We start from the raw sequence: 72,089 nt of genomic DNA on the forward strand, positions 1-72,089 counted from the left end.
GGTAGATTCATTTTTAAGTTAACATTGCACACCATTAGTCGCCTTAAGCTTAGGACACATTGGAAGAGGCCTAGGCGTGTTCCTAGAGCTCGATGGGCAGTGGTAAATGATGGGCCAATTTATTTTAAAACCTGGAACCCAAAGGCTGTGTTGGTGAGTGCAATAAAAAAAACCTTATGTGAACTTTATTTTTTTCCAAGAGTGACGATGTAACACAGTAAAGCTGTAAACGGTATTTCCATAGAATGCCCCTTGGTCAATATTATTAATTATTTTCACTGTTTACAGTAAGTTATAAGATGTTCATCCTCCCTGTAGGCGCGCCACTCCCTAGCTGCTCCCCTGCTCAGCGCTCTTTTTCCATACACGCACACTACAATTGCCTCATAGATAGAAACGTAAGGCTTTGGTCGCCCACTCTCCAGCCGAGGTGCTGATCCCATTACAGGTCGCGCTCACTATAGCGGCCTGCGGGTCCTGATCAGATTCCACCCAAGCGTCTGGGTCACTAGTCAGGTCCCTGCGATCAAAGCTCTTGTCTATGGCAAACGCTTGACAGCTCTTTGAATGTCTGTTCAAAGCTCCCAGTCCCAAATAGGCTTGCAAGCCTCCTGCTTACGGCGTGCACCCCGAGCTTCCTGCATACAGTCCAGGCCAGCATCGGCTCAAGTGCCCGCAGAAGCACGGCTGCCCCGTTGCCCTGGCTTGACACGTTCAAACAGTAGTCAATACCATAGATCTTGTAAACATACAACATCCCCGCTGGCATGAACATGGCCACGTTCCTACCCATATGGTGTCCACCCACGGAGTTCAATGCCTTGTCATACCTGCCCAGATAGGCTTCTGTCTCCATGATGCGGCCCCGCAGCTCATCCCCACCAGGCAGCCTGGTGGGGATGAGCTACCCTACCCTAACAGGGCTCGAGCCAGGTTGACGCACGGACGATCAAAGAATTCGGGTCCGAGTCGTGAAGGCTTGATGACTGGGCTGGGAACAGGTGGGCTGACAGTATCCCTGTTCTGAGTTGAGAAGCAAACAGTATTTAAAGCAGGGACATGAGACTTTTTTCCTGTTTTGGTAAAGACAATAAGCACAGTTTCCGAACGCGCTGCACATCTTCCCCTCCTCCCTGTTAACTTCTGACACAGAGTTCAATGCCTTGTCATCCCCTTCTGACACGGAGTTCAATGCCTTGTCATCCCTGCCCAGATAGGCTTCTGTCTCCACGATGCGGCCCCGCAGCTCATCCCCACTGGGCAGCCTTCGCGTCAACACCTACCCTAACAGGGCTCGAGCCAGGTTGACGCACGGACGATCAAAGAATTCGGGTCCGAGTCGTGAAGGCTTGATGACTGGCCTGGGAACAGGTGGGCTGACAGTATCCCTGTTCTGAGTTGACAAGCAAACAGTATTTAAAGCAGGGACATGAGACTTTTTTCCTGTTTCGGTAAAGACAATAAGCACAGTTTCCGAACGCGCTGCACATATTCCCCTCCTCGCTGTTAACTTCGGACAAGCAGAGAGGGGCTCGGCCATCTTGTAAAAAAAAGTCTCTAAAGACCTTAAGGCCCTGTATTCATAGAGCTAGAAGAGAGACTATCCCGATCATCTCTTCCAGGCGCTGACATTCATTAACAAGCATTTGCAATGAAATAGGACTCGCATTTACACGGGACCTTTGTATTGGAAACAGGAGTGCGGGCGGGGGAGGGCGGGTGTGAGAAGGCACAAACCGGAGTGCGCGAGAGGGGGTGGGGTGGCCCAAGTAGTCACGGACTGTGGGAGGGGGGAGGGACGGGAAGAAAATAGTGTTCGGATTAAAGGGGCCAGTAGCCATGAAAAGATACAAATGATGACTTGGCCATCATGGGGAGGGACTAACAAGCCTAAAACCAATCGGAAGGCAGCATTTAAGACCTAAGCCAATGAAAAAGATGGACAGAGAGTGAGCGGAGCTTCCACGAAGCTTCCACGCTATACTGAATGCTGCATGCCTCGCAAAGTGAGCAGCGCATGCGCTACAATGCTAGGCTCGATCTAAAAAAGTTTTTAAAAAGGGCATTAGCACTGAATGCATTGTAGTCCTTTTCTTCTTATTTGTTTTAGCCTTGCTGTATAGCAGAACTGCTACAAAAATCATTGCCAAAGTCGGCAATGCCATGCTATACAGCATGAACAAATTGCAATGGCAGAGCCAATAGTTTCAAACATTAGACATAGTGGCTTTGCCAATGCTTGTTAGGTCTCAGCACAACACTCATGTGATTCTGAGCAAATCAGTTAATCTTCACACAAAAAAGAACAAAATATATGACATTTGGCAAAAAATAAATATAATGACATTAGGAAAGCAATTGTGCTCATGTCCATGTCTTAGTGAAAATACATTTGGAAACAGATACCATCTGTTGTTACAATAAACATCCATTCAGAGTAGGAAGGGTTTCTTTGAAGTGTGTGAGGCATACTAAAACATAGCTTCAAATTCCAAGAGGTTCAACAAGGACAACAGGGAAGAAGAAAAATAAAAGTAATACCGGAATCCCAGCACGATCAGCGGCAGGACAGCAAGCAAGCTAAAGCAATCAGTACTTGGTACCAATGTTTTCTCTAATTTTTTTCTTCTGTGTGCGGCAGTATAAGGTCTCTGTGCACTGCAACTAAGGCTATGTGTGCCGGGAAACAGACAGCGTATGTGGTGCAGCGCCAAATATCACTCCAAACCTTTGCTTAAAAAAGTGAAAAGAGAGCACATTTCCACACATGTAGCGCCACATGAAGTGTCTTAAGGCAGGTTTTCAATTTAGATATACACGCAATGACATGAATTGGTTACACAGGTAAGTACACTTTGGGTTTAGCAAAGCACAGGACTCCAATAGTGGTATCATAATAAGATTTTACTGAAGATCCTCAGCTCAAGGACTGTTCATAGGGTGGGGAATGTTGGGAGCCTATACAAGTTGACATATATACACAATTACATAACATATTTACAATTAGACGTGCAAGCTACGGAGTAGTGTCTGGATATCCCGTCAGAGATAGTTTGTACCGATGCATCATCCAGTGGGGTCTGCTAAATGCCACAACCCTCCCGCATTGTGAGACCAGGGCCTGAGAAGACATGCCTCTCGGAACTCGCTGGCTATCCCGGTCTGAGAAGATTGCTTTAGTCAGTCAGGCCTGCTCATATTGATTCTTAAGGCCGGAAATAAACTTTGTTGCATTGTGACTAGCATGGACCATTTCTGAAAGTGACCTTAATTGTCAAATGGGGAATAACCAGCCCTGTTGGATGGGAAAGGGGCTCTGGGACAGTGCCCTGGACAACACTAGTTTGTAAATTTTAAGAGACTATATAATATTTAGTGTGCTGTTGATGTACTGTGTGTGCTTTTATGAAATGCTACATTTATCACCAAAGTTATTATGTAACCGGAAAAAAAGTGGGCGGAAGTGTGAACAAGACACAGGGCAAGGGAGAGAACTCAAGAAAACACATGTGCTCACTCCTGTGTAGTGCTAAAAAAAAATAATAATAAATGTGAGCAGTGGAAGGATACAAGCCATCCAATCAAAAGGGTGGTAGAGAAACTATGGTCCAGGAGAAGAAGAGTGACAAAAGCCATCCAGTAAGAAACTAGCTAACTAAATTGACTTTACAGCCAACAAATTAAAAACAATTTCCTAACCCAAAGTCCACTATTCAGTATTACCCACAAGAGGTCTTTTGACAAGTTTTTTTTATTGGATTTAAATTGCTGTAAAACATTCTCTTCACACTTTCTTTTTCAGATATGTTGACAAAAAATATTATGATAACCACACATTGAACTTCGTTATTTTCCCTTAAAACAAAAAATTCCTGAGTAACTATTTATACTGTGTATTCAAAGTAGAATGCTTGTTAATTTTTATTATTGCAGGTTGAGGTGGAGCCCAGCATTTAGAGTATTTGTTTCCGCTGCATTTGCTTCACTCTCTGGATAATGTCCTACACTGGGTTCTCTTGCAGCTCTTAACACATTGTTCTTAAACAAGGCTTTTGTGTATCTAGAAAAAATGCGAATCTGTGAGTTGTTGAGTTTGTTTGTGTGTGTGTTTTATGGAAGTACTACGTCAGAGGGAACATGTTTTTAAGGTTAAAGGGATAGCCTCAGAAGTAGAACATGAAAAAGTATCTTTTAGTGAGAAGGTTTACGACCACCTGAATATCTCAAGTGAAAGTAGTGAGAGCAAAAACATAAAGTTTGAGCAGAGCTCGTCAGTCTTGGTGTTTTAAGAATAAAACAAAAGCTAAAGTCCAGGCAGGGTTATGACAGTTAAGAAAATAGCCTCCCTAAGTAGACCTTGCTTTTTTATGTGCCAAACTGGTTTATTTTCTGTCACTGTGCACTACTCTAGTGTCTAAACGGGAGCAAGAATTATCGAATGAGCTTTTTTGTTCTCCCTTCCTGCGCTACTTTTCTGCATGTGTCACTATAAGTGTCTGAGGGTTGTTCTATATAATTATTATACGTTTTGTGGTCGGTGCTTGGCTAATAAGGCATTACGTGCATACTCTAGATGCCATTGATCTATGATTAAAAAAGGGGTTATTTCTTCACAGATACCAGGATAGGGGCACACATTTTGTAATTCCCTGAATGTGTTTCAGAGTTGCTTTCCGTAAAGGCGTGTAGTGAATACTTATTTATTCTCTTGTCCCATTCAAATGTTTTGTTTGATATTTTCACTGCCGAATGTTCTTAAAGGAGACTGACGTTTAGAACCTGCTTCTTCAGCATATATCGTAGTAAAACGGAAAACACAGAAAAAGTGCCAGCATCTTTGTTCTCTGCTCTTACAACGCAAACAATTGCAAAATCGCATCATAGTAAAACAAATCCAATCCGTTTTACGCCAAAAAAAACAAGTCATAAACAACAAATGTATATTTGTAAATCCATTAATGCACCCATGTGTATACATTAAATCATGTGTGCATTCACAGTTGCACACCTATCATCTACTCACACAGTCGTGTATTTCTCTTCTTGTATGTCTGTGACTGTATGTGTGCCTTTGTACTGTTGTCTGTAGGTCCATATGTGTTGTCTGTTTGCTCTGTTTGCTCTGATGCACATGTCTTGGTATGCCTAGATGTCCCTTTGTCTGCTTGCATCTTTTTCTCTTTGTGCTTGGGGATTTGTGTTTGTGTGTGCATAGTCTTCCAGGCCCCTCTGTGACTTCACTCTATTCATAAGCCAAACCTATTCGCTCTGCCAAAAGTGCATTAAAATATGTCATCAGTCACCAGTGCCAAAAGCTTATGTTAGGCCGGGGTCAGAGCTACTCCTCATTTGGCAAAGTTTTATTTTTAAAACAGAAAGTAGCTATGAGTTTTAATTCTTCACTTCAAGTTTGATTTTCACACTCGCCGATATGTGGTGCACTGTGCTTTGTCTCTGATCCTGGTTTACATCTTGATGGCAATTGAATTACACTAAAAAACGGTTCCTGTTGCTGTGAAACAATTTTGTTAATAGCTTAAAATCTTATTTAACAAACGTGATAGTCATTTTATTTTTTTAAGGATTAAAGTTTCTTAAATTTGGTGAAATATATTATGCACTGTAAAATTTAATATGTTAGCAGTAGTGAAAATCGCAACAAGAAATGATTGATTATTTTTTTCTTTTCCCCTTCTTGGATGGACCATAAAACAATACAAGGATAGTGTAGTGATGCCTAATGGTAAATGCATGGCATGTCAAGAAGTAGTAATATCACTGCAACCAGGAGGAAAAGAAGATGGCAACATTCTTCTGGTATTTATTTTTTTATTAACACATTCATATTCAGTAGATTTTTTCTGCATTTTAAGAAGGCAAGTTATTTTGGTATTTAACGGTTCTGGTCGTTCCGCTTCCTTTCATTCAACTCAAACACATGGCTAGATTCTGGAACTTTGCACAATAAGACTTAAATTTGCAGCATGTGCTGAGGTACATTTCTTGCTGTGTACGATCCTGCTATTTAGTTTTCGGTTTGGATGTTGCAAGTTCTTTTTATTTTAAAGGGAAGTTTCGGTTTCAAGGTGATCTTTATGACATCGAGGCAGTGGAAAAATAAGTTAAAATGCGAGTTGTTTGTGCGAACCCCAGCTGCTTCACTCTATAAATCCTCATACGACTTCCGGCCACCTCAGAGAGGAATAGGATCAAGAAGCCTTGGACCCGGTCATATGAGAATGACTTGTATGTGGAAGATATGGAGAGCATCATTTATATTTTGGCACAACTGCAATAGTAAATTTCTCTTGTTGAACCGACTTTGTCCGTGACCTCTGCCATCCACGTGACCATGACGAGTCTGCCTGATCATCTTGTAATGCTTTTTGATGCAAGAAGACCAAAAGCCACCATAGGCGCGTTTTAGGACTAAGTGCTGAGGCTTTCCTGAGCCTCCATCCAGATAAAACATCAAGGAAGTAGAAGTGACTTTCTCAAACTGCAGATGAGGGCCGGAGTGCTTTTGGTAGTCCGGGGACCAATGGGAAGAGGAGTCCAAAATACAGATCTTCCCTAAGGCCTTACACAAAACTAACACCTACCACAAAGATCACACCTAGGGTTTATCATACTTCACACACACACAGAGAATCCTTCATTCGCATTTGATCGTGAACAGACTGCTCCAGGACTAGGAATGGCACTGAGAGAGACATGCCGTAATCCCTGGACTGTATCAAAAAGGTTGTGATTGTTGGTACCATCCTCTGTTCCCAAAGTATCTCAACGCCAGAGACTCCTCATGCTCCAGAGCCAAAGCGTAAATGCCAAGGTACTCGGCCTCTGCACTGGAAGTCCTCTTAATCCCAGTAGGCAGTAGGAAGTATGGAGATGCAGAGGCGAAAAAATGGCAAAGCTCATTGACATGCAAATGGTCTTTTAAAGACCCGTGAAGTACTCGGTGCGGCTGTTGTGTGCCCGGGAAGCTGTCTCAACCGGGCTGACACACGACAGGGATGTGGGAGGCTGAAGCAGAAGCACTTGAAGCACAATGGGCTTTGCGCACCTGCAAGCACCATGTCTCTTCCTCAGCCTCACGCCTGGATTTCGCACCACTCGCGTTGAAAAAGCGGCGGCGCGAGCGGTCTTGTAGGGATGTCTCACAGTGTGCGTGCTAAATCCAGGACACTGTGCGCTCCGGGTGACCATCGTGCGTGCGCGCGTGCTCGTTAGTGACAACAGTGCTTGGTACATACTCCAGCTGAAAGAAGAGAAGTCAAGCCAGCATGTGTTGGCTTTTTAGAAGGCAGTAAATAAGAGTGACAATGTAGCCAACGAATGCTAAGCAATAGGTGGGCTACAATCCACTTGTTCTATACAATATTTCTTGCAAGCAAGAGTGTATGCAGTACATGCACTGTCACAGGCAAGAAAGAGTGTAGGCGTTGGCTCAGTTCCCTTAAGTCATTGGCTTGTATGTTTTTGTCAAGTATTGAAATTGCTAGGAAGGGCTGTTCGTCAAGCCTATAGCACTTTCCACTTGTTCTATACAATATTTCTTGCAAGCGAGAATGTATGCAGTACATGCCCTGTCACAGGCAAGACTTAAAAAGTACAATACAAAGAATTATACAGAGAAAGAAAGAGTGTAGGATTTGGCTCTGTTCCCTTCAGTCATTGGCTTGTATGTTTTTTTCAAGTATTGAAATTGCTTGGATGGCCTGTTTCTCAAGCCTTTAGCACTTTCAGGAATGTTACATTGTCCTATTTGTGTTCCCATTTGGTTTTGGTGATGGGACTTGTTCTTTGGTTTGTTTTACTTTGGGGGGCATGACTAGCGCCAAAGGAAGATGGTGGTGTTTCCGTGACTCACCAGGTGACGGCGGTGAGGAAGAAGGATTTCGTGACATGTTCAGAAGAACAGGAACAGCCAGAATGAATGCACAGCTGTCAGAACATTAGAGGCAGACAGTGGAATACCTTTTGGGACCTGCTAGGTGCTCCCTGTCACTCACTCTATGGATTGCTCATGGAGCGATATGATGCCCGCCATTTTAGAAGCGCTCGTGAAATGAGAGAAACCGCTCTCCCTATGAGGCTTCCCTCTTCAATGACACTCACTTCATGCAAGGTTTAGTCCTTTTTGTTCTCATTTTTGTTCTCTTTTTCTGGATAAATTGCTTTGAAGCAGCTGCTGAGTACCCTCAGGGAATTATCACTTTAAAAGTGGATTTAAGGCTCCTTACTTCCTAAGCCTGAGTCTATCGACAACTTTGATGTTTAGGCAACAGTGCCTTTCATTCTATGCACTCTACATTTGAAGTTTACCTGAATTTCCCTATATGCACCGCTGAATTGAAATACATGAATGTACTATACTTCGCTCTTTGGTTTTGGGTACTTCTATTTAAGTATGTGGTGATTCATGCTAACTAATTACAGTGCCTTTGGTATTTCTATGTGTAGGCTGAAGGTGATTAAATTATCGTTTTTTTGCCACCAAATACCTGAATCATGTATTGATTGATTCTGCTGATAACCTTGCAACTGAGGTAACAATTCACCACTCCTTGCAAGAAATATTGGCAAATATGTTCTGGAATTTCTACTATACTTCTCTAAGTCATGATACATCAGTACATTACATCAGGCTTTCTAAGCGGCAAGTGCCTAATTGAGGTTGTGGCGAAATACAATTACCAAGTGCAATGAGACTGCTTATTTATTGATATTTTGAGCAAATTCTTGATCTTTCAGAGCTTAATTAATTCTGAGTACTGGGCCTGACCGCTTTGCATGGGCAGATTGAAGAAAGTAAGATCGCTGTTGGTTCCCTCGAATCGAACATTCATAGTTGGCTCAAATCTTCACCCCCATTTCGCTACAATGGATGACTCTTTAAACTAAAAATGTTTCCACATCTAATATTAATGCTTCCTCCACAGTTAAGAAAGCATCAACCAAATGGTTGAAAACGAATCTTTCTACTCTGTCAAAACAAACCTCATCTGTCTCCATGAATCTTCTGTTGGATGAAATTCGTGCATTACGCCCATTTGTAGAAGAGACAAATTCCAAACTACATGTCCTAACGGGTGGATGGGCAAAGATGGAAAAGAGAATCACTAAGGTTGAACCTTCAGGATCATCCTGTGTCAAAGTTGAAGCTCTTCAATCCCAGGTCACGTCTCTACAGAGACAAATTGAAAATCTTGAAAACAAGAATAGGAGGAATAATCTCCGCATATATGGTTTACCAGAGGACTTGGAAGGTTCTGACCCTATTAGTTTCTTTAAAATATTCATGCCTACGGTGTTAAATTTACCTGAGGGAACTATTCTAAACATTCAACGTGCTCATAGATTGGGTCCTCCTCACTCAACGTCCTCTAACATGAGAAAACCAAGAGGAGTTATATTATACTTTCTTGAATATACTGACCTTCTCAAGCAATTGTCAGAAGTCAGGTCCATGAAGCGAATTTCATTATCAGGTAGACAGCTTTTTTTCTCACAGGATTATGCAAAGTCTACAGCAGATAGACGCAAGAAATTCCTCACCATGAGACCAGCTCTACGCTCCATTGGAGCAAGGTTTGGTCAATTCAATACTTTGTTCAAAGTTACCTTCAATAACAACACCATCACTTATGAAGATCAGTCAAATTAAAAAGCTTCCTCAATATGCACTGCCCAGAAACAATGGACAATTCTAACACTTGATTCAAATAACTCTTTTTTGTTCTACTTAGGAGCTCACGCTTCTTACACTTAATATGATGACTTATTTGTAAGGTGATAGAGTGTTTACTGGTTTAGTAAAACGGTTTGTTTATTGTAAGTGAGTTTTTTTCTCTTTTTTTTCTCTTTCAGGTCGCAATCATTTATTGTCAGTGTTAAGGTTAAGAAAAATGTTTTACTTTAATAGCATACTTTGAATACTTTGATGGCTCTAACTAATTTCTTTCTCCACAGATTCCATCTTCATTATGTTTGACTTGCCCATCTTGTATATTGTGTGCCATTGAGTCTTCCCAGCCTCACCTTGTGGAGTCTGGACATGTCATCATTCCATGTGGCCTCATCCCCCCTCACCCTTTATATGTTTTGGATTTTATGTAGGTACAGTCTTTTTTCTTTTACTATTTTTAACAGTAATTTTTCTCCTTTCTACATCTCTCATATCTTCTTTCGTTAACTTACCCCTTTATTATGTTTCTCTTTATCAATTCTCCTTCTTCTATTCTATCTTCTCTTTCTCCTTTCATCAATTGGTTTTCATAGATCTTATCTTCGTACATATTGAGAGTTTCGTATCTGATAATACACAGGTAATTACTGGTTCAATTTGCCTCACATTCTATATGTCTCATTTATGTTTTAAAAAATTGTCACTTGGAATGTCAGAGGCTTAAATTCCCCCATTAGGAGGCTACGAGAATTGTCATGTTTGTCTAAATTGAATGTTAATATAGCCTTAATACAAGAGTCCCATCTTACGAAGAGTGAGTCATTAAAGCTTAAAAAAAGTTGGGTGGGAGAAGTTTTTTTCTCACCGGGGATGGTAAAAGAAATGGTGTCATAACATTATGTCATAAAGCTTTAAATGCCAGACTTATCTCTCAAGTATCAGATAGTGAAGGTAGATGGCTAGTTACTAATTTGATGATAGGGAAATCTCCAGTATCATAGTATGATATACATGCTCTAACTAATGGTGATGCTTCTTTTTGGTCCCAATTTTCTGAACTACTAATAAAGTACCCCTCAAAGAAATTTGTTTTGCAGGGAATTGCAATCAAGTGATTGATCCCTTTATTGATTGCAATTCTGAGACATTTTTACTTCCAATAAAACACACAAAGCTTTCTTACAAATCATAAAACAGATAACAATTTATTGGATGCTTGGAGACTCAGTAAACCTTCCACGAGAGAATATACTTTTTTCTCTCCACCCCATCAAACGCAATCTGAATAGACCATGTCTTTATTTCACACAATGTCTCCCAATCCCTACACTTGGTTGATATAGGTCCCATACTTATTTCTGACCATGCTCCTGTCTCGATTCAATTGAACATCCTTCACCAGGTGCACAGTCTAAATATCGATTCCGAAATATCAACCTACAGTAATATCGTGTTGGAAATATCGAAGGTGAAGAATATCGAGGTCAAGAATATTGTTGGATAGAATATCGACCCTAAGGTAAGTAATATCAATTTTTTTTATATCGATGTAAGTAATATCGAAGTTAGTAATATCGATATCAAATATTTTGATGTTACTAATTTCGATGTTACTAATATCGATATTTGTTTATTGTTATGTATTTTATTATGTATTTTATATGTATGTGTTATATGTTTTTTGTTAAGTATTTTATTTGTTTTAAATTATATGTGTACTATTTTTCATATATTAATAATGTTATTTTTAAGTTAATTTTATTTTTAAGTACTGGAGCAGGTTGTGGGTTTATAGGGGAATAGGGTGGGAAGTAATTTAATTATCATCATCATCATTTTAACTTTATTTCGGTTTGTTTATGAACCATAAAAGTACATCAAAATTTAGAAAAATACATTTACAAGAATAGACTAATACACAGTTACATCTCATTTTAGATATTTGCAATAAATCAGTTAGCATGCGGTTTATAGTGTGACGATAAAAACACTAAGACAGTAAAATACATAGGATAAAAGTTTAAAACACAGTGGAAAGCTAGTTATTTCTGAGATAAAACAGTTTACCTACATTAGAGTAGGTTACTACAACCGAATCAATCTCCGTCTGATTAACCACATTGAAAACAAGAATTTAGCAACAGCAGTAACTATCAGTGCATTAGTATCAGTTTTTAAAATTCTAAAATACTCTATATAATTCCTGACTCCTAGGTTCACACATAACTGTATGATCCATTTTTTTCTGCTAGCAGAGTAAGCAGGACAGAACAAGATCACATGGATTAAGGATTCGTTTGGATCATTGCAACCTGGACAAGGACGAGCAGAACCCATTTTCCATTTATCGGTATAAGAATGGAGGGGTAGTGTACCATATCTGAACTGTAGGTACAGTTTTTTTGCTAAGACAGGTTCTATAGTGTCTAATTCCTTTTCAAAACTGTAGACATTCTTGGAATCCAGAAAGCTGTTGGTGAGGCTAGAAGGCCTGGCTGATCGAAGGACCTCTTCTAGGTTGTAGTGTTTTATAGACTCAGCCAGGGTTCTCTTGGAGATGGATTTGCATGTGTCCTCCGGATTAGACCAGAGATTTTCCATGCCAATCCTAGACGCCTGCCCCCTTATAAAGGATAGCCAATTTATCCTCCCTGCTCCCGGGCGAGCCATCACAATCTTTAGTTCTTCTCTATAGCACTCAAGCTCCGGGACACTCCACAATCTACGCCAATAGAGGAGCGGGCGAGAGGCAATTACTTCTGCAATGGGCCTCAGATTTAAATCCAACCTTAGTGGAACTAGAGGAGTGTTAGTTGGTAAGGAGAGCAGCTGTCTAACAAATGTATTCTCTGATATGCTGATCTCTTTCGCTGGACAATGGCCCCAGAGTTCCGCCCCATAAAGGGTGGATGATCTGGTTTGGACCTTGTATATTTCCAGCGGTACGCTGATAACTTTATGGACACAAGATTTCTGCACTTTAAGGATCCCCCCCATAGACTGAGAAAGGGTTAAATTAGCCTTAGTCATTTGGGTTTCCCAACTCATTTTATCATTTAAGGTCAGGCCTAGATAAGTAAAATTGTTTACCCTTTCCAGGGCTCGTCCATCCATTGACGGGCGTGGGCAATTGGTTGCACTGGCATTAAACACCATGTACTTCGTTTTATCTATGTTGATCACCAGATTCCTGTTCCTACAGAATTTGGTGAATTGGTCTAACACCCGCTGCATCCCTATAGATGTTTTTGAGAGCAGCAGGGTGTCATCCGCAAACATAAGAGCAGGAAATTTACCGCCAGCTAAGTTAGGGGCGTCGCTGTTATGTACACTAGTTAGATCATCGACAAGGCCATTTAAAAAAAGGGATAATAGCGTAGGTGCTAATACGCATCCCTGCCTAACTCCCTTCTCAATGGGAAAGTCTCTTGTCAGCTGGCCGTATTTGCCATAACGAACCTTTGCATAGGTTCCTTCATGGAGTCTTTTAAATTGGTGACATAAATAGGGTGGAATCCCCATTGTTGTTAAAATGCTCCAGAGTTGGTTTCTGTCCACCATGTCAAATGCGGATTTGAGGTCCACAAATGTCAGGTGGAGGCTACCCCCTTCCATGACCACATGCTTCCAGTAAAGAACCTGGAGCCGTAATAATTGGTCAATGGTAGATGTTTTAGCACGGAACCCTGCTTGCAGGTGGGAGAGGATGTTATTCTCACTAATCCAATCTTGCAAGCGTTGCAAAAGCAGTTTGGCATAGATTTTTTGAGTAACGTCAATAAGACTGATTGGTCTATAATTTGACGGGGCCAGCGGAGATCCCTTTTTATAAATCGGAATGATTTCGGCCCCGAGCCAGGTGCTTGGAGCCTCTTGGCCGTCAAGAATAGCATTAAATATGACGGTCAAGTAGGGGACCCAGATCTTCGGCTCATCTCTAAAAAGATCACCAGGGATCTTGTCCAACCCTGGGGCCTTGTTACATTTTAACCCTTGGACTGCAAGTGTAACTTCCGACATGGTTATAGTAAATTAATTATTATTTTTTGTAATTGTAAATTAATTTAAATTAATTTTTGCATTTAAGTTTAAGTTCTGTAGCCGGTTGTGGGTTTATAAGGGAATTGGGTGGGAAGTAATTTAATTGTAATTAAGTAATGTTTTTTTTATTGCTATTGATATTTTTTTTTAATTAATTATTAATTGGTAATTAATTATTTTAATTGGTAATTAATTTTTTTAATTGGTAATTACTTTTTGTAATTGGTAATTCAGATTTTTAAATGTTAATTACTTTTTATTAATTGGAAATTATTTTTTATTAATTGGTAATTATTGTTTCATTAAAAATATTTTTTGATTTAAAAATGTATGTAGTGTTTACTATATTTTTAATTATTAACATGTTTTTTGTTTTGAAAAATATTTTAGTGTTCAATATTTATTATTTGGTAACTAATATTTATTCATTAATATTTATTGGTATTTATTGTTAATTTATTGTTAAATAATTATTCAATTGTAATTATGTTTTTAATAATTATTAATGGGTATTTGCAAATGATGTAGAGTTATTTAAAATTTTAATTTTTTAATATTTTATTTACAACAATTATTTATAAGTATGTTATATTTAACTTCTACGCTATCCAATACTTTCCCTACTGTTGCACTCTCTGGAGTTGGAATAGTAATTGTTACCCCTACGCTATCCAACGCTTTCCCTACTGTTGCACTCTCTGGAGTTGGAATAGTAATTTTTACCCCTACGATATCCAACGCTTTCCCTACTGTTGCACTCTCTGGAGTTGGAATACTAATTTTTACCCCTACGCTATCCAATGTTTTCCCTACTGTTGCACTCTCTTGAGTTGGAATAGTAATTTTTTCCCCTATGCTATCCAACGCTTTCCTTACTGTTGCACTCTCTGGAGTGGGAATAGTAATTTTTACCCCTACGCTATCCAACGCTTTCCCTACTGTTGCACTCTCTGGAGTTAGAATAGTAATATTTACCCCTACGCTATCCAACGCTTTCCCTACTGTTGCTCTCTCTGGAGTGGGAATAGTAATTTTTACCCTTACGCTGTCCAACACTTTCCCTACTGTTGCACTCTCTGGAGTGGGAATAGTAATTTTTACCCCTACGCTATCTAACGCTTTCCCTACTGTTGCACTCTCTGGGGTGGGAATAGTCATTTTTACACCTACTTTGTCCAACGCTTTCCCTACTGTTGCACTCACTGGAGTGGCAATAGTAATTTTTACCCGTACGCTATCCAACGCTTTCCCTACTGTTGCACTCTCTGGAGTTGGAATAGTAATGTTTACCCCTACGCTGTCCAACGCTTTCCCTACTGTTGCACTCTCTGGAGTTGGAATAGTAATTTTTACCTCTACGCTATCCAATGGTTTCTCTACTGTTGCGCTCTCTGGAGTGGGAATGGTAATTTTAAGTTCTATGCTATACAACGTTTTTATTACTGTATTTTTTTTAGTTATGGATTTTGAATAGTATTATTATTTATTTAGCTATTTAATATTGTTTGTATCATTTTAGATAATGTAGTATATAATTAATTTTAAAAATATTAAAAGTATATATATTTTTGTATTTGCCCGGGGCAGAAGGGGGCTGGGGGCAGCATTTCAGGCTTGTGTGCACCTTACCTCAGCGCTTGCTCCCAGTTGCACAAACACAGGCCCCCGCTCCAGTCCGCCTCACTTCACCGCCCCCCACTACACCAAGCCAGTCTACACGCCCAGCTGCAGTCCGCTATCCCGCTCCATTCCGCCTCACTTACCGCTCCTCCCCGCGTACTTCACCTCTCCTCCCCGAGTTTCACATACCTCATGGTGCTGTAGTCTTGCTACGTTCTCTGCTCCTCCATGCGCTGTTGTCCTCCATTCTGCTCCAGTACGCCTTACTTCACCGCTCTTCCCCGCGGTTCACGTACCTCATTCCCTCCAGTCTGGCTAAGTTTTCCACTCCTCCCTGCGCTGTTGTCCGCTCCTCCTCGCATTCCTGTCCTCCGATGATGTCAGCACGCACGTTGTTAGCACACACAGCCGGCGCTACTTCTTAGGGACTACTTTTTTTTATTGTTTATTTTTTAAATAACGTTTATTTTTACTTTTTTTATAGCCTATGTCTATCTACTGGACCCCCCCCCTTTCCAACGCTGTATTGGGTGTTGCGATTGGTGGTGTACTTTTCGAGTTTACCTGGCTCAAAGGACACAGTTCTCTCTTTATAATAGTAGTATAGATAATTATTTACTTTTTATTTATGTTTTTGTTTTATGTTTGTGAATGTATTTGTAATTTATAATATTTGTTATTCATTTATAAATTATTAAAATAATTATTACAACTTATTGTGAAGTAAGTATATATTATATATTGTCTCTATATGTTTAATAAATGTATTATTATTATATATGTATTAATTTTAAACATTATTAGATATTTTTAACTATGTCAATTTTATTTATTAGTGTTATTTACGTTATTTTACATTTATATTTTTACAGAAAAAAACGATATTTTTAACATCGATATTTTCAACATCTATATTTTTATTTCGATATTTTTGTATTTACCATGTTGTAGATGGGATGTCGATATTCTTGCCTTCGATATTTCAGCATCTATATTTCTGTAGGTCGATATTTTCTAGGTCGATATTTTGTCAGTGATTCCCTTCACCAATCAGTGCTACCCAAAAGATGGCGTTTTAATAATTCTTTACTTCTAGATCCCAATTTCAATGCTTCTTTTGTTTCCTTCTTTCATGAATATTTTTGAACCAACCAAACAGATAATATTTCCTTTCATACAATTTGGGATGGTTTTAAAGCCACATCTCGGGATTTTAATATCAGATAAGTATCCAACAAACGTAAAACCTCCCGGGCATTGAATAATGAACTTCTTACTAAAATTAATGGACTAGAACATTCCTATTACACCTCTAAGTCGAAGGAATGTCTAAAGGAAATTATTAATGCAAAAATTGCTTTTAATAAGACCTCTACTAAAAACGCCTCCTTATATTTATTAAAATACGACGACCAAAACAAATCAGGCAAATTACTAGCTTATTATCTCAAGATTAAGCAAAATAAACTTCAAATTGAGTCTATTATTGATGAAAACCAGATATTGAAATTTAGAGATTCCGAAATTTGTAAATTTCTATAACACTCTTTACACACCAGAAAATGAACCTTTAGAAGCAGACATTATCCAATATCTCTCCTTAATTCGGAAAAGTACCAATCCCCTGATGAATTTGGACCTCTTAGAATTTGACATTACGCAAATAGAAATATTAAGGGGCCCATTAGGATGGCGGGCGGGTTGCCCCCGCCAGGCTGGCGGTAGCCACCGCCGGCCTGGCGTGGGCAATCCACCTGCCATCCTCACATAAATGACCCCCGCGATATTAGTATGGCGGGGGGGACCGCGGCAGACGGAAAGACCGTCCACCGCTTTTCCACCCCGGTCGCCTTGCGGCCGGGGCAGAAAAGGTTTAATATGTTGGCGGTGTCTATTAGACACTGCCAGCCATATTACCATGGGCTTAGTTAGATGCCTTTCCGTGGCGGCGCCACGGAAAGGCATGCGGTCTTTACTCTGGGGGCCCCCTGCGGGCCCCCAGAGTGAAGGAGAGGTGGGGGGTGCACACGGGGGGTACCTGTGGTACCCCCCAGCATTTGCATAGACGAAGCGACAGGCACCACGCGGTGCCTGCCGCTTTGTGTATGCAAATGCATACATGCATTTTTAGCATTGTGGCAGGCGGTACTGAGAGCACCGCCCGCCACAATGTTAAAAATGAGGGATGCGCCTGCCACTGTTGCGGGCGCATCCTAATACCCACCACGGGACCCCCGCCCTTATGGCAGGCGGTCCCAATCCCCGTGAGGATGGCTGGCGGGCAAAGTCCGCCCGCCATCCTAATGACCCCCCTAAATGCTTTAAAGACTCCCCAAAAGGATAAAGATCCTGATCCTGAACCTTCATTTCCTCTTTCACCACATCTTGCAACTCCTCAAGTTCATTTTTAGAGGCCCTAATATGTTTAATTCTGAAATATGGTAAGGATCTACGATATTGCAAAAATTATAGGCCTATATCCCTAGTCAAGGTGGACTACAACATTTTTTTTAAAGCATTAGCCTTACAATTGGAATCACACCTTCCTCTGTTACCAGGGAAAGAACAGTCAGGTTTTGTTAAGGGTCGTAAAATTACAACCCATGATTATTTTTTTACATTTTATCTAGGACATCACACTATTCTGATCCGCTATTCAGGGCCGCACATGTTGAAGCACCTTAAACAAAATCCTAAGGGCAAAGTCAAACTTTATGCACGTCAAAGAAAGTCTGCTAATGAACTTGAATATAAACTGGGGCTAAGATTGAAGCACTTTAGACAGGACCCATCCTTTTCCAAAACAACTTAAACTTTCCCTTCTAATAGAGTTCCGCAATATGCCCATTTTTAGCTCCCTGAAGTGATTGGATGTGATACAAAGAGCTCTAAAAAACAATTAATAAAGTCAAGTTCAAGTTCAAGAAGTCTTTATTCGATTGATTCATCATAAAAGACATAAATACAATTACACAAGAACATATAAAACCAGTATTAAATAATCAGCATCGAGTTGACTTCATACAGAACTATACAAAAATTTAAAATAGTGTCGTGCATAACCATATTATCACAATACATATAAAAAGTTTAAGCAATCTCCGCTGTAATGTGTTTGATAAACCTGCATCTAATCACCCATGCCCACCCAAGAAACTTAGCAACCCCCACAACAATAAATGGATCCAGATTAGTTTTTAACAGTCTCAAGGCTTCAGCAGCTGATCTGGTACCTAGCAGTCTACATATTGGTTTGAGCCACTTGGTTCTAGGGGCTATGTATAGGGGGCACACGTACAAAAGGTGAGAGAGACTTTCCCCTGTGCCCTGACAGTTAGCACAGAGCCCCAAACTGCCCATTCCCCACTTTTTAGTGAAATCCCCCAGAGGGAGAGTACCACATCTAAATTGAAAGAAAAGTTTGCGGTCCAAAGGTTTGGTGATAGTTTCCCAATACCTTTCTAACCTAGGAGAATCCTTATGAACCAAAAATTGGCCAGAGAGACTGCTCGTACTAGTATTTAAGAAAATGTTGTGCGTCACCCATTCCCAATAGCATTTTTTGAGCTCGTTTTTTGATGGGAATTTGGCTGTCTCGGGCGAAAACCACAACTCGTTAAGGCCCAAAGATAGTAAGGTAGCCCTAAGATCTTTAAGCCAACCAATTTTGGTGGCTCCAGGACAATTTTTTACCTCCAGGCATGCTTCTGCGTAGTGGTGTAGATCTGGCGTTGTCCACAGGCGTCGCCAGAATGATAAGGGTCGATATTTGGCATAGTCGACCACCGAGTGGCAGCCCAAATCAAATAATAAAGGGATTAAGGGAGTTGACTGGGGCAGACCTGTTGCCATCCTTATAAACTTATTTTGGGCATGTTTCAGGGATTCCAGATTACTTCCACCCCAGAGCTCTGCTCCATATAACACCGCTGACAGTACCTTCCCTCCATAGATCTTCATCAGCGGTGACATGGGCTTCGTGAATGACCCCTTGTGTTCCTTAATCAAGGCTCCGCCCAACTGCTGATGTTTCAGGGTCATGAGCTCAATCTGATGGGTCCAGCTAAGGGTGTCACTGAAGGTAACGCCCAAATAGGTGAAGTATTTGGTCTGCTCCAGGAGGGTGTCCCCCATAACAACCCTAGCGTTGACCTGCTTGTGCCCCCTCATCACCATGAATTTGGTTTTGGCTACGTTCACCTCGAGCTCATGTTCGCTGCAGAAACTCTCAAACCTCGACAGTGCATGCTGGAGGCCCTGTCTGGTTCGTGAAATCAGGAGAGTGTCGTCAGCGAACATGAGCAGGGGGATTTTCATGCCAGCCAAACTCGGAGCATCAGTGGGAAATCCGTCGAAATACTTGGTGACTCTATTAATGTATAGAGAAAACAAGGTTGGTGCCAAAACGCATCCCTGTCTGACACCTTTCGACACAGGGAATTTCTTAGTCACCTCACCAGGTTTGCCCCATCTTACAAAGGCATAGGTCTCTGCGTGGAGATTAACTATAATGCGGACCAAAGAGGGAGGCATACCCATTTCTAGAAGGCTATTCCAGAGCCCAGCCCTCGGGACAAGGTCAAACGCAGACCGAAGGTCTACGAATGCCGCAAATAAGTTTCCTTTACCCAGGGTGACCGTCTTCCAGTGTAAAAGCATGAAACGAAAAGCCTGATCCAGGGTACTTACGTGAGGTCTAAACCCTGCTTGGAGAGGAGTGAGTACGTTAAATTCCTCAATCCATGCCTGGACCCTAGATAGGACGAGACGAGAAACTATCTTCTGTACCGCATCAATAAGGCTGATCGGCCGGTAATTAGAAGGAACCGACCGATCACCCTTCTTGAATAAAGTCATTTTGATTCTTGTTGGATGAGTCCCAGGCACATGGCTCCTGACTGCCTTGTATAATCAACTCAGAAGACGTTGTGTTTCCCACCAACCTCTAAAAAGTGGACCATACAAAGACATGTGATATACCTCCAGAAAATCTATGTCTTAGACTCTGTGGGATATTAGAAGAACTCTAATATTTCTGGAACTGAACATCAACAATATATATGCTGTTTTATGTTACTTGAGTTTTCATAGACAAAACTCTCTTCTCTGGTAAAGACCACTACCACCTCTTTATGGAGTACACCTTCAGCTTCTGATATATATGGTTCATACTGGTACCAATCAATACCTTTCCTAAGCACATTCAACTTATAGGTCAAGTACATATGCATCGTGCAATATTAACAATCTTTAAAGGTGATGAAGATCCTCTTCATTCTTCATGGAGCTTAGAATGCAAATGGCGTGAAACAAAGAAAGGGTTTGGCTAATTTGCAGTAAGGCCAAGCCTTAAAATCTAAGAAACAACAACCAGTTGCCAATATTGCAATTCACTCATGGCAACGAATGGACTGAGAAGAACAGAAGTGAAACTGGTTCTTCAAAACAATTATTCATTTGAATTAATCTATTTATTTCAAATACAGAGTCACACTATATTAATTAGGCAACAACTTTTCATCATTATCAAAAGATTAGCGTTAAATATACAGGAGAGAAAAAGGGAAGAGGAATCCTTCCTAAAAATCTTTACACTCACTTGTGGCTAACATTCAATCTAGCATTCACTCATGAAACCTCATTCATACTCATATGTGTACTTCTTACAAACTTCGTGAAGAGGATTGGAAAAAGAAAAAAGAAGGGGGAAAGAGAAGAAGCAAATCAAAAATATATCAATAACTGTGTTTGACACAACTAGTGTCAGTCAAATAGTATAGTTATAGCATAAAGAGAAACAATTGCTAATTCATACAATAGGCCATCTAAATATACAATACAATTTCAAATTGGGTTTTTTAGCATTTAAACGATTGGCCTAACACGATGGTGGTCGACGCGTTTCGAGTTCTATGAAAATGGAACTCTCTTCAGGACCTCAAATTGGTTCTGAAAGACATAATAAAAGACCTTGTCTTATTGTTTTGTAAGAAAAGACTAATAACCACACACTCACTAGAACAGGGGCCTTGGCCCTCTTACCTTAGAATTCACATCTTTTTCTATTGTTCTCCATAGTAACATTAATTCACTAGAAAATTATAAAAAGGGAAATGAATAAAAACCTGTCTGCCCAGAATAATATGTGGTGTATGTCAATCAAAACACAGGCTTTGTTCTTACTTCGAGAGTATGTGAATGCTGTTATCCGGTGTGGGGCTTCAATTATTCAATACATTTGAAACTTGGCTCTGTGGATGCCTGTAATTCAAAGACATGAACATGCTTCGTAGTATCTATTTCCGTTATATGCTCCATAATGCGACATGCTGTCGTCAAGAGATTCGACTTTCATACCTTAAGTGCCTCGTTTCTATGGTCACTTCCTTGCTTGAAACGATCGATTGTGATTCGAATCTGAAATGGAAACGAGAGACGTGGTCATGTTTCCACGTAGGAGAAGCCTTCGATAATCTATAGCCAGAAATGAATGTATGCTGGTCGACTATCTGCATTCAAATGAATGGGCTGTTGGCTGACAGTGCGTTGCTCAACACGGCAGTATACTATGTGCGTCCGGGCATGCAACTGGTAATATTCCGGTTGTAACTCCCGCGGCATTAGTAAAAAATACGTCTTCCCATAAGGTGCCTAAGGGGTTCCGTCTTAGATGTTTACCTTGCAACTCAGGCAGCTTGCTTCCCGCTCGTATCTCTCCGTTCCGTCTGTTTGGAAAAGCCGGTGAATCAGCCGCTGTTGGTCTCGCGGTATTTGTCAGTCAGAGGCTTCTGGGGAATGTAGTTCAAATGGTGTATTTAGCCGGTGTTCAACAGCAGATCGAAGGTCATAAATATTCATATGGTTTTACTTTTTGTCGAAATTTCACGCTCATTGTTTTATCATTACTGTACCGCCAGTTGGTGTATTAGATTGATGTATGCAGGTTTATGTGACCAAAAGAAGACAGCTCATTCAATCGTTCAACCGGTTGGTGTAATGTTCACACATTAAATTGCATGTGCTTTGTATTCGCATCTTGAAACATTATTTAGACCAAATCTTTCTGGGGCGTCTTGTGTGTGATATGAAGAAAGGTTTTCTTACAGATGGAAAATCTCCTACAGTTCATTAAGACCGTCGATCGTTGTATTAAACTTAATAATAAGCATTGCTTCTCGTTTTGAAAGTTTGGCCTCCAGGTCTCCTCCTCTGGCATCTTGTTCCACCTTCGAAATTATAGTCCACTGTAATTGTTGTTCTGTGTGTGTATTCGTGTGCCAGTGATTTAAAAGGGCAGCCGTCGGTAAATTTTTCTGATTCTAGATTTGTGTTGGGATATTCGATGTCGTATCTCCTGGCTCGTTTTTCCGATGTAAATTTTTTCACAGGGGCAAACGATTGCATAGATGACATTTTTTGATTTGCAATTCGTGAAGGTTTCATGCTTCCAGAAGACGCCTTTGTGGTTGAACAGATCTCCTTCTATTGTAGAATTACAACAGGCGCAGGTACCACACTTATGGTGGCCTTTTATCGGGGGTAGGTTTACAAAGTCCCGAATTGTTGGTATACGTTCTTTTGGAAGAGCGGCTCGTATGATCTGATTCGCTATACTCTTGTCCCTTTTGAAAGCGAAAAGAGGGATCTCTTTCAATTTTTCATCCAACTCTTGTACTAGATGCCAGTTGTTTTTTATTTATTTTTTAAGCCAGTTTGATGTCGGGCAGTATGTGGAGACGCACACTATCCGGTCCATAGGTTTCTTTTGTTTTTGTTGTAATAATACCTCCCGGGGGGTCCACCATGCTCTCTAGAATGCAAATGGGCAACAACAATGATAGGTTTAACTTCTTTAAGGTTAGCTTAGAAACTGCACTTTGAACAATTCAAGCTTGTATTCAAAATATGACTTAATTTATTAGAGCAATGTTTCTTAACCCCTGATCCAGCTGTAGTGTAGTTCCTATATTTCCAATAGGCTCTGTGCATTGGAATAATATACACAATAGATTTGACATAAGACTGAGGTCAGTATGTCTCTATAGAGTATAATAAACTTAATTGTGTGAGCCGACTACCTCAGAGGCCACTAGAAACTTTCTCGAATAAACAAGAAGGGATTCGTTTCTGACAACCGCATAAACATGACAACTTTGTTTCCCTAGGACTGGAACAAATATCTTCAGTGTCGTGGAAACAATAGATAACAATTTTACTCAGTCAATCGTGCATGCTTCGTTTCTACAGAGTTGCAGAGAAATAGTGAGACAGGCGTTTTCAATAAAAGGATTTATTGAACAGTCTTCTTTCTCGTGCAAGAGAGGTGAACTGCTACAATCGTTAGACAGAATGCAAAGTGTAATTCGTACAGCGAGAACAGTAATATAAAATGATACTGTAATAGCATTGTCTGCTGCTATGACATATATAAAAATACATACATAAATAACACAGGCTAAAATACTCAACTGGTGCTTCTAGAATATGCGTACCCCAGTGTACCTAACCTAGGTCTAGTACCAGGGAAGAAGTAAGTGCTGCTTAGCATAAGTTTTAGTTCTGCCAAGAATTGCCAAAGGTTTCTCTAGGTTCCAATCAGCTCCATACCTTTAGAATGAAAGAGGTTGGTATCTCTGTCTTCGGACTCGATTTCCCAACACCCCGCAAGGGGAGCCAGAAACACTGGAGCTGGATTCTCGGCAGGAGGATGACAGCTTCTTTATCAGTGCGTCAGCTGGAGAGTCAGCTTCCTTCGGCACTTGCTGTAGCGAGCTTCGTCGGGCAAGTAGGTAGTTGAACTGCACCGATCCACACCATGCTTTGCTATAGCAAGTGAAGGTATATTTATACCTTGAATGTGTTTAGGAATGCCAGCTTTGACGTAAAGTTGGGCATATGAACGTCATGGATGAACCCCTAAGGAATAGTTGTTCATGCATAATAATGAGTTTCTTGGAGAAATCAATATCCAGGCTAGGGGAAGTCCCTTCTTCTGAAGAGTCTGGTTTTCCAAGAAATCGTTGTGACGTAGATTAACGGATAGAAGTAGCCATGCCTGTATTTGAGTAGCATGGTCTATGCCTAAATAAGGACTGGATTTCTATGCCTATATAAGGGCAACGAGAATTGTACCTATATAAGGGCATGAATCGGGAAAATGCATTCGGAATCTAAAACGCCATACAACACCCACTCTACTTTCTTATGTACGACATTACTAAATTCTAAACATGTTTAACATATCTAAAACATATCTACACATGAAGTGTAAAAAACCCACCCGAAATACAAAAAAATGCATTTGAACTGGTTGTACACATAAAAGGTGCATTGGTGCTGTACGCATTTAAGCAATGTTTCATTCTAAGCATATATGTTGATATTTCGATGCCAAATTAATGAATCATAAAAATATACATTTATGAAATGGCTCATAAATACAGAAGAAAAAGGCCGAAACCATTTCATTTCAGATTACATAAAACTGTTTGTATGTGGACAAGGTCAAATATTGTCTCTGGAAGTATTCAAAGAATTCTTGTTCTCTATGAATAGTTCTAAGCAGATTACTTTTTGCCCAAAAATAAAAAATACAAAGTTGGAAAACAAAATTAATCATAGGAAAAAGTTATTTGCTTTAAAAAAATGAAAGTCAAATTCAAAGTCTCTCAGAGCACTGTGTGCCAATTCAAAAGTCAGTGTTAGTGCTTGGAGAAAACATCAAATCTTCTAAGTCTGTAAAAAAGTTGTCTACCATTGTAGGTGAAAGTTGGATTACCTCGTTTAGAAGATTAACCACACATAGATGAGAAGCATTGCCGTCAGCATTGGTCGCATTAGCAATGTTCAAATTGGATGGTACCTGCGCGCCTGTTTCCTCTCGTACCTCACCATCAGCATTTTGCGTCTGGGAGATTTCAATGAATGCCATCATCAGAATTGGTAGCAGCTGGGTACAACACCGTGCATGGGCAGTTATCGGGTCCATCAAAATATCAACATCCGTTGGCATGACTGATGTGAGTGTTAGACAGATGTCTAGCACGCATTCTTCTCCGCATAGCAGGCAACACAGATCAGGTAAGATGCAATCTTGCCAGATTGGTCTGAATGACAGGAACCATGTGGTGTTTAATTCTCGTAAAAGAATTAATCCCAAAATTTGGACGATGCGCTCACGACACTTCATCTCCAATAGAGCTCCCTCTATGGTGCTTGGAGTGACGCTGGAGATTTGGCTTGCCATATCATAGCATTAGGAACAACAATAGGATCCCTGCAATGAGTCCCAAAAGGAGAGGCAGTCCGCCAAACACAGAGTGCACGAAGTTTGGAAATATTCCAGAGACTGCTTAAAAAGATGCTAACAGTCCGGAAAATACGGTCTTAAATACATGTACAATACCACTCGTATCAGACATGTTTAAGATACGACAACATTTCTGCGAAATGTATGGAGCAGATTGTAGTTAAGAGGGCAGGTATCTCAGCAGAAGTCCTTGCGACTTGCAGATCACAGGTCTCTTTGGTAGAGGTCAGTGACACCGTTTTTTGCAAAAGAATGGCCTTTCATTTGCTTAAAGTATAAATTCATATAGAAGAGATGTTCAGTGAAGGCCATAACGGCGACTCCCTTTTTATCTTGGTGTTAGGAAACAATACTTGCATACAGCCAGTGACCCTGGCTGACACAGTTACTAGCAACATGCTACAGCAGCTGTAATTTGAAAGTTGTCCAAAAATTGGATCGATCACCGCAGCTGGTGAACCTTGCAGGTGGCAGGATAAGTTGTTAGTGGAACCATCGCAGGCCCCATGTAAGTTTATATCCTGACAAAGGAGAGAACCGCTTAGTGCAGTGGTTCCCAAACTTTTGACTCCTGAGGACCCCCATTGACTAACCACTGGAAGCCGGGGACCCCTAGCAATTTGTATGATTTAATTTTCAAACATTAAAAGAGTAATTCGAAAAAAAGAAACACATGCACACAAAAAAATATAAGGATTTTAGTATTTTATATTGAAAGAGTTTGCAATAAACAGAACATTTTAATGGGAATGTTGGTGTTGCATCTCCGTGATAAAATTTTGAATGGTTAGTTTTATTTTGCAGTACAAGACTCCTGCCAGGGCCAGAGTGGAAACCCAAAGCAGCCCTGGCAACTGTTTTCAGACCAGTCCCCATACAGTGCACACCAAGTGCAGTGAGTGAGCCTGACCACTACAAAGGGGGCTTGGGAGGCTCTCCCCCCCAAGAAAATTTAGGATACAATGGTGCATTCTACCACACATGTATCATTATATATTGAATTGTATTAGCTTTTAAAGAATAGTAAATGATGATCTTACTATGCACCAGGATACAACAATCTTTGTTAGGGGTCTTCGATGATTCCCTTATTGTCACCCTTCAACAGTGCCTCGCATTTCCCCATAGCACACCTGCCACATGTATTTCATTTGTTTTATAGCATCTCTCATACCATTGCAGGATATCCGAGCACTTTACATCACACACATATAGAGAAAATGAATCATACTTGTAAATCAGTGTAGAGAAAATGTTACATAACGTAAAGGGGACTACAAGGTGTAAGATTCCCATGTCATTCATACTGGTAGGCATTTTTAAAGAGTGCTTGGTCTGGAAAAGCACAAACTCTGGATTCAAAACATAACACAGTTGTTAGCATTGACTAACAATAAAAATGTTTTCCACTCAAATAAACCACTTTAACAGCGTCAGGACAATGAAAGACTGGCTAAAAACATAAGTTACTAACTTGTACCATGCAGTGTGTAAGCAGCTCTTTGATGACCATTTATAGGTCACTGTGCTAGATTATGATTGTCTTTTATGAGCTGCAGAGTGACAAAAGAATCTCTGTGACAAAAACAGTAACCCACTGACCTATGCACATAAAATACTGCTTTTTAAAATACATGGTGCACGTTCTTTGCAGCAGGCATATTAACCCTTTGCGCTACATTAGATAAGTCAAACCTGCCACTGGACAAAACTCTCATCTCTCTCCAGCAGGTACATTTATCACTGATGTTATCTTGACACTTTTATCGTTGCTCCAAAACTGCTAATTGTACAAGGAACTTTGCAGTGCTTTTAAAAGTGCTGCCTGCGGACCCCCTGGGAATGTGTCACAGACCCCTGGGGGTTCCCGGACCCCAGTTTGGGAAACACTGGCTTAGTGAATTTTCACAGTTTTTACCATTAAGAAACACTTCCCTTCCCCCACTCCAACATCTGTGTGTGTGTATGGTAATTCCCAGGATGTCTTGATGTATTCTTTACCCAACCTTTCATATGTGCCTGCCTGTATGTGTTTTAGGCAATACTGAAAATGGATAATTGTAACAGGCAGAGTGATTGTTCCATGGGGAGACTGCCATTACAATGTGGGCTTTACACTGCGCTACCATTACGACGCAGCCATACCAACGCAAGTCGTTACAACAACTTGCGCTGGATGGCGCTATATACTAAGGACTAGTATGATTTACTATTCCAACACCTTCCCTACTGTTACGTAGGCTGGAGTTGGAATAGTAAATCATACTATTCCTAAATCCAGCGCCTACAGAGCAAGTCGTTGTTACGACTTGCGATGTAATGGATGCGTTGTAATGGTAGCGCGGTGTAAAGCCCGCGTTGTCATGACATAAATCCGTTTGTGCATTACTTTCAGTTTGCAAAATTTTTAAAATGTAAACGTGCCAATGTAGTCCCTCGTGAGTTCTATTTCTGCTCCACGCTTTCTATATTTTCTCAGTATTCCGTAGCAAAGTTCTACTCTGGATAGAATATTCAGTTTCGAATGTAGGGTGTCCGGAAAGTGAAAGGAAATCTGCCGCACAGTACAGTTTGACCTTTTGCCATGAGAGTCCTGTTGTGACCTGTTGTGCTGTATACTGCACATGGCACACTAGTTGAAGGAGTTGTTACAATACATTGTTTACCTAATCATTTTAAACATCTTCATAATAGATAAAACACATATTGCACCTTCAAAAAGCTAGGTATGGATGGGTACTCTTACATCTTAATATGCTCTATTGAATGCAGTTTGTACAATGCTCTTCTAAAAAAAAGAATTTCCTTTGATCTAAGACAATCTCTCAGAAAAAATATTTTGCCAAGATAATGAAAAACACCGCCATTTCCAAAGATAACTGATCAGAAGAGAATTGCAGAGTTACTAAAGTATTTCGTGAAGAGATGGCCTGAAAGTATATATTTTGTTGTACACAGACAGAGAACATATTTGCGTTCTCTTTGTTTCCGAAGCAATTTTACTGCTGCTGCTGCATGAATCAATCTGTTTTTCAGCACAAGTGTATTCGCTGGCAAAAGCTCTATATCCAACAGGTGAATAACAAACAGCATATTAATATATTTACTGGCAAGAAATGATGCAGTCAAAGACAGCAAACAGATACATGTTATTAACCGGGCAGCATAAAGAGACCCTCGAATAATGATTGTGTGAGTTTCCCACAGCTAGATTAGGATTCCCGCTTTCACATTAAAGCCCGTGTGCGCCCAGGGGGATTACTCTGGGTGCTCCCCAGAAAGGCTTCACATTTGTCGGACCTGCAATTCGAAAAATAGAGGTGTTTTGCTGGTCGACAAAACGTGCGAAACTAACGTTTTGGGACTTGGTGCATCAACGTGTGCGAATTTTGCGTGAAACTATCGTATGAAAAAAAAGCAAAGAGGCATAAAGGATAAATCTATACCTTCCATATTTTATAGGTAAACATATTACAGAAAACACATCTCTTTTTATTTTTCACTCTTCTTACTTGAAATCGACAACATATAATGTAGAAAGTAAACAGTATACAAAGTCGGCTCATTGTTGTATGAATTTGCAACATTAGACTTTGGACGGGGGATAACAGGCCCATGAATTGGACACCCGTTAAATACCGATTCTACATGGTTTGATAATTACAGGTTGGTTAATTTCCCATTGAGCCCCTCCAAATAGTGGATAATGCACAAAAGTACACATTATTCCTCATTCCAAAGTGCCAAAATAGTTACGCAAAACTTAGAGGAATTTTCTAATAGATTTATTTTATTTATGTCAATTTAAATAATCACATATGGTCTCTGCGTGGAAGTCAGCAAATGACAATGATAAGAGTAATATTCTTTCCACAAAAGTCCGATTGAAAATAATTTGTACTCCACAGTTAAATAGGGAGAGAGTGGTGAAGTGTTAATGTACAGTAGGAATTATAAGCAACACATACAAACATAAAATGGCAAAATAAGGACTTTCACGGTACAGAGTAGGTGCCTGATATGCTGAAAACATTTGAGTTGGCAAACCCTGCGATTACCACAATCGCAGAGTTAGGAAACACAAAAGACTTATGTGTAAAGTACTGAAACCAATATGCGAATCGGAAAAGCCTTTCCGACTTGCAAAATGGGTTTTGCTAGCCATTCCAAATTGCAGTTAGGAGGGGCGTGAAAGGATAGCACCCGCCTCATTATGAGTCCCAATGGTCGCACCTCATTGATCAGTTAGTGACACCTCAAAGGAGACCCAATGGGACACTTTCCTGTATGTGAATTGTGTTGGGAAACTTGGAGAGATCAGAGGAACACTGCCTTCTCTCCCCGATGTAGTGCCAAACAGATTTTTTTTTTAAAGATGACACTGCTTCGTTTAAGGAACATGGGCTGCTTCCAATTTAGGAGTTTAGACACTAGGATGGAGATCTGCCGTTCCCGTTCCTTACTGGCCACAATCCCAGTGTTTGTAGTCAATCACAGGGGGCTGCAAACAGTGAGCTGCCACCTAATGAATGAATATTCATTAGGTGGGTCCTTCTGCAACTCCCTGCAACAGATTGTGCTGTACGACCTAACAGGACGTAGGTTTGACAGCAAAATCAGAGAAATGTCGCAAAATGTCAGTGCACAATCAGCAAGCACTGTTTGTGACCCATTTATGAGTACATTCGGCCACAAAGTGACATAATATTGGACAGTAATGTATATTGAGGAAGGGTAAACTTCAGGAGGTTGTATGTTCTATAAATAGGTTAACTGTTGTTTTCCAAAACATTTGATTAATAATTATATGAACCTTATTATTAATAATTAAATGATCATATCTAAGAATATAATTGCACATAGCCTCAAGTATATAGGCACAGAGAGAAGGCCAGAGCATAGAAGTCCAGCACCAGACGTTACAACGTGTCGTGGCCTCATTATCCTAATAGTAAATCGGTGCACTGTGTCTGGGATGCGACCTACATGCACCCCATGGAGGCGGTATACATACCACCACAGACAAATAAACACAAATGACCTTGCACTCGAGAAACACAAGTAGACTATTTGTGATGGCTGTTATAGTATAAAAGCAGAACAGAGTATAAAAGGTTGCTTCCCAAATGAAAAAGAAAACGGTCGTATTTTGATTGTAGAAAAACGTTGTTTTTATTCTTTTAATCCATAAACATAATTCTTTAAAATACAGATGCACACTGGACAAGACTGCCACTTAAATTATCATATCTAAGAATATAATTGCACATAGCCACAGGTATGAATCGATATTCTTTTAGCTTTCTTCCAGTGAGCAAGTACAGATGTATTATCCACAGCAAAAGTTTGCTCCATAACAAAAGAGACCTCTAAACTATAATTTGAGTGGTCATCCAAAGAAAAGGAGAGAGACCGCTGTGAAATACTATGATATGGGTTTTAAATATGTACTATCCATTTTGTATAGCGTGTCCTACTTAGTGAAAGGGAGTAGGTCCAGTGAGTGAATTTTAACTCGATTTCCATTCTTTCTTTATAGAATCATACATCTGGATTGGGCTACTGCCTGTATGATTTTGGGGTTGAAAGGAAAGAGAAAGGCCATATCTTTGTCCAGTAAGAGGAACAGAAGAATTTAATTTAAAATTTAATTTAAAATCAGTTGTCCAAGCTCCATCATATTTCTTGAAAGGTTTTAGACATTTATACAACTTAGAAAACAAGTGATCTCTTTGCCAAAGTCTAACAAACAATTGTCCCATATACGACATCTCTGGAATTAGTCCCTATTAATAATGACTACCTAAAGTCATAAAAATCGGCTAATATCCAATTTATCCACTTTATCTTTAAAATGAATTCGGACAAATTATAATGGATTGTGACCACAATAAGTGTCTTTAATCAGGCAGCAGACCCGTTTTTTTCTGTAGAAGATTCTTACCATTCCTTTTTAATTATTAATGTTGATAAAATGCCATGTATTTGGGATAAGTAATATGTTTAAGTAACAACTTTTCTATCATCCATAAACCTTGAAAGATGTAAAAAATAAACATTATATAAATAAAATAAGTGCAGGGGTGCTTTGGGGCTGCGATGTCAGGTCATGCATCAAGGATGCATCACACAGCGGCTATTCCAAGGGGCTGTGGGGCTTCGGTGCAAGGACTTGCATTGAGGATGCATCGCACAGCAACAGTTTCAGGAGCTTCAGGGCTATGAAGTGAGGTCCTGCTTCAAGAATGCGTAGCATAGCGGTGGTTCTGAACAGTTGTGAGGTCCTGCTTCGGGGATGTGTCACGCAGCAGTGGTTCTGAGACAAAACATCATGCTGCGTCGGTTATGCTTGGACCACAGCTGGGCTGGCAGAGCACTTTCAGGCCCAATCCAAAGGTCCAGGACTTGGGTAGCACCAGTTGGGGGGGGGGCAAGACTCACAGAAAACAGAACCCAGGGGCTTGGTTCAAGGTGAATAGTCTTTTCTGTTACTGATGCTCTGATCAGGCGGCCAGCCAACAAGCCCTTGTTGTCTCTTTGGAGGTGCAGGATTCAAAGTGCAGGTCCAGTCCGTTTCAACCAGGCAGTAGGGCTGCAGTGTAATAGGGCAGCATATACTAGCAGTCCTTCTTGCAGCAGAGCAGCCCATCAGTCCTTCGAAGTCTACTACTGGTCCAGAGATGTACTGAAGAGTTGGGTCTGACAGCCTAATATTTATACTTGGTGCCAGCTTTGAAGCAGGATACGTTTCAGCAGGGTTCCACCCCAGAGGTGTTTGGAATTTCTTTCCACCCTGCCTGGGTCCCAGCTTGCCTGGGGACATAAAAGCCTACCCTGAAACCCTTGTAACTGTGCTGAGGCAGAGTATTTGTGATGTACAAGTGTGGTTGGCGACGGCTCCGTCTCCTTATCAAGTCAGCATTGGTCCATCCTGCCAACACCTATTCCTCCTTTGTCTCACTGTTTGGGAGTAATAAGCAAAGTACAACTGCCAGCTCCACCTGGCCATGTGACCCAGGATACAGAATGCAGGCACCAAATGGTTGGGACTAGAAAATGACAACTTTTGAAAGTGAAATTTTCAGAATTTTGACTTAAAATCCGACTGTAGAGTTAAAGGGGGTTATAAATTACAATTCTTTAGACACCAAACTTGACAGTCCTACCTCATTCCAATTAAATGGTGCCACTTATTAAATGTAATCAGGTAATCAAATGTTATCCTGTAGGAGAGGTAGGGCTTGCAATAGTGAAAAATGAATTTGAGTTTTTCGCTACCAGGACATGTAAAAGTTAAAAGTACATGCCATCTTTTCAAATACCCTGCCAAATAGGTAGTTTAGCGCCCACCCTAGGGGTGGCTTTTATGTAATAAAAATGAAGATTTAGGCCTTGCAAAAGGTTTATTTTGCCAGGCCAAAATGGCAGTTCAAAACTGCACACACAGGCTTCAATGTCAGGCTTGGAACATGTTTAAAAGTCTACCTTAGTGGGTGATAAAATCATTGTTGTAGGCCCACTAGTACCATTTAATTTACAGGCTCTGCATACATGTATTACCACTTTAGTAAGGACTTAAAAGTAAATTAAATGTGCCAACTGGGTTTAAGATAATTTCAGCATTATAGGATAAGCACTGGTATCAACAGTAATGTGTGCAATGCTTAAAGTCAAGAAAAACAGGTTCAGAAAACTGGAAGATAAAAGCAAAAGGTTTGGGGATGACCTGACAGAGAAGGCAAAGCCCAACATAGATCTAATCAGGCTAAGTAAGAGTCCTGAAAAGTCTAATGGAGAAACCAGTATGACCCCCATCCACGTCAGGTAAGGCAGTTTGATATTTATGGTAGTCGTAGGCTAATTCCTCTAGATAATTTAAATAGCATCACTTTTTTTCAGACAATCACAGTGTTTTACAACAGTACATTAACTCAGAAATACCTTTTCCTCTGAGTTAAAAAAAGGTTCCAAGATTCAAATAGTTAGCATCTGAACTAAATATATGCCAATAGTGACGATAGGAAACATAATCCTTTTAATCAATTCTATTTGAACCACCAAGTTAAACATTTAGGACCCCAACACTCAATAAATCTCTTTATCTTAACTATGGCTGAGGTTTTGTTGAATATGTGTCTGTTTGTAAATGTTCACACCATTGTGATTACAGTTTCTACTTCATCTTTTTTACAAAATTATTTGTATCCATCCCTGTTGTTTTCAGCCCAACCTTTTACTTGAATGATATAACCAATCTCTGACAGCACCCTCTCATCACAATACAGTTAAAGATCCATGGCACTGGGGATCAAGTGATATTTAAGTGCAACAGCCAACTATAAGTGTCTGATGACCTCATGACCTGAGGGTACGTCCTTTATATTAGCATTACGAAACAAGTCTTTCAAACGTTTAATACGGTACACACAAAATGCAGCTGGTGTCTTTCAATCCATATCACAACCCTCTTCTAATAACAAGAACTAGCCAATGGTATAGCAGGATGCAAATGACGTAGGTGTGTCCACTCTGGCAAAAGCATTCAGTACTTGTCAGACCACATTCGGGATGGGGGCATTGGAAAAGCAGGGGCTCCTGTACCCCACAATTGGAATTAAGGTTGTTTGCCGCTGATGTACTTTGTCCAAAGACTCCAGAAAAGCAAACTGGGCTGAGTTCAATCCCTGCCGTACTTCGCTCCTAAGGTAGTGAGGGCAAGCAGTCACCGGCTTCCCACGAAGGTAGTCTAAGGTGCTTGAACTCAGAGATCAACAACCAATCAGCAGGCTTAATATTGTGAAAGTCTAGGCAAGTGCTTATCTTGCAAGAAAGAACTTTAATCACACCATTGCATTCAATACTACGCTCTAACAATTATGATAACAACTTAGTGAATGAATGAATGAATGAATATATTTTATTGTATCAATTAACAAAAATTGTTACAAAAGTGTCCTATAAAATATCCACAAAACTTGCTTGCTACAGTAATCATCGTTAACTGCTACAAATTTGGATGCACTAAATCCTGTAAAGCAAATCCTAAAAATACAGATCATAGATAATAAAAACATTAAAACCCATGTGTCAATTATCAATTCAAGGCATTCAAAGGTCTATTTTGGAATAGAGATTCCAACAAAGTGCAAAATAGATACAGCTTGTCGCAGCGTGCAAATCAAAGTCTGGGCATGCCCAAAGTGCAGTCTTGAAGTTCTAAAGTGCAAGGTGCGTTAATTAAACGTTCTTTAACTTTATGTGCAAATTTGGCAAACCTAGCCAATTCCATCGGTGTCTCCAGGCTAAACAAGAGTTTCATGGCATCCTTGTAATTACGTGTCCCATATTTTAAAAACAATGGCCTTAGTAAAGTGTGACGTGCTTGTATTAGGCAATGGCATATGCAGACCAAATGGACCATGGATTCTTCATGCTGGTGGCAAAGTCTGCAGGTGGTAATCGCCTCTAGGGATTTCCAGCGCCTGTTGATATCTTTTATTTATTTATTTATTTATTTATTTATTTATTTATTTTTTATTGATACACGACAAAAACAGATCAAATAATTCATATTGAGATATACATATATCACAAGATACACTTAATAATATATAAGGGCATATAACAGAAATCAAAAAGCTGAATAGTATGCCATTAAGCGAAGGAACACATACATATACACTTAAAAAATAACATTTTCTTTTTTATCTTTACCACCCTTCAAACCTCATAGAATTCTGAGAAGGTCCCCCAAATTTTCAGTCCTAATTTCTTTCTCCGCCTGGATGTGGAGATCGAAAAAAGACTCGACTCTAACTTATAAAGTTTATACAATCGTGCTTGCCACTGTTGGAATATGGGCGGCTTTTTTTGGAGCCAGTCTGTGGCAATACAAAGCCGAGCCACAGTCATTGTGAAAAAAATAAAATATCGAAAGCGATGAAATTCATTGGTTCTACAATCCTTAGGGATCTTCCCTAACATCAACATAGAGGGGGTGATCTTTAAATTAACCTTAAAAATTAAAGACAAAAAATTTTCAATATCCTGAATAAATCTTCCTAGTGAGGGGCAAGAAAAAAAAAATATGTACACTGTCTGCATTATCAGCTTGGCAACGAAAGCATTTACCATCAAAACCCCTTCTCCATTTTAACATTCGAGCGGGTGTATAATACAAATCAAATAAACTTTTAAAAAATTGAGCTTTCAGATTTGCAGACATCAAGACCTCTTTAGAGAGCAAAATCAAATCCTCAACAACAATCTCATTATCTCCCAATAATACCGCCCACTTTGCCTGAATTTTCTCCAGATCATCAGGCTTCACTAGAATAAACATTTGATAAAGAATACCAATTTTAACTTGTCGTGCAACTCCCTCAACAAAATTAATCTTTTTTAAGCATAATTTATGTCTTATGAAGTAATCCCGTATTTGTAAAAATTTAAAAAAATAACTTCTAGATAGGTCAAACTCTTCAGACATTTCAGTAAATGATTTGCATTTGCCTTCATTTGAAAAAAAATCCCCCAAACATGTCACCCCTTTTTTTTGCCAGTTCCTGGCAGATCCATCCGAAAATATAAAAGGTAAGGATCTAGCAGAAAAATACGGGGTATAGTATGATAGTTTCCCTATATCACAGGTACGGGCCACCCATTTCCAAATTTTATAAGCACTAATAAGCACCTTGAATCGGGTCCTCTTGTAATAATTACCATCGATTTCATTAAAACAAATTTGTCTTGCATGTGTTCCTATCAGGATCTCGAATATAGAAGGATGATTATGTACATACTCTACAGAGTCTCTTATTAACAACATTTTCATTTTTAACAAAAAGCATACTATGTAATATAAGAAAAAATCGGGTACCCCTAATCCGCCCCTTTCCACGGGCAAAGGAAGATGCTTCATCGCCCGCCTGGGTTTACCAGGACTTCAAATAAATTTCCCACAGAGCGACTGTAGAGCCTGCAATTTAGATTTTGGAAACTCTAAGGGAATGGACCGAAACAAATAAAGAATTTTGGGGAGGACATTCATTTTTATGATATTAGTCCTACCTATGATGGTAAGGTATAGCCGGTCCCATTTCTCGAGAGAACTCTTGATTTTCTGAAAAACATTACTCCAATTTAAATTGACCAATTCATCCATGTCTGATTTAATCCGGATCCCTAAATAGGTAACCTCTCCGACCACCCTCTCATCTTCCCAAGTTATGGCATCTGAACAAAGAATCTGAGTTTTGGCAGCATTAAGTTTATACCCAGTTGTCATCCCGAAGTCTTTAGCCAGCCTCTCAATCTCTGGGCTGGCGGTTTCAGGTGTATCTGTTACTACAGCAATGTCATCCGCATATGCGAATACTGAAAAAGAAAAGTCAGAAACACGAAAGGGAGGAATTAAAGGGTTTCGACTTAATAGTTCAATAAAAGGGTTAATATATAATGAAAACAATAACGGGGAACAGGGGCAACCTTGACGTGTCCCTCTGGTGATACACAGTGAATCAGAGAGCCCTCCCGAAGCAGATATTTTTGCAGTAGGATTAAGATAAAGTGTTTTTATGGCTTTAATGTATTTTTGACCAAAACCCATTTTATCCATTAAGGTCCATAGATACTCCCATGACACTCGATCAAACGCTTTTTCCGCGTCTAGTAGAAAAAGCGCTAATTTCCGTTTGTTCACCGCAGCCAGATCGAACAACGTGATAACTTTATTAATGTGGTCAACAGTACTTCTTTTAGGAATAAACCCATGTTGATATCTGGAAACTAATAATGCCACAACCCCGGATAACCTATTGGCTAAAATCTTTGAATAAATCTTGTTATCCACATTTAACAGTGAAATAGGTCTGTATGATCCTACGGAGTCAGTAGGCTTTTCTTTTTTGCAGAACACAACTATCGTTGCTTCAGACCATGTAGCGGGGGGACTACCATCCTGGGCGGATAGTATTACCTGATATAAATCATCCTTTAAGATGTGAAAGAAACGTTTATACACTTCGGCAGGCATTCTGTCTGGCCCCGCAGCTTTACCTACTGCAAGTCCGTTCACTGCATTCTCTACTTCTGTCATAGTTATAGGTAGATCTAATTCCCCAGCTACTTCAGAGTCTAATGTTTTCAACTCTATCAGCATTCTATCGTACCATTGTTCATCCCTATGTACACCATCCTCCCTGGCATAAAGATTAGCGTAAAAAGTTTTAAATATTTCTAAGATACGTTCTGGGTCAGAATGGGAGTCTCCCCGGGAATCCTTCATTGAATTTATATTTTGGGCGGACTGCTTCATTCGAATCCTAGTAGCCAAGATTTTACCAATTCTCTCACCGAATTCATAACTCGTCAATCTATAAGATAAAAATTTCCTGGCGATTTCCTTATCCCAGAATCCCAAAATGTTTGTCCTAGCCTTAATTACATCATTTTCCTCTTTGAATAACCCTGTATCGCCCAGTGCCACCTTTCTGGTTAAATGAGTCTCGGCTTTAATTAAAAGTTCATATAAATTATCCAGTTCTTTCCTTGAATTCTTGCGTTGCCTGGCTACAAAGCTGATACATTCTCCCCTGAACCCTGCTTTAAATGTATCCCATACTACGGGAGTACTAGCAGTACCACGATTTTCATCAAAAAAGATTTGAATCCAGCCTTGTATATGTTCGATGAATTCAGAGTTTAACCCTAACTTCCTATCGTATGAAAAGCTGGATTGTATCTTTCGTTTAACTAAGTGATGGATATCAGCCACAATAGGAGAATGATCCGAAGATACCCTAGGATAAATTCTGATGTTAGTACCTTCTAATAAATTTCGGGGTAAAAAAAAAAAATCTAATCTCACAAACTTTTTATGAGGATAAGAATAGAAAGTAAATCCACTATCCCTCTCTCGGAGCATACCCCAGGTATCCACCAATGCATGATCTTGTAAAAGATTCACAAGTGCCTTATACACCCGAGGCTTACGGCCCGTATAAATTGCCTGCGTATCCCTTAGAGCACTATTAGTCAGATTTATGTTGATATCACCACAAATCACTATGGGATGTTGAAAGTTGACTAATTCCATGTTGATCTCTACTAATGGATCAGGGTCATCTAGATTAGCCCCGTATACCGAGACTAATGTAAGTTGACTATTGCCAGTTTTTAATTCCACAATGACCCATCGGTCCTTTTTATCTTCTAATTTGCGACCTACTGTTATTAAATTGTCTTTGGTTAATATAGCCACCCCACGTATCATACTAGATTGTTTCGAAGCAGATGCCAACACAAACCCTAAGTCTTTTAGAATCGACCTTTTAACCCATGGAATATGCGTTTCTTGTATACAAACGACATCAGGTTGTATGTATTTTAACTCCGCAGCCACCTTGTGTCTTTTTATTAGATTATTTAAACCAGCTACATTCAAAGAACATATTCTCAAACTATTTCCCGCCATTTCAACTCAAAATCAAAATCATAGATCCCAATTTTGCAAATGCTGGCTCATAAAAATAAGCATAATATCCAGAATTCATCCTTTCATGAGAAACAAAATACTCTTCAATGTGATGCCCTTTTTTCTTTTTAGTCGTATCTTTTCCATGTATTTCCACCATGTCTTTGTCGTGGTCAATTTTTTTCCCCCCTTTTTTTCCACCCCCCGTGCCCCAATACCACCCAAAAAACCAATCCACCCACACAGCCCCCCTGTCCCCCCCTGTCCCCCACCCTTCATAGAGGCTTTAGGACTTATGGTCCTTCGATGAAGTTTGCCGCTCCCCCTACCGCCCCCCAACAGAGTTTGCTGGACTACATATTTAACAACCCCTTACATCCATCACTAAAGGTGAGAAGTTACAACTTGATACATCAAATTAGAATTTTTAAACAGACACCCGGATTTATAGAGACAGCAAGAATTCTCTAGCAGCAGTTTCAGTCATAAAAAACCTGGTGCTTTCTTTGTGAATAACCTTAAGCTTTGCAGGAAACATTAGAAAAGCCTGCGCACCTTTACCTTGAAACTGTGTGATAAGCTGTCGAAACTGCCATCTTAGCACTACAGACTGCTTACACAAATCCGGTCTAACAAAGAATTCGCAACCAAGACCCTTACATTTTTTATCTGGGCGAGCTTTTATGAATATCTCCTCCCTTGCTTGAAAACTATTAAAGGCAACTAATATTGCACATGGTTTTTTATCCCTCAGATTAGCCCTAAATGGAAATCGGTGGGCCCTCTCCACCTCTCGGTCCCAGTCCCATCTCCCAGACTCTGGCATAGCCGCCTTCAAAAGAGACACCATAAAGCCACGTGCATCTGACCCCTCCTTTCCCTCCTCAATTTGCAAAAACCTCAGATTGTTCCTACGCGATCTGTTTTCAATGTCAGTAAGCTTCCAAGTAACATCTTGCTTCGTCGCCATATGTAGATCAATATTTTTTCGCTGCTGAGCCACCTCATCTTCTAATGAGGATATACGTGCTTCCGCCTCAGTTGCTCTTGCGACGAATTCAGTATGAGACTTGACTAATCTTCTGACAGAGCTCTGAAGCTTCTTGCATGAATTCTGTACCTTAATGCTGTCCTCACGGTTTTCTTGTCTATGCTGCATCATAGTCTGATAAATCAAGTCTAGTGAGATATCCTCTGTATCCTCAGTGACCAAGCCCGTATTAGTATACCCAGTGTTGCTGATAATGATAGTGCCATCTTGTTCTTGCTCTTTGTCGATCATATCCAATCTAAGTCTACGAACGGTGCTTTGATCGGAATATTCTCTCTCTGTATTTTCCTCTAGACTGCTATGAGCACTATGACCACTTTCGTCCTCTAAATCACCATCTTCCATGCTCATCCTTGTGGCATATAGCTCTACCAAGCTTTCCGAGGAGGACATAGAGTGATCTGACAATGAAAAAAAGTCTGCTGAGTCAGTATCCCCTGCAGATGGAGCACCCATATCAGAGTTTGCCGCTGTTACGTTCTGCTTCTGCTGCAGAGAGAGAATTCACATCGATGCAATCTGTAACCGTTTGTATGGTCAAATCTTCTGAAGCCCTGAGAGTACCCCCATTAGCACTTTTATTCAGCGCTCTCAGCTTATCTCTTTCCTTATCCGATGTAATTATTTCAGAGCCGGGGATTAAGCTGGGTATCAGCAGGATCTCCGGAGCACTCCCTTGGTCATTAGTGATTCCCTGCACGTCTACCGCAGCTCCCTGCACCTCTACCGCTTCAGCCGGTAGTTGCTTTTTCTTTAGAGTCGGATTCTCCACTTCTTTGTTTTTCAAGGAGGTGAACATGCCAGGAATCTTTCTACGAACAACAGCCTCCCCCTCTCTCCCTGTTGAATTCGCCACTGAGCTTGCTAACAGGGTTCTGTCCGTACTCACTGTGGGAGGAGGGGGGGTCGAATCTCCAACAGACACCACTGATCCTTTACTCGGCGCAGTCTCGGCACGGTCATTCAGCTCTGTGCCAGCTCCCTGGCCTCGCGCTCTCCTCCCCTTCAGCCGCATGCCTTTACACGTTGTATCCGGAGCAGCGTTTGTGCTCTGCTCACTGTTCTCACTGTTCTCCTCGCCGCTCGCCACACTGTCCGCCTCAGTTCTGCCTTGCTTCTGCGAGTGAGGGCGGGTCTTCCACCAGGTGAGCGGTGTTAGCCGATCAGCGAGCAACTGCCAAAGCGGCGTATAGCGTGTCCTAAACGGGTGCGGATGCCGACTCCGGATCCAAAACCAAGTCGACCCCAGCCAGGTCATGAGAGAGTTTCAAGTAATATATCAAGAATACTTTTTTTTTTTTTTTTCAAGGTCCCGTTTCTTTAGCGCTTTAGCTTTTGGGTCCACCGTTTAATTTGCACTTTTCCGCTCTGCTTCTCACCATTGAGAAAGTCCGCTCTGTGGGGTCCGGCAGGAGCCGCAAACTATGCGTCCGACTCGGACGCCATCTTGCCTCCTGTTGATATCTTTTATCGGCAATACCATAAGCCTCACTGTTAAAATTTGCTTTAAAATTATCTTGTTTAATGCAGAATCGAGGTATGGTTGCCATAACCGATCTTCATAGGAGCTTACAAGTATCCCAATGTTACTTTTGGAACGATTCAACTCCTTCATATCTTCTTCTCTGGATAATGCTCTAACTCTTTTTTTTATTATAGATTTTAGTGTACCAGGCTGATAAGTCAGATCCTGCAGTTTGGTCATGTCAAGCTGTAATGCTGTGCAGGCAGTTTTCAGGCCGTTACTCCATGAGTTATTGGCTTTCATAAAGATCATTTTCAGGGTTGACTTCATTGTGTTCGGAGGGGCCGCACAAATTCCTCGGTAGAACCGCACCAGCTTTGCCCAGGGCTCATAGTTTTGTTTGTTTAACCCAAATTCCAGTCGCACCAGGATGTTTTGTGTATGCCCTGGGATCTGGAAAATTCGCTTGTAGGCTCGGCAGTTGATATGTTCGAGGCTATTAACAAAAGCTGCAGGAAATGCTAACTGGCCATATGTAACTGAAGGAAGCAGCTTGACCCTTATAACTCTTCTAATGGATTTTGTTGTTGGGCTATTTAGTTTAGCATTAAGCTTGCACAAGGCGAACGTCACTGCCCTTGCCTTTGTTTCGGCTGAAGCAAGGTAAGCTGTTGATTTCCCATTACTCATCAGCCAAACCCCTGAGTAATTATATTTGGGCACTGTTGTTATTTTCAAGTAGCTCAACCTCCAATGCTGTCCGAGTTTGTTGGCATACTTTCCGAATATAATTACCTTTGTTTTTCCTGCATTTGCTCTTAGGTCATTCTTTTTGTTGTAGAGATTTAGTGCGTCCAATAGTCTTTGCATGCCTACTTTTGTTTGATCTAATAGCACCATATCATCTGCATACTGTATTAAAAATATTCTATTTGAGCCAATTTTCGGAGATAGAAGATTTGCATTAAGAATAGTTTTAGCAAGGTCTGCCGTATATAAGTTAGAAAGCAAAGGTGCCAATACACAACCTTGTTTCAAACCACGGTCTGTTGGAATCTTTTTGGTAGCTGAGTTCATGAAGTTTTCCCCCGTACCCAAGTTCCAGTGTAAAGGCTAATTATTGCCTTTAAAAGAATCGCTGGTATCCCTCAACCTTGTAGTTTCCGCCAAAGCAGACTCCGATTGACTCCGTCAAAAGCCGCAGAGTAGTCCACAAAACATGCAAATAGAGGAAGCGACTTTTTCTGTGTAGTCTGTTCTATCATGTATGCAAGGGCTAAAATATTGTCTATTGTGGACGCCCCTGGCCTAAAGCCACTTTGGCAACTTGGTAGGATTTCATTTTCATCAGCCCAGCTCTGCAGGTCTTGTAGCAGGAGGCTAGCATAACCTTTCGCTTCAATGTCTAAAAGGGCTATCAACCTATAGTTTGAGGGGTCCCCGGTATTGCCCTTTTTGTGGATAGGTTGTAGTAAAGATCCTTTCCAAGTCTCTGGGATCGTTGAATTTGCCAGACAATGCTGGTAGAGCAGCGTGAGTATGCTACTCCAGAAATCGCGGTCTTCTTTAAACAATTGTCCTGGTAACCCATTAGGGCCTGGTGCCCCATCCTTTCTAATGTTTTTTAAAATTGTTGTCCCGCGTTTTTCTACGACGGGGGCTTCTGGAGGTATCTCCATATTTAATGGGTTCCTTACCACTGCCGATCCAGGTATGTCGTCTGTGGCTACTAGTGGGATTTCGGGTAGAGCAGTGCTGGTAAGGAGCACTTGGTTGTGTGCTGATGTCAAGTTTTGTGCGTCACAATATAATGTAGTTACATGTGTTATCCAAATGTCACTAGCAACCACATTGCACCTGTCTTGGCCATGACTGGAAAGCTTGTTAATATATGCCCAGAATTCAGCCTGTTTATTTGGTTTTAGCAGGGAAAAGACATGTAGCCACTCCGAGTCTTGTTGTTTTCTTTTATTGTCCCACACATTTTTCCTGTGGATTTTCTTTGCTAGGAGTTGGTTTTGATGTGTTTCGTATTTTCTGTTTTGCTTATGGATCCGTGTGGCTGTTCTGAGCGACCTCTTACTTTGCTCCACTTTTTCGCATAGTGGTTGAAATTGGCAACAAGACATTTCTACAGTAACTGGTGAGTGTTCTTTACCTTTCAGAAGTTGGTATACCAAGGTCGTTAATTTAATCCAGTTCTCATTAATATTACCTGTCGTAAAATCTTTGGCAGTTCCAGGCCAATTATTTTTCCACTGTGTTAAAGCTGCTGTGTCTATTTTTGTCCACTTTTGTCTCCTTGGCAGAACATAGATTTCTTCTCCATTAGTCTTACCCACGGATGTGATAGTCTGAAGGTGGGCAGTGTGTAGGGTGATAGATATGGCAAGTGGGAGATGGTCACTAGACCGGATAGGTTGTTTTTGAAATTCCGTCACTTGCCCATAGAGGCGACCACACGTGAAAATATAATCAATTGTTGATTTAGTTAGCCCCTGTGTGTATTTGTTGGAGGCCGATTTCAGACCATAGCATGTTTGTATTGATTTTAGTCTATGTATATTTAGGAATGTGTTCATCTACGTTCCTGCTTTATCTGAGGGCAAAGCTTCATCTGATTTCATTCAAAGATTTTTTGTATTAAAATCTCCAGCTATTACAATTCCACAATTTGGTTGACTGGTCAGTAATTCCTCAAGGGTATCCACTAGCGTTTTCATGTCTCTACGTCTGGGGGCCTCATTGCTATTAAAGTAGATATTCACGAGAATGATCTTTATCGGGCATCCATTTAATTTCAATCCTTGTACTAAGGCTGCCTGAACCATGTCCATGTTTAATAGAGGTTTTATTTTTATGTTGCTACTAATCCGCGTGTATATTGATAAGCCCCCTGACGGTCTTCCAAATATGTTACGCTTTTTTGCCGGCTGTTGAAATTCCATGAAGCCTGGTATAGCCATTGGGGTGAGCAACCAAGTTTCTTGCAGACATAACAGGTCCCCTGACTGCAAGAATTCATATGCTTCCTTATTATGTAGTGAGGCTTTTAGCCCGTAAACATTCCAGGAGATTACTTTGAGCAAGTTACCTGTTTTTTTGCTCAGGCAACCATTTCCTTGTGTGCTAGGAGCACGTGCGCTTTGTTTGAGGGGACTCTGGCAAAAACTGAATTTTTATGTTGGAGTATGCTGTTGTGCGAGGGACATCATTTGTCCCTTTTAAAATGGACTTTCGTGGGCGCAATGTTGGATTTGGATGCAATCCTCTTTTTAACATAAATGGATATCTCTCTTCTTCTACGATGTGAACATTAATCCCCCAATTTGCGAACCTCTCTTTTTCTTTCATAATTTTTTGTACAAACAAGCCGTCGGTCCATTTTAGTATCGTTGACTCTCTGGATGTATTGTTGTCCAAAATTTTGAATTGAACTTGGGTAAGATCTTTACTGGAAATGGTAGAGAGCTCTGGGATATGATGAAACATTTGCAGAATGTTGGACCTGTTTAGTGTGTCCAGACTTCCCCGTGATGTGTATTCAGGTGTAAAAATGATTATATTATTCTTCTCCTCTTTATACCCTTGTGCTGGTTGGCTGGCCGCAAGTGAATAGGCGGCAAATCGTCGCGTTTTTGTTGGAGATACTTTGTGGTCGTTATTAGTTTCTTGGGACCCCTGAAACTCCCTGTTGTTCAGTGATATGGGTACTATTGTTTCTCTGTCTAGTGATATCTGCTGAGTGTTTCCTATAGCTTTCTTCGTGCTGTACCTTATTCAGACTGCCTGTACAGACCAATTGCGGAGTCACTTCTAATTTGTGTTGTGGCTGCTCTTCCTTGTTGTTGGCCGGTCCGTTCACAATTGGTAGAGGTATAGGATTATTTGGTATTAATTGATATGTCACCTGTCTTTCCCTTTGAAAAATTGGGAAAAGTTTCTGTGGTTCCCGGTTCTTTTGTGTTGGAGCTTCTATTGCGGGTGTTTTTTTGGGTCGCGCATCAATGGATTCTCTGGCGTCCAGTTGTAAGTCTATTGCCTTTCTTTGTTGTTTTAAGTTTTTGGCCTGTTTTTTCAGATGTTTTTCGCCCTTCTCAAAAGGTTTTTACTCGGTTCTGTGGTATGCTCTAACTTTGTTGCCCCACTGTTATTGCCATGTATGTTCTCATTGATTATAGATTCCTCAAAAGATGTTGTGCTTTGTCGGGAAACTGATGCCGACTGCAAAGCTAGTGGAGATATCTCTGAGCACAAAATTGGTTTACTGACTTGTATATTCGGCAGTGTCGAAATAATTTCTGCTAAGCCTGTTTTCCCCTCTGGATTGTTTACAGTACTCACTCCAATTTCAGTTTGTAGTTCATTAGGGGGGATTGTTACGCCTACCAGACTATTCGTGCCATTTTGTGTGCCATCTTTTGCAGACTGTTAGACCTGGCATCATTGGCATGAGTCTCTCCTCCATTTTGTTCTGTTTGCCTCCTCTGTTTACGATGTTTTTGCTGGTATAATGCTTTGGGCACTGTGCCACTGCTGATCAGTGCCACAGTGCAAGTGCTCCCTATGTGAAATTGCTGTATTGATTGAATTCCATGTTTGGCTTATTTGGTTTACTGTCAGTCCCTAGTAGAGTGCACCAGCAGTGCCAGGGCTTGTAAATACAAATGCTGCTAGTGGGCCTGCAGCACGTGTTGTGCCACCCACAGAAGCGGCCTAGTAAAAGTATGTCTACAGGCCTGCCACTGCTAGACCGACGTGCAGTCTGGTACTGTCACGCAGACTGCGCAAGTACACCTACTTGCCAGTCCCTAAACCTTCCCTTAACTTCATGTTAGTCACCCCTATGGTAGGCCCAAGGGCAGAGTGCATTGTAAGCATAAGGTAGGACAAGCCTGACAAGGTTGGCATGTCCTAATAGTGAATTACAGCCATATTCGTTTTTCACTATTGTAAGGTTATCTGCTCTCCATCAGTTAGAATGGGCTGCCAGGATTATTAATGCTATAATCCTAGCAGGCTCGGGGAGCATGGTGCAATGTCGAGTTTGGTATCCCTGAACTCAGGGTTTAATAACGCATCCGTTTGGGTGGATGGTTTTTGGACTCTGTGTTTGAAAATAGCACTTTTAGAAAGTAGCTATTTTCTTGTCTAACTGTCTACCGGTCTCTGCTGGTTCTGGTGTGCGTGTGACAGGAGCTGGGTGGCTCCAGAGGTCTAAATGAGTCAGTGTGGGGTGAGTGGGGCATTTGCATTGAGAGTAGGGGAAGAGTAGCTCCTGATAGCCTGCCCTGCCTGATACAATGCTGGCTCCGCCCCCCTGCCAGGCGACTGATGACTCTGTGCCTGCCAGGGACTTTCCTGGCCCCACCTCCTACCGGGCGACTGATGGCCCTGCCCCTGCCAGTGACAATGCTGGCTCCGCTCCTGCTGGGAGGCTGAAGTCTCTGCCCTGCACAGTGAATAGGCCAGGTGCCTCGGCCTGGCAACACCCACAACAAACCCGAGATGGGGGGAAATTCCCCTGCATGGACAAAGGGATCACAGCCAAAAAGGGGTATAAGAGAAGGACCCCTGAACCAAGAATTCAGATCACTTCTGACAAGGAAACCTGAACCAAGGACAAGAAGCCTGCTGATCCAAGGACTTGCCTACCCCTTCTGCCAGTGTGCTGGTTGTTGGGGGAATCCTGCAGTTGCTTCTTTATTTTTGCCAAGGAACCAGGAGAGAGGAACTGAGTGTGTACTCTCAAGCTTTGCCAAGGAAATCTCCAAGGGCTGGAAGAGTGCCAGCCTCCTGTTGAAGTCACAGGGCCAAAGGACTTCATTTATTTGCTGAAAGTGCTTGTTGCTGGAACCTGAAAATCCAGCACCTCTGAAGAATCCAGCAATCTCGATGCCGACGGACGCCGCCGAATCCAGCTCGACATCGTAAGTGCAGCTCCCGTGTCCCGCACCTTCGACGCCGGCCGCCGGGCCCGATCGACGCCAGTAGCGACGCCAGTGAGTAGCGAGTTCGGCTCCAGCTCCAAGTGACCCTGTGTCGACGCCGCCGCTGATCGCATCGACACCGAGCCCTCTCGACGCCGTGAGCGCTGCTCACTCTTGCGACATCGACATCGACGACGACGCCGTATCCTGCTTCACCTCGTGAGCGCTGCTCCTGTCTGACATCTGTCGACGCCGCTGCAGATCGCCCCGATTCCGAGGCCCGATCGACGCCGAAGACGCGACGCCGGATATCTCGACGCCGCTGATCATCGAGTGCTTCGCTTTTCCAAGGTACTGTGTTGTGGGGGTCTGTGCGACTCCGGGCTCGACGTAGCGCTCCTCGCGGTCGACGCCGAATCTTTGGATTAACTTTGCCTCGACGTCGTGTGACTCCCGTGTGGGTTACCTTGTTACCAAGAACTGTGTTTTAAAGAAGAAGAGTTGCTTTTGTTACTAAAGACTTTGTGCTAAGAAGAAACTACGCTTGAACTATTATTTTTCCTTCCAAGAGTATTTATTAAGATTGTGGTATATTTTTGTCGTTATTTGGTCTTGTGCTAAGCCTTATATAAACATTCTTATTTTTGTAATACTACTGTGTCGTGTCCATTTGTAGTGTATTCACTTTATTACTGTATGTGGTCATAAATGCTTAACGCACTGCCTCTGAGATAAGCCGGTCTGCTTTGCCAAGCTACCAAGGGGGTGAGCAGGGGTTATCTAAGTGTGTGATCCCCTTGCCCTGACTGGAAAAGGTGTGTCCCTATTTGTCAGAAGTGTATACCTCTGCCAACTAGAGACAGCCGCTTCTAACATTGGTGGGTCAGCGGTGAGGATTTGAACTTTGCATTTATGACCCATGTGCAGTGATTAGTGTGCGCTACATAGTGAAAGCAGACCATAGCGCAGCCACAATCTGTTTTTGGTAGGATTCTATTTTTGTTCTCCAATTTCCTGGAGCTTGATTTCTGAAACTGCCAGTTTTGACCATGAGTGATGCCGGAGTCACTACCCCTGTTGTTGTGGAGGAATTTGATAGAAGTAAGATAAAGAAATACAACAGAAAGCAACTGGAGCACTTTTGCGAGCAGTTGAAAGTCCCTACTCCAGGCCTCTCCAAAAAAGCAGAATATCTCAAAGCATTGGAGGCCTGGTTAGAGGCCAGAGATCCCTCTGATCCGGTGGTGGTACCGACAGGGGAAGGGGAGGAGGAAGTGCCCGTGAATGGGCCTGTATCCCCTCCCGGCAGCAGTGTTTCCTCCAAGGGTCTTTCTCCTGAAGAAAGAGAAGAAAGGGCAAAGGAGCGAGCATACAACATGGAAATGGCAAAACTTAAGATAGATGGGCAGTTGGAGATAGAGAATGCAAGAGGCAGGAGAGAAGCTGATATGGAGATCAAAAGGTTGGAGTTTGAAAGAGAAAAGTTAGCTTTTGAGCGTGAGAAAATGGTGAGGGACATGGAGCTTAAAGCTAAGAATTTAGAATGGAATCCCTCTGGTGGCAGCATCCCATCTGTGCCTGCAGAAAGTAGGTTTTATTTTCCTAAAGATGTGATCAAAGATTTTCAGAAGAATGAAGATATTGGTCAATGGTTTAAAGCATATGAGTTAGCATTGTTGGCCCACCGGGTCCCTGAGAAAGATTGGGGAGCGGGGCTGTGGGGTCGCTTTGTGAATGAGGGAAGAGATACCCTGTTAGACATGCCTGTTGAGGATAGGATGTCTTATGCTCATATGAAAGACGCTTTAATGTTAAGGTATGGCCTAACCCCAGAAAAGTACAGACAGGCCTTTAGAGAATGTAAGAAATTGCCTGGTACTACGTGGGTTGAATATGTGTCATTTCTTTGCAGAGCCATGGATGGTTGGGTAAAGGGCAGCAAAGTGGAAAGTTATGATGCTCTTTATGATTTGTTTGCTTGGGAGCACTTGTCTAATAACTGTTTTCCAGAGCTGCGCCAGCACCTTATTGATAGCAAGATATCTAACCCTAGAAAACTTGCTGAGGAGGCGGACCGCTGGGTCAGTACCAGGGTCCACAAGGGTCCAGTGGGAGACTCAGCCAAAGGTGGGCAGGGTCCCCAGCAGAAGAGTGGGGGGGACAAGGGTAAACAGAGGGAGTTCCAGAAAGGGCCCCAAAGTAATCCCCATGGGAACCAAGGGAAGGGTTCCCAGCCTCCCCCAGTGAAGAAGTCAGAGGCCCGACAGGTAAACCTGTTCATAGGGGCCCAATGACCTGCTACGCTTGTAAGCAGGTGGGACACCGTTTTTATCATCCCCAGTGTCCCTTGAAGAACTCTAATGCACCACCACGTGCACCCCCCGTCAGTTGGCGAGTGATGGTTGCCCATGGTGGGGAGGGTCCCGCAGAGATATCCCTGGTCTCTTTAGGAGACATGGAAATGGTCCCTCCACCCCCTCTGCCTAGTAACACTAAGAAATATAGGCAGTGTGTGACCATTAATGGCCATAGAGTTGAAGACACCGGAGCGAGTGTGACAGCTGTCAAGTGTCACTTGGTGTCCAGAGAGCAGGTGGTTCCCCACGCATTCTACCCTGTGATAGCTGCTGACAACTCCCAGAGAGAGTGTGAGGTAGCTCAGGTTCCCTTTGAATGGGGGGAGTTTCAGGTACTCTTCAGGTTGCTGTAAGGCCCGCCATGCCTATTGATTGTCTCCTGGGCAATGATTTGGAGAACTCCCCCTGGACTAGGGTGGAGAGGGAGACACATTTGAAAATGTTGGGCGTGCCAGAGTGGGTGTGTGCAACCACTCGATCGATGACAGCGGGTAAGGGTGTTGATGGGGTCCCGGAGCCTGAAAGTATGGCCCAGGACCCAGCTGTGAAGAGAAGTGGCAGGAGGTGCGGGAAACCAGCCCCCATAGTTCCCGTGGTCCAGGAGGAGGCAGACCCTGAGGGGGATGCCACAGGCGAACAAGTTGCTGAACTGGGAGACCTGCCCGAGCTGACCCACTGGCAGCAGGATGGTGGTCCCTCCAGGGAAGAATTTTGTGCAGAACAGAAAGTGTGCCCTTCTCTTGTGGGTATGAGGCAGCAGGCCTCAGCCCAGACAACAGGTGATCAGTCAGGGTCACATTTGGTCTACTGGGAGAACGATCTCCTGTATAGCGAGCCTAAGGCTGCAGAGCCTGGGTCAGCCCGTGTGCTGGTGGTACCCCAGCGCTTCAGAGCCTTCCTACTGGGTTTGGCTCATGACGTTCCGTTAGCTGGACATCTGGGGCAGGACAAGACCTATGACAGGCTTGTCACCCATTTTTATTGGCCTCAGATGAGAAGGGATACAGATATCCACTGCAAAACCTGTCAAACTTGCCAGGCAAGTGGGAAAAGCGGGCGGAAGCAGAAGGCTCCCCTCCAACCTTTTCCTGTGGTCAGTACCCCCTTTGACCTGGTGGGGATTGACATTGTTGGGCCCCTGGACCCAAAGACAGCCATGGGCAACAGGTTCATCCTGGTCTTGGTGGACCATGCCACACGGTACCCGGAAGCCATCCCTCTCAGAACAGTGACGGCCCCCGTGGTGGGACGGGCACTGATGGGTGTTTTCTCCCGAATGGGGTTCCCCAGAGAGGTGGTGTCAGACCGGGGCACCAACTTAATTTCCAACTATATGAAGTCTCTGTGGAAGGAGTGTTGGGTAACCTACAAGTTCACCACTCCTTACCACCCTCAAGGTAATGGGTTGGTTGAGAGATACAACCGTACCCTTGAAGGCATGATTATGGGTCTTCAAGAACCAATGAGGCGTAAATGGGACGTCCTCTTGCCATGCCTGCTGTTTGCTTACCGTGAGGTGCCACAGAAGTCTCTAGGGTTCAGCCCCTTTGAGCTTTTGTATGGACACCCGGTAAGAGGACCTTTGAGTCTGGTCAAAGAAGGCTGGGAGCAATCTCCCAGGAAACCTCCCCAGGATGTATACAGTTACATGCTGGCCTTTAGGAACCAGACTAGGCGCTTCAGAGATCTTGCTCAGGCAAATCTGGAGGCCAGCCAGGAAGAGATGAAGCGGTGGTACGACCGGAATGCCACTCTGGTGGAGCTTCAGCCTGGTCAAAAAGTTTGGGTCATGTCCCCTGTGGAACCTTGTGCGCTCAAGGACTGATGGACTGGACCATTTGAGGTTGTGGAGAAAAAGAGCGATGTCACCTACATGGTGGACTTGAAGTCTCCCAGGAACCCCTTGCGGGTCCTGCATGTCAACCGTTTAAAGCCCCACTTAGAAAGGTCCGAAGTGGGCATGCTCCTAGCTACAGATGCTGGGATAGAGGAGGAGAGTGAACCTCTTCCTGACCTCTTGTATGCAAAAGAGCAAGATGGGTCAGTGGATGGTGTTGTCCTCTCTGACACACTGACCCCTGAACAGCAGCAAGATTGTCGTGAGGAAAATGAAATTTTGCCTGACCAAGATGCCCCCTACGTGTACCCTATGTTACATGTGTGTTACATATATGTGCATGTCACCCATGCTTATTTTCCCTTAAGTGGCCTGAACAAAAAGGCCTCTGCAATCACGTCCTGCTTTAGGATGCCAGAAATTAAGTCTCCCATGTAACAAAGTAAGTTAGCATTTGTGGCCCATGTATTTACATTGTGCACTTTTAAATAAATCACGATGAAACCTTTTTTGTGGCTCAGCCTGAGCCACTTTCTGAAATAAGGGTTTTTCATGACTCCTGACACACTGAAGGCTGCAGTTATGTATCTCTGACCTCGCATGCTTCTAGCTCAGCCGAAAGAAATCCAGCAAGGGCTGCCAAGACAGTATATTTTGCTTAACAGTTATCTGCATGCCCGGTGAAAAAGGTAAACAGAACCCGTCTGCTGAGATAGGGCCCAGCTTTTCTGTCTCTGTTTAAATGAAATTACAGTACTTGCATCTGTAAAAAGCTCACAGCCCCCATGTAATGAACGAAGAAATATATGCTTTTTCTGATTCTTAGCGATGAATAACCTTTGCTTCAGATAATACATCCCCGATATCAAGATATCAGATAGTACCAGATGTGCTGGTCGCCCTGACACTGAAGGCATCTCTACTAGACTTAAAGTCAGCTCTCCTCCCAGTTACACGTCAATTGCACGTCATGACCAAGTTGCACACAAGTAGGGCAAAGTTCCAGCTGGTCATGCAAACTCCTCCTCTGTGTACCACCCACCTATGACACCTACCTATCACCTACCTATGACTCATAAAGTATACACCCACATGTACGCCCACATGCTCTTATCTGTTTCTTTCTCTGCTCTGCGTTCCTTCCTACGCCCTATGTACAAGACAAAATGTATATATGTTGTTCATTTGTTATTAAATGTTAGAAGACCCTTCCTGAACCTCAGTGGTGATGGAACAGATTCTCCCTTAACTCGAGTTATTGGAATAAAGCCCTTAAAGCCCTATTAACTTGGACACCACGGACTCTCTGCCTCTCATTTGATACATGCTAATTGTTAATGCCTAGAAATTATGCCAGGGTAATTATTTTATTTACCACATTAATTTGGCGCCCGAATAGGTACTATCCCTTTCCCCACGCGCCGGAGTTGTAGGTCCAGCCTTTGCCCCCTTCCACAGCCGTGACGGACTTTAAAGTGTATACGCCATCGGGATTTCCCGCTACTCCCTCAGGCCCAGGAGGAGGACGGACTGCGACCAGGCATCCGTACGAGGCGGTGAGGAACGCGGATCGTCTCAACCAGAGCCCAACCCGTGAGAGAGCAAGGTCCGAGGTCTCCAGAGGTCCACCTGTTCCGAGGCGCATGCGTAGACATCCGAGGCCTTCAAGTTTCAAGCTCTGCTTCCCGGTGAGTACCACTATGGGGAATGCATAAAGTTTCAAGACGGGTCCACGGTAAAACGTGGGCACGGTAAAGACGGGTTCACGTTATTCGTGAAAACGGTAAAGACGTGTCTCATTTATATGAGCACGGTCAAGACGTGTCCATTCACATGTTCACGGTCAAGACGGGTCCATGGTAAACGTGGGCACGGTAAAGACGTGTCTCATTTTTGAGACCGGTATGGTTGTACTGTATTCCAGTGCATAAAGTTTTTCAAGTACATGTTTAGCTCTCTGTATCAGTTTAGGTTGTAACTGTTTTAGTGTTTAATATTTGTTAGTGTGTGAATGATTGTTGATTGTTTCAGTCTATTTTGTGAATATTGGTTTCAAACATGCCACTGTTTTCAAAATTGCGTCAGATAGGGACCAGAAAAGGTATACTAGAAGAGTCAGTTAACATCCCGCCTAGAGACACACCTGGTCATTATATGTATAATAAGCATGGATTAGACGCCATCTTGTTTTTAGATTTATGGGTAGACTATACAAAGGACCTGGAGGAAAAGTATAGATGGCCTATCTCAGGAACATGGGATTCAGAATGCATTATGAGGGTGGAAGAAGCGCTATGGAAAAGGAAGTCAAGACCCTCTCAGAAAGATGCCATCGAATTGTGGCGCAAAGAGTCACATAGGAGAACAGAGAAAGAATTCAATAAAGCAGAGAGAACTAAACAAGCAGGGGAAAAAGCCAAAGAAAAAGAACTACAGGAGGAGGGGGAACGTGTCAAAACAGAACAGACTGATAGGGAAAGAAATGCCGTCGTTAATGGTATTTATCCCGTCCTGGCTGAAGAACTAGCTAGAGTGACCACCTCAGAGAGACCCAGTAGGTCGCGAACGCCACCACCTGTACCATTTAGAGTATGTAGAAAGATGCCGACAGCATCAGAGGCTTTTATTTCCTCCTATCTAGAAGAGCCCGCACCGGAATACGTTAATGCAGGTTTCCCTCCACCCCCACCAGCAGATCAGCTCCAGCAACTTCAGCAGCAGTTAGTAAAAGATGACGTAGGGCCAGGGGCAGTAGGAGGGGTGCCTACTGTAGATGTAGCAATTCCACAGTGTATATATGATCCAGAACCAGAAAAGGGTTCAATGCTTGTGATTTCAATAAGACTAAGACAAGCCGTTGCATATCTAGAGACATTACCAGACATGAAAGAACACCTAGATAAAATGTACCGTTTTATTAGAACGGGGGAGGGACCAGATAGTATAGCACAAGCCATGGCACAAAGAAAGGTAGGGGTTAGGAACCACATCCTATGTTTTATTATTAACTGCCTGATCAGGGAACAAGACGGAGGAGACGGAGATGTAAAACCTGGTTTGATCGAATGGATGATCACATAGATGCCGGTAGGCATGATAAACAGGGACAGACAGAGAGCATGTACAAGAAAATACAAAAGGAAATATTAGCCATACACAAAGGGTCTGACGAGAAGGGTGAGTCATCAACGGAAGAGGTTGACGAGCCAAAAGACAAAATAAATTATGTAGGCAATGCCTGACGATTTGACAGACCCAAATGTCTTGACTACCGTAAACAAGGGCCAGCTATAAAAGAAAGATATTCCCTTGAAAATCTGTTCCAAGCTACTGAACAAGCCCTGAAAAAACGGATAGGGAGTGAGAGACCTCCCACCTCACACGAAATTGAATTGGCCCGGTCAGCCACCCAGTGGGTGTCTAATTCTGATATATATAGCAGTGATATAGTGGCTCAGACTTTCTTAAGCCTTCCACCGAACGAACAGCGTTTGGCTGGTATTTACATGGTCCAACACTTGATAACGTTGTATGAAAGTCAATATTCTGATCCTGGTCACTTGCATAAATTACTAAACGACATTTTACTAGACAGATGGTCAGGTTTAGGTACTGAATTAATTAATTTTATCCTGGATCAACGACATAAGTACATAGATTCTCTGACTACATGCATGCCTCCAGTCTCACACCACGGCAGATATAACTTACACATAGACAGACAGAACCCCCTACGAGAGGTACATCCCGTCAAAGACGCGGACAATGTGTTGCAACGGGTGTATGTTTACACCCCCTTAACAAAAATAGAAATCTTAGAAATGAAAAAGATGCTGCCTTGTCATGATAAAGACCCAGGGGGGTTTTACCGAGAATTAAAAGACATCCTCCGCATAGGAGATTATACGTACGATGACATTCTGAAGTTATTGAAAGTACTGTTACCTGCAGGGATTTATGAAAAGCTTAAGGAAAAGACTGGGAAGTGGGTGATAAAAAGTTAAGTTGGGAAGCATTGGAAACAGAAGAAAAAGGCAGGCTCCCTGGAGTTGGTCTTGGGGAAAAAGCTAGAGAACTTCCTGAACTCCTGATACAAGTTTTACCGAGATTATTAATTACGAAAAAGGAAGACTGGGATGCTATTTCAGCCTGTAAACAAAAGCAAGAAGAGGACACAAGTGATTTCTATTCTAGATTTGAGAAATGCTTTACTATTAATAGTGGCCTTAAGCCAGGTAGTGAATCATATCCACACCTTTTTGTGAGCAAATTAGTAGAGAATTCCTTACCCCAGATCAAGAATAGAGTACTGAAGGTTGAGAGTACTTGGCAAGCAAACAGCCCTTCCCAAATGTTACAGATGCTACAATATCATCAGAACAGAATTAGAGAAAAGCAGGATCAGGAAAAGAGACGCATGAAAGAGACAAAAATGAAAGTGCTGGTTGCCCAGATGGTACCAGCAAATAAAAACAAACATGACACGACACCTGTCAAAGGGAGCTGTAATTATTGCAAACAACCAGGTCACTATGTAAATGAATGTACTGTCCTGAAACACAATATAGCTACAGGCAAGACAAAAGAACGACAGTACACTCCTAGACAGAATAGCACGCCACAGAACACACAGCAGACAGTAGCGACTTTTCCACCTCCACCACCGCCTGTTCATGCCACACCACAAATGTATCAGTACACACAGTCTGACTATCCAGAATATCAACAGTTCTCATGAAACAGCCTAGAGAGGGAAGTAGGCTTGCCCCTTATTGAGGTTCCTGTAGATCAAGAGGGTCCGTATGTACATAGTCGTGTATTAGGACAAGACCGAAAATTTCTGATTGACACAGGGGCGAGCAGAACTACCATCAGTCATGACGAGGTTCCAGGGGCACCTCTCTCAGGCTCACAGAATGTTTCCCTGGGATTTTCAGGAAAGCCTATTGTTAATGAAGTATCGAAACCAGTTTCCCTAGGGGTTGGTCCACTGTCACGTACCACTGACTTGCTACTTACTAAGTCATGTCCAGAAAACTTACTTGGTATGAAGACATTAAAAGACCTAGGAGCAGTTATCTGCTGCTCTCCAGAAGGAGTACGCCTGTTCTTACGTGATTTTAAAGGACATTATGTACTGACTGATTTTGACCACAGACTCAAGAATGTGCCACAGACTCTATGGGCACAAGGACCGACTGACGTGGGTTACATGGACATAACGCCACACCATGTCACACTCAAAGCAGGAGTAGTACTTCCACGTATTAGACAATACAAGTTACCACCTGACGCCGAAACAGCCTTATTGAAATTAGTTGACGAACTTATTGCACGAGGGGTAGTAGTAGAGACTGACTCGAATGTATGTAACTCGCCTGTCATCCCTATCCTTAAACGATCTGACCCTAGTGTACTGCCAGTGTACCGACTTATTATTGACCTACGAGAATTGAACAAATGTGTAGTACCACAATATCCAGTGGTGCCAGACATTTCTTCATTACTGACTGCCATTGATTCTGAGGCCACGTTCTTCACTGTCATAGACTTGAAGAATGCTTTCTTTAGTGTTCCCATTCATCCAGATAGCCAATACCTTTTTGCATTTAGTTTAAAAGGGCGTAGCTTTGTGTTTACAAGAGCTCCTCAAGGTTTTACAGAAAGCCCTAGCATTTACAGTCAAGCATTAAAAAGACAGCTAGACAGTGTTCACATGACTGCCAACACTGCCCTACTCCAGTACGTAGATGACATCCTAATTACAGCACGTTCAGAAAAAGAATGCGAAAATGCATCACTGACAGTTTTACATTTTCTGGCTGACAAGGGGCACAAGGTGTCCCCTTCCAAGTTGCAATTCTGTGAAAAGCAAGTGGTGTACCTAGGACACTTACTTTCCAAGGAGGGTCGGCAACTAACACGAGAACGCATACAGTTAATTTCTAACCTTTCACAGCCCAAGACACAGAAAGAAGTACGCGCATTCATTGGCCTCACTTCATACTGTAGGCAATGGATTCCCCAGTATGCCTATCTAGCCAAACCACTCATACAATTGACAACACAGGAGGCAGCCACTTCGACTGTCCTCCCTTGGACACAAGAACATACCTTGGCATTTGAGGAATTAAAAAGAGCATTATGTCAAGCACCAGTTTTAGCGACTCCATGTTACAGCAAACATTTTATGCTGTTTGTAACTGAACGGGATGGAACAGCGTTATCTGTCCTCACACAAGATCAAGCAGGAAAACACAAGCCTTGCGCTTATTTTTCTAGTACCCTAGATCCAGTGGCCCAGGCTCTGCCTGCGTGCCTGAAATCAGTTGCAGCAACAGCCCTAGCCATAAGACAAAGTGACACAATAGTGTTGGGACACCCTCTGACAGTGCAGGTTCCACATGCAGTGGAGGTTCTCTTAAACAGGACACAGACACAACATTTGACTGTAGCAAGACTGACAGGATATGAACTGACATTATTTCAACCACACATAGAGATCAGACGTTGTAATATTCTGAATCCTGCAACACTTTTGCCCTCAAGTACAGTAAATGCACCACCACATGACTGTGTGGAAGTAATGAATATAGTGACGAAACCAAGACAAGACCTGACAGATATTGCACTTCCAGACCCAGACTTAACGCTCTATGTAGATGGATCATGCATGAGAACAAGTGCAGGAGAATTAGTAGCAGCCTATGCTGTGACCACTGCTACTAAAGTCATAGAGACACAGAAAATAGACACACTATCAGCACAAGCAGCAGAGCTCATCGCTCTGACACAAGCCTGCATAAGAGCTAAGCACTTGAAAGTAAACATTTATACTGATTCACAATATGCCTTTGGCGAAGTTCATGATTTCGGGGTACTTTGGAGGGAGAGAGGTTTCTTGACCTCCCATGGGACCAAGATCCAGCACGGCCAGCTCATTCAAGCCCTGTTGGAAGCAATACATTTACCTACAGCCATTTCTATCCTGAAGTGCAAAGCTCACACCAAAGTTACAGACACCATTTCCCAGGGTAATGACCTGGCAGACCGAACAGCTAAACTTACAGCCCAGACAGCCCAGACACCAACAGACACGACAAGGACAGAGGTACCATTACTGACAACATGTATGACAGTCAGGGATCCCACTCAAGATGTACTCGACATACAGACACATGCCACTGCAGATGAGATAAAGAAATGGACTGAACAAGGAGGGGTCCAGACTGAACAAGGTTGGATGACTAAGGGAAAAGGTACATGGTTTCTTCCAGATTCTATGGTACAAGTAATCATAAACACAGCACATAGTCCAGCACACTTGGGAGAAAAAGCAATGATAGACAGCTTACAGAATATCTGGTTTAACAAGCACATGCGTACAGCAGCGAAGCAGAAAGTACGAACATGTATGATCTGTTGCCAGTTCAATCCAGGTAAAGGCATTCCGGTGGAACAAGGCGGATTTCATCCTCCTGACCACCCTTTTGAGGTCCTCCAGATGGATTATATCCAAATGAACAGATGTAGAGGTTACAAGTATGTCTTGGTAGTTGTGTGTGCACTATCTAGATGGACAGAAGCATATCCAGTTCCAGATTATACTGCTGTGACAACAGCCAGGCAATTAGTGCGCGAGTACTTCCCCAGGAATGTCTGACAAAATATCGAAATCAAAAATATCGAAATACAAAAATATCGGAACAAAAATATCGAAGTCAAAAATATAGGAATCCTATCCCTAACAAGGTAAGTAGAAAAATATCGAAAAAATAATATCGTAGTACAAAAATATCGATATTAAAAATATCGTTTTTTTAAATGTATTAATAATAATGTAAAAATAATTATAAAATACATATAATGTTACAAATATTAAATAAAAATATTAAAACATAATTAAAAAATTAAAACTAATACATATACATTTAAAATAAATTAAAAACTTAATAATTTAATGTAATTTTATATTTTTTAATTTCATTTAATTGATTTAATGTAAATGTATTTTATTTTTACCCTGTACGACTGTACCCCAAAACCCCAAAACTGACCCTGAACCCTAAAAATACCCCTTTACCCAAAAACCCAAAACTGACCCTGAACCCTAAAAATACCCCTTCACCCAAAAACTGAAAACTGACCCTAAACCCTAAAAATACACCTTTACCCAAAAACTGAAAACTGACCCTGAACCCTAAAAATACCCCTTTACCCATGAACTGAAAACTGACCCAGAACCCTAAAAATACCCCTTTACCCAAAAACTGAAAACTGACCCTGAACCCTAAAAATACCCCTTTACCCAAAAACTGAAAACTGACCCTGAACCCTAAAAATACCCCTTTACCCATGAACTGAAAACTGACCCTGAACCCTAAAAATACCCCTGTACCCATGAACTGAAAACTGACCCTGAACCCTAAAAATACCCCTGTACCCAAAATTAATTAATATTATTTAATTACCAATTAATTATTAATTAAAATATGTACAAACATATATCAATTAATTAATTATTATTAAATTACTTCCCACCCTATTCCCCTATAAACCCATAACCCGCTACAGAACATATTTATCTATTAATAAATTAATTAAAAATAATTAAAAATTAATTCTCAATTAATTAATTAATAATTCCTACTAATTAATAATTAATTTAACATAATTAAATTACTTCCCACCCTATTCCCCTATAAACCCACAACCCGCTACAGTAGTAAAAGACAATATTTAATAAAATAACATTAAAAATAAATAATAAAACATAATAAATACAATATAATATACACTAAATTTATTTAAAAATTGATATTAGTAACATCAAAGTTATTAATTTCGATATTATTAACATCGATATTTACAACTTCGATATTACTGATATCATGCCAATATCGATATTTAGACTGTCGATATTACTTACCTTCGATATTTTTGTATATCGATATTTAAACTTCGATATTTTTGCATATCGATATTTAAAAATCGATATTTTGTCTGTGTACCCTTCCCCAGGTATGGATTGCCTCGGGTCGTATACTCCGATAACGGTCAGCCATTCTCCTCTGAATTAATGAAACAAGTGTCTCTTCTGTTAGGATATACTTGGAAATTCCATTTTGTAAGACACCCTGAAGCAGCAGGCCTTGTAGAAAGACATAATCTGACAATCAAAACAAAACTTGCTAAGATATGTGCAGAAAAAGGCGTGGATTGGATGGTAGCTTTACCGGTTGCCCTCTTCTACATGCGTATGGTAGCTCATTCCAGAACAGGCCTATCCCCGTATGAAGTAGTCTTCGGTAGACCGCCAAATATGTGGGGTAGGCCTATGCCTAAAAAAATAACTGATGTTGACAGTAACATGCTGACAGATTACCTGGCTTCCTTGATGTCTGCACTACTCTCTTGTCGTTCACAGGTTGCTGCCGCCTTCCCTGACAACACCCAGGTCAAGGAACACGCCATTGTCCCTGGGGATTTTGTATGTGTCCGGAACTTTGATCGATCAAGCCCCCTTGAGCCACGTTGGAAGACGCCGAAGTTGGTGCTACTAACCACGAGGACCGCAGTGAAGGTGGAGGTACGCAAGGGGTGGATCCACGCTCAGCATTGCAGGAAGTACTTTGGACAATCTGGAACTTTGATAGACAATAAGGACGATACAGACTTTGCGCCGCCTTTGCTAGAAAAGACTCCACAGCAGGAGTATAAATCTAAGTTAAGATCTAGTAAGTCAGACGTAGTTTAATTGTCTAAGTCCACTCGGTGGTGAATCGGTTAGACTAGATTTCTGACATGTATAAGATCACATACGAGAATAGTAAGAAAAAAAACATGAAAGCAAAGTACTGCAAGTCATTATGCAGTAGATGTATAGTTTCTTTGATTATTTCGTTTTTTCTGTGTATCGTTATCATATGTGTAAGTTTAATACTACATGTTTTCTTTCCTCCTATTGCCTCACATATGCACTCTTCCCTTAATAACACTGTAGAGCATACATTCAGTGACCTGCCACCTCAGGAACTGTCATATCGACTTGCATTGCGTAACAATACTTTTATTCAAATGTTACACCATTCTCATCAGACCAGCAATGCGACTAATTGCTGGGTATGTGGCCAACTGCCACCTTATCAAAAGGCGAAGGGAGTTCTGCCCTTCTATCCTCTGCCGTTCTCGCACAATGGTTCATGTGGAGCATGGTTTGCCTTAATGACCTCAATAGATAGAAAGTACATAGCTTATCCAGGTGGCTGGATATATAGAAACCTGAATAAAGTAATGAATGAAGCATGTTTTCCAGACAAAGACGGATTCCCCCAAAGGAAGGGAACCGATCTAGAGAATGAAGAGTACGAGCAGGGAAATGCATCCGTTAATTTTATAATGTTAAATGTTCAGCCCAAGCAAAATACAGGTCCACCGTTTATTTCAGTTCTACCAGCAAAAGGTGATTTATGTGTTAATAAGAAAGGCTCAGTACATATGGGACACAGCGAGTGTAAAGTCGTAGTAGAATTTAATGATGAAGGACTTTCTTCTTTCAAAACATCACGCCATACCTATTTCATTTGCGGTCAGACAGCCTATGTACATCTTCCCTTAGACTGGGGTGGGACTTGTTATATAGCATTCTTATTGCCACCTGTATTCTTGGCCCCATCCCATTATCATAGAGATTCACGACTAGAACATGTTAGAGTAAAGAGAGAGACAGATGCCTCAGGGATTGATCAGACTGAAACAGCTTGGGAGCAATATGCAGATTTCAACAAAGGATTCTTTTTTTTCATAGGCCCCGTCCAAAACAGTAAACTGATACGCAAATTAACAAGAACTCTTGAAGCAGTAGTGAATGTGACTGCATCTGCCCTGGCGAACTTGACCCAGGAGCAGTCTGCCATTAGACTTGTCGTTCTTCAAAATCGCCTCGTTCTAGACGTCATCTTGGCGGATAGGGGCGGAGCTTGTAGCGTGATCCGATCTAGTTGTTGCGTTTTTATCCCAAATAACGCGCCATCTGTGTATGCAGCGATAACAAGGCTCCACAAGATTGCTCATGGCATACATCAAGACCCAGGCACATGGACTTGGTCCAGTTGGCTCTGGGGTGTGATATCTGCTTGGGGATGGAAAGTGTTGTCCTTCCTAGGAATGATCCTACTCATGATATTTGGTTGCTGTCTCTGTCTGCTGTGTGGCCCGGCCATTTGCGGCCTGTGTGCAACTGCATGTGTTCCACATCCAAGTATACAAAGGGTTAAGGACGAACAAATGATGCTGTATGATCAACTATACGGTCTCATGAATATAGATGTATCCTGAAGGGTTAAGTAGGGGACAAGGAGGGAATGAGGAAAATGAAATTTTGCCTGACCAAGATGCCCCCTACGTGTACCCTATGTTACATGTGTGTTACATATATGTGCATGTCACCCATGCTTATTTTCCCTTAAGTGGCCTGAACAAAAAGGCCTCTGCAATCACGTCCTGCTTTAGGATGCCAGAAATTAAGTCTCCCATGTAACAAAGTAAGTTAGCATTTGTGGCCCATGTATTTACATTGTGCACTTTTAAATAAATCACGATGAAACCTTTTTTGTGGCTCAGCCTGAGCCACTTTCTGAAATAAGGGTTTTTCATGACTCCTGACACACTGAAGGCTGCAGTTATGTATCTCTGACCTCGCATGCTTCTAGCTCAGCCGAAAGAAATCCAGCAAGGGCTGCCAAGACAGTATATTTTGCTTAACAGTTATCTGCATGCCCGGTGAAAAAGGTAAACAGAACCCGTCTGCTGAGATAGGGCCCAGCTTTTCTGTCTCTGTTTAAATGAAATTACAGTACTTGCATCTGTAAAAAGCTCACAGCCCCCATGTAATGAACGAAGAAATATATGCTTTTTCTGATTCTTAGCGATGAATAACCTTTGCTTCAGATAATACATCCCCGATATCAAGATATCAGATAGTACCAGATGTGCTGGTCGCCCTGACACTGAAGGCTTCTCTACTAGACTTAAAGTCAGCTCTCCTCCCAGTTACACGTCAATTGCACGTCATGACCAAGTTGCACACAAGTAGGGCAAAGTTCCAGCTGGTCATGCAAACTCCTCCTCTGTGTACCACCCACCTATGACACCTACCTATCACCTACCTATGACTCATAAAGTGTACACCCACATGTACGCCCACATGCTCTTATCTGTTTCTTTCTCTGCTCTGCGTTCCTTCCTACGCCCTATGTACAAGACAAAATGTATATATGTTGTTCATTTGTTATTAAATGTTAGAAGACCCTTCCTGAACCTCAGTGGTGATGGAACAGATTCTCCCTTAACTCGAGTTATTGGAATAAAGCCCTTTTAACTTGGACACCACGGACTCTCTGCCTCTCATTTGATACATGCTAATTGTTAATGCCTAGAAATTATGCCAGGGTAAATATTTTATTTACCACAGTCGCCAACTGTTGGGACAATTCCCTGATCTGTTCTCCTTGATTCCAGTTGTCACTCAGTGGTGTGTCCATGATGTGGACACCGGGGACAGCACTCCTGTGAAGCACAAGGCTTACAGAGTGACTGACAAGGTCAGAGCATACATCAAGGAGGAGGTCTCCAAAATGTTTGCCTTAAGGGTGGTTGAGTCCTCTAGCAGTCCTTGGGCCAGCCCAGTGGTCTTGGTCCCAAAGGCTGCAGCGCCTGGTGCTTCACCAGAACTTCGGTTCTGTGTGGATTACCGAGGACTCAATTCAGTCACCAAGACTGACGCGCACCCCATCCCCAGAGCTGATGAGCTCATAGATCGGTTGGGGGCTGCCCGGTACCTTAGTACGTTTGATCTAACGTCGGGGTACTGGCAGATCGCCTTGACTGATGGGGCAAAAGAGAGGTCAGCATTCTCCACACCAGATGGGCACTACCAGTTCCGGGTTATGCCCTTTGGGATGAAGAATGCCCCTGCCACCTTCCAGAGGTTGGTCAACCAGGTCTTGGCTGGACTGGAGGATTTCAGTGCCGCCTACCTGGACGACATCGCAGTGTTCAGCGCCAGCTGGGAGGAACAGTTGCGCCACCTCCAGGAAGTGTTGTTGGCCCTGCGCCGAGCAGGCCTCACAATCAAAGCCAGTAAGTGCGAGATTGGGCAGGGTTCAGTGGTGTACTTGGGGCACCAAGTAGGGAGCGGCAAGGTGGCCCCCCTGCAACCCAAGATTGATACCATCCTGGCGTGGGCACCGCCCAAAACCCAGACTCAGGTGAGAGCCTTCTTGGGTCTCACGGGTTACTACAGGAGGTTTGTCAAGGATTATGGTAACATTGTGCACCCCTTGACTTCGCTGACTTCCAGGAAGCAGCCAAGACTTGTGATCTGGACTGATGCCTGTCAGACGGCCTTTGACACCCTGAAAACTGCAATGTGCACAGCACCTATACTCCAGGCACCCGACTTTTCTAAAGAATTTGTTGTCCAGACGGACGCTTCAGAGCATGGCGTGGGGGCTGTTCTAGCTCAGGTGAATGAAGAGGGCCTAGACTTACCTGTAGCCTTCATCAGTAGGAGGTTACTTCCCAGGGAACAGAGGTGGAGTGCGATAGAGAGAGAAGCATTTGCTGTGGTCTGGGCGCTGAAGAAGCTAAGACCCTACCTGTTTGGGACTCACTTCCGGGTTCAGACAGACCACAGGCCCCTCAGATGGTTGATGCAGATGAGGGGTGAGAATCCAAAGCTGTTGAGGTGGTCCATTTCCCTACAGGGGATGGACTTCACGGTGGAACACCGCCCTGGCACAGATCACGCCAATGCTGATGGTCTGTCCAGATTTTTCCGCCTTAGTGATGAGGACTCCCTAGGGTAAGGGTAGTTCTCCCCACATTTCAGCTGGAGGGGACACGTGTTAGACCTGGCATCATTGGCATGAGTCTCTCCTCCATTTTTTTCTGTTTGCCTCCTCTGTTTACGATGTTTTTGCTGGTATAATGCTTTGGGCACTGTGCCACTGCTGATCAGTGCCACAGTGCAAGTTCTCCCTATGTGAAATTGCTGTATTGATTGAATTCCATGTTTGGCTTATTTGGTTTACTGTCAGTCCCTAGTAGAATGCACCAGGAGTGCCAGGGCTTGTAAATACAAATGCTGCTAGTGGGCCTGCAGCACGTGTTGTGCCATCCACAGAAGCGGCCTAGTAAAAGTATGTCTACAGGTCTGCCACTGCTAGACCTACGTACAGTCTGGTACTGTCACGCAGACTGCGCAAGTACACCTACTTGCCAGTCCCTAAACCTTCCCTTAACTTCATGTTAGTCACCCCTATGGTAGGCCCAAGGGCAGGGTGCATTGTAAGTATAAGGTAGGACAAGCCTGACAAGGTTGGCATGTCCTAATAGTGAATTACAGCCATATTCGTTTTTCACTATTGTAAGGTTACCTGCTCTCCATCAGTTAGAATGGGCTGCCAGGATTATTAATGCTATAATCCTAGCGGGCTCGGGGAGCATGGTGCAATGTCGAGTTTGGTATCCCTGAACTCAGGGTTTAATAACGCATCCGTTTGGGTGGATGGTTTTTGGACTCTGTGTTTGAAAATAGCACTTTTAGAAAGTAGCTATTTTCTTGTCTAACTGTCTACCGGTCTCTGCTGGTTCTGGTGTGCGTGTGACAGGAGCTGGGTGGCTCCAGAGGTCTGAATGAGTCAGTGTGGGGTGAGTGGGGCATTTGCATTGAGAGTAGGGGAAGAGTAGCTCCTGATAGCCTGCCCTGCCTGATACAATGCTGGCTCCGCCCCCCTGCCAGGCGACTGATGACTCTGTGCCTGCCAGGGACTTTCCTGGCCCCACCTCCTACCGGGCGACTGATGGCCCTGCCCCTGCCAGTGACAATGCTGGCTCCGCTCCTGCTGGGAGGCTGAAGACTCTGCCCTGCACAGTGAATAGGCCAGGTGCCTCGGCCTGGCAACACCCACAACAAACCCGAGATGGGGGGAAATTCCCCTGCATGGACAAAGGGATCAAAGCCAAAAAGGGGTATAAGAGAAGGACCCCTGAACCAAGAATTCAGATCACTTCTGACAAGGAAACCTGAACCAAGGACAAGAAGCCTGCTGATCCAAGGACTTGCCTACCCCTTCTGCCAGTGTGCTGGTTGTTGGGGGAATCCTGCAGTTGCTTCTTTATTTTTGCCAAGGAACGAGGAGAGAGGAACTGAGTGTGTACTCTCAAGCTTTGCCAAGGAAATCTCCAAGGGCTGGAAGAGTGCCAGCCTCCTGTTGAAGTCACAGGGCCAAAGGACTTCATTTATTTGCTAAATGTGCTTGTTGCTGGAACCTGAAAATCCAGCACATCTGAAGAATCCAGCAATCTCGACGCCGACGGACGCCGCCGAATCCAGCTCAACATCGTGAGTGCAGCTCCCGTGTCCCGCACCTTCGACGCCGGCCGCCGGGCCCGATCGACGCCAGTAGCGACGCCAGTGAGTAGCGAGTTCGGCTCCAGCTCCAAGTAATCCCTGTGTCGAGGCCGCCGCTGATCGCATCGACACCGAGCCCTCTCGACGCCGTGAACGCTGCTCACTCTTGCAACATCAACATCGACGACGACGCCGTATCCTGCTTCACCTCGTGAGCGCTACTCCTGCCTGACATCTGTCGACGCCGCTGCAGATCACCCCGACTCTGAGGCCCGATCGACGCCAAAGACGCGACGCCGGATATCTCAACGCCGCTGATCATCGAGTGCCTCGCTTTTCCAAGGTACTGTGTTGTGGGGGTCTGTGTGACTCCGGGCTCGACGTAGCGCTCCTCGCGGTCGACGCCGAATCTTTGGATTAACTTTGCCTCGACGTCGTGTGACTCCCGTGTGGGTTACATTGTTACCAAGAACTGTGTTTTAAAGAAGAAGAGTTGCTTTTGTTACTAAAGACTTTGTGCTAAGAAGAAACTACGCTTGAACTATTATTTTTCCTTCCAAGAGTATTTATTAAGATTGTGGTATATTTTTGTCGTTATTTGGTCTTGTGCTAAGCCTTATATAAACATTTGTATTTTTATAATACTACTGTGTCGTGTCCATTTGTAGTGTATTCACTTTATTACTGTATGTGGTCATAAATGCTTAACGCACTGCCTCTGAGATAAGCCGGTCTGCTTTGCCAAGCTACCAAGGGGGTGAGCAGGGGTTATCTAAGTGTGTGATCCCCTTGCCCTGACTGGAAAAGGTGTGTCCCTATTTGTCAGAAGTGTATACCTCTGCCAACTAGAGACAGCCGCTTCTAACACAGACCCTTTGACTATTCTTTGTAGGCTCTGAACTAGAGTTCCCTCTTGTCTTTGTTTTAGTGCTATAATGATGGATGTTAGCACTTCAGGCAGAGTGCTAAGCTTGTCTACAATTGGAAGGCATGAGCACCTTGCAGGTGATTGCAGCCTCAACGACTCCATTTTTTCGTCTAAGATGTTGATTTTAGTTTTGATGTTAATCATGGCTATTGCAAGAGCCTGTATAGTTTCCATTTGAGTTTCCAATTTTTGTGTTTGCCATGTAAGTGCGTTGATGGTTGTTGCTAATGTAGAATTTATTGAGGATAGCAGAGAATTTTGGTTAAAACATCCATTGTGGGGTGTGCATTTTGTTTTGGTGGTAGAGTGGAGCAAATTCTGATTCTCTTTCTGTTCCTCCTGCAGCAAGAGTGAATTTTGGTCCAGAACAAAGCTTTGAATTATTGATGAACTCCGTATCAGGGCCGGGGACTATGACAAATTATACTGGTTTGCCCAGCCTGTAGATTTGTTTTTGCCTCTGCGCACATTTGTTGACTGGGTCTATTTGTTTGCTCCAATGTTGTCGATATTTCCAAGACTTCCGATTTTCCCTGACTTGATTCCTCTTGTGGCCCTCTCGGCGCTTCCATGTGCTCTAAAACCGATGAGATTTCCAATATTTCTTGATGTACTTGCCCCATTATATCTTGCTCTTTCTCCCCAAGCAAAGAAATGTCTAAGTCTTAAAGCCTTTTCTCCTGCATGCCCGAACATTCGGGCCATGTGGCTGCTTCAAAAACTTCTGAGTCTCCCAGCTCTAACCCGTCTTTCTCCATTCCAACGCTAATCCCATAGGATAGCCGTGGCTCACTATCTGGACTTCCTGTTCTGCAATTCGGGCCATTAGCAGTTTGTGGTGTTGAGTGTACTAATGCCCTGCTGTATGACAAACATTTTCCTAGTTGATTTTGGGCAGGCATTGCTGGCACTAGCGTTGGAGTTGTTGGCGTTGGCGTTGTCAGCGTTGGCATTGATGGCATAAAGTATTTGCTGATTGTTTGATTTGTTAAATGTGGGTTTGAGGTTGATGATTGCACTGTGGCAGTAGATTACAACCGCGCTTGCCCCCTTCTCGATGGCTTTGATCTAGAAGCTGTACCATTTCCTGCGCCGGTTGGTTTGCCCATACTAGTAACTGTTTTTAATTTACTCGTCTGACCACGAGAGAGCCAGTGATTTTATTTCCTAGTTTATTTAATTTATTTTTGTTACTGCCTTCGCCGCCACCCTTTCCCAGATTTCTCCTCCTCTGGGTAGTAAGTGGTTGGGTGGCAAGTGATTATATGCGTCTGAGGCAGGGTAATGTGGACGTCAATCCTCGGCAGTATATGATGGTATATTGCAGTGGGCACTGGGCAGAGTGAGTCCAAGAGCACAGACATAAAATGCAAAAAAAAAAAAAAAGCAGGGACAAAAACAGAGCAGGAGCAGGGCACACTGGGGCTCCACAGGCTAAACCCAACCTAGTTGGGGCACCTACATGGGTGCTCACAGGCACTACACTTTGTGTCCTCCAGTAGGGAGAGCACGCTCCGTTTTCTGCGCTCTCCCACTTATAGCGCCCAACTCCTGGCACTCCACAAGTCCTGGCCTTACCTCCTTGGAAATTGACAAGGCACGCTAGGTGCGCACCCACGCAGTGGGACACAAGCCCCCCACGCAGCTCTCACCTCACCTCCGAGGCTCCCAGAGTTAGCCTCCACTGCCGGCACTGCAGCGCCGTACTGTCCAGTCCAGTCAGGTCCGGTCCAATCCGGAAGGCAGTGGATGTGTAACGGCAGGGAAGGAGTGCCAGGCAGGTTGCAGGCTGCAAGCAGAGGGCAGCGGTGAGTAGCAGCGAGCGGAGGGCGGGGCAAGCCACGGACAAACTGACCGGCAAAGGTGGGCGCAGGCTGCAACAGTGATGGTGTGTGACACCTCCTCCTCCGATTTGCTTCAGCTCTGCCTTGGCAATGCTCCAAAGATGCTTCTGTGTGGAAACGCGACGTTTCTCCACTGTTCCAGCACCCTGGAGGACTCACTTCTGCCAAAAGGAGTCAGCAGTCTGTTGTATCAGGCTTTTTACGGCAGTCAGCAAAAGGTCGCCCTCAGCGCAGTCGCGGTTGGTCCCAGGGCTGATCCCGGGGCCTCTTGGGCTGCCGCGGTTCGGTTTTCGGCTGATTTTTGGCCGATTTTCGGGTCGTTTTAGGCCGTTTTCGGCCAATACACACTTTCCGCATCTCCGTGTCTCCTGCGATTCGCGGCTCCCGCGGCCCCTCCTCCTTGCGTCAGTACGTCTCAGTACGTCTCACGGCACTCTCTGCAAATCCAACCTAGTGACTCTGGGCACTACGTTGGCAGGTGCTGCATCCACCCTGCTCCCTCCCTGTCACCAGGTTCTGGGTTCCTATGTTCCAAAAGTTTAAACAGGAGTAACATGAACATAGCACAGTAGTTCAATCATCCTCAATGTATATGGGCACTCAATCTCAAGTCCCTTACCTCTTCAAGAGATCAGACAGTACTACAAGGGTCCCTGTCAGGCCACCCAGTGCTCAGAAGGTGTGCCGACACACTTATGAGAGCAGCGGCTCACAGGCAGGCTTTTGTGGAGTTTCTTTGACAAGGGTATGAAGGCCACGTTCAGTGGTGCATCTGCTCAGCTTCTTCTTCATTGTCCCCTGAAGATAAGCTGTCCTGAGATGTTGTGGTCCCACCTGGACCATTTGTAAGTGTAGTCCCATAGGGTTTTTTGTGTTTTTTTTTTAGTTTTAAATAGCGTGAACTAGACATCGGGTATCAGAGCACTTTACATGAGCACCAGTTTTGTTACAGACGCACACATTCATTTTTTTTGTTAGGCACAGGAAGACTAAGTGATTTTCCCAGAATCACAGAATGTTGAGCGTTGTTGCCGAAACGCGAACCGAAATCCCCATGTCCAAGGTCGACCGCTCTAGCCGTAAGGCTACATCCTCTCTACATTGTTAGGTGGGCCACAGGTGTTGCCCCCAGCAGGGTATTTGACTCATGGGTAGTTGCTGCACTGTATTGGCCAGTAACAAATTGGGCATATGAAGTCCACATGAGCCAGCAGTGGATTTTGCTGGTGTAGCCACACACCTGACGATCAGAAACGAGTAGATGCAGTCCTATTAGCAACATACAATCACAGTCCCCACCAGTTCACAGCATTCATATTGTTTTCCGGGTCATTGAGGGAATCTGGGGGGGGTGGGCTTCTGACACCCAGGTCCTCCAGGATCAATCTCCAGCAGACTGCGTTTTATAAAGCCCTTCAGTTACTTGGGACTTACTGAACCTAACTCTTTCCTGAAAAGTCTCTCCTACTCTCGAGGAAGCCTTGACTACACGACCACAGCTACCACTGAGCGTTAAGTGCAGAATGGGTACTTGGCTCAGTTGCTCAGGATTCATTTAATATTAGGCGTAAAAGTCCTGAAGCACCATGGTTGGGCTCGGTTGCCCATACATGCCCCGTGGCTCTCTGAGAGGGGTTCTGACAAAGAAATTTGAAATTAGATGCTAAAAATTAATTTAGTATCCTCAGATTGATTAATGGGAGCAGTGCAAGTGCATCAAACAGAACCTAGGGGCCCATTAAGATGTCGGGCAGATTGCCTCCGCCAGACACCGTTTCCCGAATTTCCCCCCGCCATATTAGTATGGCGGGGGGGGACCGCGGCGGGCGGAAAAGGAATAATATGGTGGCGGTGTTTAACAGACACCGCCAGCCGTATTCATTTGAAACAATTAAATTGCATTCCCCATTACAGCCGTATTTTTTGTGACACGCATTTCATTGGAAACCACACGCACATATTCACACTGGGGTGATTTTGAACCTCATAGCCCTTTTCTTGATTGCAAGGAGGAGGGAAACTAAAATCACATACCTAAAGAAGCCTGTGCTCGTCTTTTCTCCTGCCCCGCCCCGTTCCGACGCGGTAACCAGTACCGTTGCGCGGAGGGCGGGCCAGGGAGAGCCA

The sequence above is a fragment of the Lissotriton helveticus genome, chromosome 1_1 (genome assembly GCF_964261635.1).
Source record: "Lissotriton helveticus chromosome 1_1, aLisHel1.1, whole genome shotgun sequence".
Classification (NCBI taxonomy): Eukaryota; Metazoa; Chordata; class Amphibia; order Caudata; family Salamandridae; genus Lissotriton; species Lissotriton helveticus.